Raw genomic sequence first — 72,089 nt, forward strand, 5'->3', positions numbered from 1 at the left:
ATGTGACATCACATCATTTGTTGGAATTAGTTAACTTTATCGCACTTAATAAATTTTAATAAATCATGTGATATGACATTTGATTTGTTCTTGCATGCTTTTCTTGCGATAAGTAGATTTTTCCTTTAATTAATAAAGTTGCCTTATTTGGTGTGGGCTCGCAACTCTGTATATGTATATATTAATTAATAAAATTGTAAATAAAATTCATATTTCTTATTTGCCTTTATAGAAAACAAAGTAAGAGGAGAATTGAGCTCGAAAACCACCATCAAGCGTCACAATTTAAGTATCATAAATTATTTTCATTCTTCTAAGGAAAAGAAAAGAAAAGTCAAGTCCGAAAGATGCTACTTTTTCATGTTTACATATTAAGAAAAGTGATAAAGAAAGTTGAAAAAATATAATAAATTGATGATTAGAAGTTTAATTTTACGCGTAAGTAACATTTTATTTTCACAAATTTCAATCGTATTGAGGAAAATTTTTATGTTTATTAATATTTGCATCAAGAGGAAATACAACAAAAAAATAACTTTTTTTTTTCTTTTCTTTTTTACCCTAAAACAAAATCTTATCCATACGGAGCTTTCGCGATTTAGTCGCAATTCTAATTTATCCAGAAGTCCTATTTTAACTCTTTACTTTCTTTTCTTTTTCCCTTTTATAATTTCCTCATAACCATATGTTTGATACCACAAAAAATAAAGTAAATTGAGAATGAAACGTAATAAAAATATAAAAATTATAATGCAATGTAATAAAAAATTATAATATTAATTTTATTTTATTTCATTTCATTTTATTCTTTTGTAGCAAACAAATTATAATTGCTTCAATCATGTGACAAGTTGACTCACACGATCATTCCTTACTTTTGATGGGAACAAATGACTTACAAGAACCGACAAATTACATAATTAATTAACATATTAATTGGCTTGATTCGAAGAATGAAATTGAACCAATTAAATACATATATTTGAATTATATCATTAATTACATAACTAATTTTATAATTACAAATGCAATTTCAAATGAGAGGTTAAGTCGAGTCCATGATTAATTGCATTTGTAATCATGCATATATCTAAATGAACTAATTACGTAATTACATACATATTAATTGGTTTGAATATTTGAACAAAACTAATTACACACATATATAATCACGTAATTATATATATATTATACTCATTGAACCATTCATAATTGTGCAAATGGATAATTGAATTATAACAATGATGTTGCATAGTTGTAATTTAACTGCAGACAAGAGGTGGAGTCAAAATTATTTAAAAATTATCTAGTCTCAACTATTTTTCCCAAAATGATGTGCACCCAAATTGGCAAGAGGATAATCCTGTGAGTATTAATAAATCTCGCAGAGTTTTATGTAAGGTAACTCGAAGTGGGAGTCACAAGTTGACCTCGACTGCCCATCGTAGCCCAAAATTCCACAGCCCCTTCCTTCAGAAGCTACTGCAAGTTCTGAACATGTCTCTCTCTCTCTCTCTCTCTCTCTCTCTCTCTCACACACACACACACACACACACACACACCCACATTTACAATCGGACATTATAGATAATTAGATGAAGAAAATGTTGGGTGTATGTGTAGTTAGGGTCTTAAAGGAAGGGAAAGAGGGAAAGATGAATGAAGCAGCATATTACAGTGGAAGGGGAGGAGGAGGGATGAGGAAACGGTCAAAAGCATAACCAAAATAAACAGCCAAATCACAATGTCACATATCGAGCTCTCAGAGCAAAGGATAAGGACAAATCAGGGCCGATGAAGCATTGAAGCTTGAAGGTTGAAAGCTTGAAGGCTAGTGTTGATGCAGCGGTGCAGAGAATCCTTTAGGCCAGGCTCCTTCATCTCTTCTAGTTCTCACTCACTCAAATCACCCAGTTATCTAGATTTGTGACTAATGGCCTCAAGGATAGATGAAGGTCGAGGGCTAATCCAACTGAAGGCATCCAGCACGAATAGGGATTTTCCTGGACCTTTTTCCTTGAGTTTTCCAAAATTTTTTAGAACAATCCAAAATATTTTAAGTAAAACATTCTGAACCCTAAATTGTATTGCTTTCTTCAGTGTGTTCAAACCTTCAAAATTTCATAAAATCCCTATATACATATATAAAAGACCTTCCAAATTTTTAATGGGTTAATTTGCACCCATTGAAAACTATAAAGATCAGTCTATGGCTGAAACAAAATAAGAACATATTTGGACAATCCGCACGCTCTTTAATGGGTTAATTTGCACCCATTGAGAACTATAAAACCAGCCCATGGCTGCAACAACACAGTTTCATATCCAAACGTCAGTCTAACCATACTAATCCCTAAAAGAAGGAAGTTGTCAATAAGGCTAAAAAAGAGTAGTTGAATTTCCACCAAAAAAATAAAACAAACGATTAGCATAATATCTAAGGTACAAAAGATGGGAGCGAGGATGTTACGAACTAGCTAGGACAAGCAAAGGACAAGTAGGTCCTGAGAATGTGTTTTAAGTTCATTAAGGCCCTGTTTGGAACTTGAAAAATCTTAGGAAAAGGAAATGAAAATATGAAGGGATTCAAATTTTCATATTTGATTATCAAGCAAAATTATAGACAGAACAAAAAAGATACCAAATCAATGAACAAAAATATGATTTTACACACCATTCACATTTTATTTTTAAAAAATTTTTGTAACCAAATCAAAACAAAATTTTGTTTTTAGTAGTATTTGGTATAGGAAAAAATATAGTGAAAAATGAGTTTACTTCTTATTTTCCTTTCTTTTTTCCAACCAAAATTCTTGATCCAAACAGCTCCTAAAAGAAAGGTGGAAATCAAATGAGGAAGATAAACAACAAACAACAATAACAAAACTAAGCCTTAGTCCCACTAAGTGGGTCGGTTATATGAATCATTTTCCGCCAATTTATGCGATCATGGACCATTACTTTTGATAGATTCAAGAATATTAAATCCTTACTATCTCCTTCCAAGTTATTTTAGGTCTACCCCTACCCCTTCTACTGCCCCCGACAGTAACTAAGTCACTCTTCCTCACAGGTGCATTATAAAGCCTACATTGCAAGTGTCCATACCATCTGAGTCGTCCCTCCCTTATCTTATCTTCAATAGGAGTTACAACTAACTTACCACAAATATGTTCATTCCTTAATTTATCTTTCAATGTTATATTACTCATCCATCTAAGCATTCTCATCTCGACAACTTTTACTTTTTGGATATTATATTGCTTTGTCGCCCATAATATCCAAAAAGGATATCAAATGAGGAAGATAAGAAGGAAAAAACATGTAAGCAACTTCAGAACTTAATAGTTCTGGCAACTACCAAATTCAGAGATTGTGCAATGTCATTAGTAATTTGCTAAACTAATATTTATGATGCTGTGAGATAGCAGTGAGGAAAAAATGTTGATATGGATGTAGAGATGGATAAGGTCTCTACAAAACAAATGGAAAAATCAATGGATGCATTCATGAGAAGATCTGAAGTAGAAATGTAGCACAAGTGAGGCCAAAATGAATGATGACAGTTTAATTACAGCTAAAGAAAACTATTAAATGCGCCAGCAAAGAGGCAGGGAGGAGCTATTTATCTTTAAGTTGAAGGTTGTGCAAGGTGTAAAAGGAAGAGCTTGATGCATTGAAAAAATCATGCGATAAACAACATAATTTAACAAAAGATATATTGATAACAAAAAAAATGAGAACCGAAACAAAGCAATTCAATATCTCATTAAAAATAAATAAAACTAAAGCAACCGTAGAGCCACACCCAGAGTTGTGATTAAGGTTTTACTGAGTTCAGTTAAATTGAGTTGTCCTTTTCTCTTCAATTGTTAAAAAATGCAACCAGCTCAAACTTCTATTCCAAAAAACCCCATACTGAACTATTCATGCAAAATATGGAAACAATGTAACAAGACTTATCAGCCTTGGACTGAAGTAGACGTTCTTAACCTAAATCATAACACCAATATGTCATGAAAATATAACTTTGCAAGTTAACCTCACAACTTAGTGCACAACATTTAGTTGTATAAGACTTAAATTGCACATGATCAACCTAGCTCCCAAATTTGACACGAGTTTGTCATCATCTGACCTATGACATGGTCGTTCTGAAATACCCCTGATTATGAACTAATCATTATAGGTAAGAGCGCATTACATTTTTAACATTTCTACTAAGACAACAGACATTAAAATCTTTTAAGGCAAGGCAATAATCTGACCCTTGCACGCAGACCATTTAGATCCACACGTAATGAAGAAAAATTTTCTTTTTTGATGAGCTTAATGAAGACAAAGATTATAGGCAGTAACAAACTTGTCTAAATCACATCATAGGCCGCAGAATAGACACGCAAAAACTATTTCCATTTTGCTTTTCGCTTCATTAGATTTTCATGCCCAAAAGACAGAGCCAGTGTCTAGATTTTTTTTTTGACAGCAAAAAGAAATTTCATTAATAGGGTAATGAAAGAATTTACAAGGGAGAATAAGGCATCTCCTAAGAAAATTTGGAACAAACCAGGGAAAAAAATAAAACAACGAAAATCAGAAATCAAGCCAACCAATTCTTCCAATCCCTATGTAATTCCTAAAAGTTAGCTTCCCTAAAAATTCCAAACCCAACACAGCATAAAGAAGTCAAAAACTGAATCTTTTCCCACATCAAAGACGAATTCAACTTCTTCCCCTAAAAAAATCTGCGTGTTACATTCCAACCATAAAGCCCATAATACTGCATACTTGCTATGCTTCCATAAAGCTGCCCTATCCTTTGCCAACAAAACAAGTGACTAACAAGCCCTCCACTGGGGGCATACCCAACTCTCTTCCATAATACTAAACAATTTATTCCAAATCCTCCATGCAAAGTCATAATGCAAAAAGAGATGGGAGGCTGTTTTGGAATTACTATAATAGAGCATGCAAACATCTAAAAGAGAGCCCTCAAAGGTCTCCTAATCTGTAGCAAGTTATTGGTATTAATTTTATTAAGCACAACTAACCAAGTAAGAGATTTAATTTTTGGGAGAACTTTAACCTTCTAGGATAAAGAGGAAAGGGAGAGTTTGAATAGGTCAAAATTTTAAAAATGATTAACAAGAAAACACCCCCAAGTGATCCATACACCAAAAAAGAACATCCCTACCCAAGGATTATTTACAATTGTTCAACATAGACAACAAGGACGACATCTCCACCATCTCCCTATCATTTAGAGGTATCCTGAAATGAAGATTCCAACAGACCAGAAGCTACTTATTGAATATTAAGTCAGAGGAAAAAGTGAGAGGAGAAGTGTGTTCCAGAGACTTTCGCTGAATAAATCCTATGTTGATGCTGTCAGAGGAGGTTCAACACTGAGGACAAATTCAGGAATGACTACCATTCACAATCACAGGGGTTGGGGCAATATTTTTTTTTTCCCCTATCAGGCATTTCATTTCAATATGAGAGAATCAGAGGCCCAAGCCTCTAGAGCAGAGGAAGACAAGCTATATGGGTCATTAAAAATAAGGGCCCAAATGCTGAGAGCTCAATCTCAGAACTGTAGCATACTATGCCTGGTTTAGAGACAGAGAAGGGCCAACAAGAGAAACTAGAAGGCTTGGATGAGAGAAGTTCAGAGGACAGTCTGCTTTCAGGAGAACCTGTGACAGAGTGATCTGTAAAAGAGGTTGCAGATTTTGACAAGCAAGTTGATCCTTTACCAGCAGCTCAAGTTGAGTTGAAGAACATGATTTCAGAAGGGTATACAAAACCTTACTTCTTTCTCCATGATTTTCAAGTAATTGATAGCACCATCTAGTTAAATGAGATTACTCAATTCAAACAACAATGTTAGAAACCCTTCATTACAAGCCTAGCACCTACAATGCGATGCACAAGCACAAGCATAGAATAATTCATGATATCATGGAACACAATCTCACACGTGCTCAACGTATTTCTAAAGTCAAACCATAGGTGAATAATACAAAATATAAGGAATGCTAAATAATTCAAGTGTATAGGCATGCAACGAAGTAAGACATGCAAGGATACCTTGCACAAAATTATGCCCTAAGGCTCCAATCAAACCAGTTTGGCATCTTATAGGTAATGAAAATTCAACTAAAGCTGCACATATCGAACCCACTTACAGTTGTGCCCTAAATCAAATACAATACAATTGCCAATGTGTGTAGCTCAAATGCGTAAGTGCGCAAACAAAGAGAGAGAGCGAGAGAGATTGTCACCTGACTTAATGAACCATCTGAGCATTCTTTCTCATCTTCGTTTGTTTTTTGGACACCTTAATGCAATTATAACAAGGGGAAAATATTCTTCAGAAGGATGTTGGCACTGCCTTTGTTAGCATGGAATTGGAGAATAATTTTAATTTGTATGGATTTGGACAAAACACAGCTCAAAACTCAGTCAAATTTTTTCTAATTATGCAAAAAAATCTAAACCTGAGGCTTGATCTCCCTCCCTCCTAATCAATGTGATGAAATGACATTTCTTCCAATATATCTGACAAGATCAATGTTAGATAAGTAACTAGCTTAAATTCACCCAATTCATAAACTGCTTTCGTCTCAAATCAAATAGCAAAAACGTAACTCAATCCAGATCACAAAACCCATAAGAAGAAAATCATTCTAAATGCCTCGGCCACCTGCATTCCACTTTCCATCATATAAGAGTTTCAAAAACAAAGAATCCAAACACAAAAACAAATAAAGCTTCTACTTTTTACGCTTAAGCGGTCCGGTCTTATATCCAGATTTGCAGGGCTTACCCCATGGGGTCAGCGACCCCCGTCCAAAGCTCCCGCCACTCTTGCTCCTTCCCTCACCACCTCCGTGAGGATGATCAACGGGGTTCATCGCGACACCGCGAACGACGGGCCTCCGTCCGAGCCACCGGCTCTGTCCGGCCTTCCTCAGCTTGCGAGCCTTGTGCTGCGGGTTCGAAACCGTCCCGATCGTGGCACGGCAGCTCGTGTCTATTAGCTTCTGCTTTCCCGAAGGGAGTTTTATCAACACTTGCCGCGAAGTGGGCTCTTTGAGGATCTTCGCCGACGTGCCGGCGGCTCGTACGAGCTTGGCGCCTTGGCCGGGTCGGATCTCGATGTTGTGGATGGATGTTCCGATTCGCATGGCGGAGAGGGGCATGCAGCTTCCGATTTGGGAGTTCATGTCGAGATTGATCATCTGCTTCATCATGAGGCTCTTGCGCGATGTGACGGTGCTGTGAGAGAGCGAATCGAAGGCGTCTGCGGAAGAGAGAGTGAGAGAGAGATAGAGAGATCACGGATCAAGAGAGAGACATAGAGAGAGATTTACCGGCGGAGAAACTGCGGCGGAGGAGGTTGGCAAAGGCGGCGGATGAAGCTGCACGAGCTCGTGATAACGCCATTGACGGCGTCGTTTGGGGTTCGCAGGTGACCCGACTGCTAGGGCTTTTCGTTAGCGTGACTGCGAGAAGTTATTAGGAAAAACGGAGGGCAAAATGGTCAATTGAAACCAGTCGAACTGTTATTGTCTGCTGTAAGATGACTAAAGTACCGAGTTCGGCACTGCATATGTCCAGCTTCGCGTTGCCTGCTCAATTCATTTCCCTCGCGCTCCCTCTCTCAAAGATGGCGGCTGTATCGGTTCAGTGCCTTAAACCTGCTTTGGAATCCACATTCAATCTAGGTTTTTCGAAAACCCTAGGGCTTTCACCTGCTACTATTTATGGTTCAGTACCCAAACCCAAGAACCTAGAGCTCAAGAAACTGGTGGTGTCTGCAAGCGCCGTCGATAAGCATCTCAACAAAAAAAGGTTTCCTGCTGGCGATTCTGCTCCTTCCATGCTCAGATCGAAGTGCGTTACTGTTCTTAAAACTGCATTTATTAGTTTGTTTCATAGATACATGCGTTTTTGTGTTATTTTTCTGACTGGGATATGCTGAATTTAATGAAATTTTGCTGATTTATGATTATTTCCCATCAGTTTTTTTGAGGAGTAGATATTGTTACCAATATTTTACATGCTTTAGTGAGTTGATAAGAAATTGTTGAGTAGTGACTTATATTTAAAGGTATCTACTTGAAAGCCCCTACAAATGGAAGGGCTCAGGGTACAACAGTATATTTGAGTTAGGACGCAATACACTCATATATCATATGAGAGTATTTTTTGGGTTTTTATATAGGGCTGATGTAAAATGGAAGGAGAAAACGATAAAAAAAACAAGGGGAAACAGAGTTGGACTGAAACTTCATTGCCTCATTGATAAGGAAACGACCATTATATAGGTTAAAAAACAAACGGTTACAAACACAAAAATAGACACCACTAACATCATGCTAAACAACTCTTACAAACTAGGCAGCAAACAGAAACAAAACTATTGAATTCCTAAAGACTAGGACAACCCAAATCAACACATTCTAACATATTGCTACTAATTTATTCAACATATATATATTTACATTGTAGCCAAAAGTTGAAACTTTAAAAGATCATGTTTTGTTTGATACTGAAAATTGTGCAGAGATTCCTAGACATAGACAATTACAGAACCACATAAATTCATGTTTTTTTTCTTCCTTTATGATTTTTTCTAATTTTTGTATTTGCTTTGTGTGTGCACACATAACCTTAGGGCGTAATTGAATAATAGAAGTTTTCATAAGGAAGTTGCTTGTTTTGAATTTTCCCATCTGTTTGTCAATTTCGTAGGGGTATTTCACGGTTGATGAATATTGAAGGGCTTGTTTAGTTGTGATTTAAAAAAAAAAAAATTTAAAATTCATCAAAGAATTACAAAAATCTCAGACTTTTCACTTTTGTAACATTTATGTGAAAAAATTGTAAAATAATTAATTGATATTTTTCGAATTTTTTATACAAATGTTGAGAAATTGAAAAATAAGAGGACATTTTTGAAATTTTTTTGAAAAGGTAAAAATGAAAAAAAAAAAACTTAACTAGTGTTTGGGAGCATGGATTTCGAGACTTGAATTTGGATTCGTGTGGATTTAGAAAAATGCAATTTAATTTTATTTGACTTTTTGCATAAATCTAGACAAATCTAAATTCAAGGTCTGAATTTGATGCTCCCATCAGTTTTTTTGAGGAGTAGATATTGTTACCAATATTTTACATGCTTTAGTGAGTTGATAAGAAATTGTTGAGTTGTGACTCATATTTAGAGGGTATCTACTTGAAAGCCCTTACAAATGGAAGGGCTCAGGGGTCTATGGTATAGTATATTTGAGTTAGGACGCAACACATCTATATATCATATGAGGGTATTTTAGGGTTTTTATATAGGAATATATAATTACATTGTAGCCAAAAGTTGAAACTTTAAAAGATAATGTTTTGTTTGATAGTGAAAATTGTGCAGAGATTCCTAGACATAGACAAATTATAGAACCACGTAAATTCTTTTTTTTTTTCGTCCTTTATAATTTTCTCTAATTTTTGTATTTGCTTTGTGTGTGCACACATAACCTTAGGGTGTAATTTAATAATAGAAGTTTTGATAAGGAGGTTGCTTGTTTTGAATTTTCCCATCTGGTTGTCAATTTCGTAGAAGTATTTCATGGTTGATGAACATTGATGGGCTTGTTTAAAGTCATCAAAGAATTACAAAAATCTCACATACTTTTCACTTTTGTAACATTTATGTGAAAAAATTGAAAAATAATTAACTGATATTTTTCGAATTTTTTATACAAATGTTGAGAAATTGAAAAAAAAAGAGGGAAATTTTTTGATTTTTTTTGAAAAGTTAAAAATGAACAAAAAAAATAAGCAACTTAATGAGTATTTGAGAGCATGAATTTTGAGACTTGAATTTGGATTTGTGGCCCCCCACCCGCACCCCCACCCGACATAAGGCTGTTTAGGGAATAGAGAAATGGATATTTTAATTTGGAATTTTGCAATCATCCAATTCCAAGCAATTCCATATCCAATGCTCCACTTCCTTCTTCCTGAATACAGCTTAAACATTTCCCTTGCTTCAATGTATTACGATCAAATTCCTTCCCAAACACAGCACAATTATTTTACTTGTTTTTATGTATTGGTGTGTGGTTTCTTTAACTTCCCAGACAAGGTTCTCCATAGCACCTATGTTCGTGAATTGTAAATTATGATCCTGGTGAATGCACTTTTCCGATGGGCCTCGTGTTGGTAGATATTTTAATTTGTATGTATATGAGTTAAGATGATTACTTTCATGTTGGTCACTTCATTTATAATTGTATTTTCAATGTGAATGCTTATAAGTTAAGATGATATCTTTCATTTCTGTTGGGAAATGATGGCTTTAAATCACTCTTTTGGTTGATTTAACTAGGCTTTTGCTTCCTTGATTTTATAGTATATGTTGAAGTTATTCTCATGGATGAATAGACTTATTTTTTATTCTACTTTCTGTCCATATAAGTTGATTTGTATTAATATTATGTTGACTTAATTTTGTCCTTTCGTTTTTGTTAATTTAGAATTATTTTAATTACCTTTTTCTATTGGATTATTTCTGAAGGTGTGAGTTCAGTTCATATTAATGAATGACAATAATTAATTCTTTCGTTCTTTTTCCACCTGCCAACACTGGTGGCATGGAGTACTAATGATCCTATTGAGTTCAATCCATGCATTTGTTTATTCTTCTTCTTCTTTCCCTTGATCTTATTTGGTACTCATGAATTTTCTGATGTCTTACGTAGATTATGGGCAATTAATGTTGTAAATTTATAATTCTTTGCTGTTTTATTTCTGGACATTGCAATATAATTTTAATAACGTTCAAGCATTCTGACATCATTGGCTTGCAAACTTCACAAGATAAACCTGTTTTATAATGTGGTGCTAGTATAGAAAATTTGACTTTTTTTTGTTGAGTGTTTAATATATATTTTCCTGCATTGCGTTTTCTTCTATATTCAGGGTGACACGCCACACTATTTCAGTGTTTGTTGGAGATGAAAGTGGAATGATAAATCGGATTGCAGGGGTCTTTGCAAGGAGAGGATACAATATTGAGTCTCTTGCTGTTGGTTTGAACAAGGACAAAGCTTTATTTACCATAGTTGTTTCTGGAACTGAAAGGGTTTTGCAGCAAGTGGTAGAGCAACTTCACAAGCTTGTGAATGTCTTGAAGGTTATCATTTTTTGATGAGTTTTCCATTTTGAGTACTTGATACATCGTGAATTTTATTTGGATGACTGGTGATAAATTTGTGACTGCCAGCAAAAAATGTGATAGTATTAAAAACCATGTGGTTGGAACCCCTTTTCTTTTTGATGATAAGTGAGCTACTTTAATGTTCTTAGGAGTGCTTTTTTTTTTTTGCATCTTATTTTATATGTTTTCTCCGCCCCCCTTTTGGATAATTGTTGGCATTATTAATTTATTTTTTACTACTCTAAATAACTTTTTGACCAGGTTGAAGATCTCTCAAAGGAGCCACAGGTAGAACGTGAACTGATGCTCATAAAAATTGATGCAGATCCTGAATACCGTGCTGAGGTAGCTACATTGAGTTTCTGCTAATGTTATATCACGTATATGTGAATTATATATATATATATATATATATATATATATAGTTTCAAGAATTTGATGTCATTAAATAGCTTAACTGAAAGTGTACTAATGTGACTTAAAAAAAGTGTTCTGATGATTTTGGATTCACTTTTTTGTTTTGTTTTCTAATTCTGTTTCTTGGTTTCTAATCTGCAGATCATGTGGTTAGTGGACATCTTCCGTGCAAAAATTGTGGACATTTCAGAAAACTCACTAACTATTGAGGTTTTTTGCCAAAGCTGTAAATGATTAGTTTGTATTATTTTTCAATTCATAGGCATAAACCATGGTTTTAAATTCTGGACCAGCGACTAGTGCAGCCCGCTGGTCCAAACAATGATATCAGCAGTCAGCATAACATAATTATAGATATCGAAAAAAAATTGTGCATGCAGATGACTTTTTTTAGATAATATTAGATTCGAAGTGTGACATTTAATTTTAATGTTTGTATAAAACCTAACATGATGTCAAATAGTAATATAGTAATCAAATATGTTTTAAAGGAAATATATTTATGTTTAAATACATATTACATGTCAATTTAGACTCCTGGATGCATGATGACTTTGCTGCAGCACGTAAGGCACCAAACTTGATAAGTGGGAGTGAGTTTCTATGAAGAATTTGTTGCTTGAGTTATGCCATTTCATGTTCTATGGATATTTCATCATGTTTATTCCACTTCGGTAATCTAGAGTGGGTTTGGCCCCACTTTCAACATGTGAGTTGAAATTGCCTAGTGATTGGAATTTAGTCAATTTCAAGATCCAAGTGTGAGGCTCAAATGTTGTGGAAGCAGTTTGCTTTTACGGGTGCCTATGTGTGGCACTTCATGGCACTAGCTGTCCTTAAATACTTTGTATAGATGGTGCATCCCTGTATCTGTTTACATGTATGCTTACAATATTTTTTGCCCCCATTTTTGGTCCTTAAAACCTCGCACAAATCAGTCTATGTCAATGATCCAGGTAACTGGAGATCCAGGAAAGATGGTTGCTGTGCAAAGAAATTTAAGTAAGTTTGGGATCAAAGAAATTGCTAGAACTGGAAAGGTTGGATGCTTTCCTTCGAAATTCTTCATGAAATGTATTGTTTTATTTTTCTGTCTTTTCTATTAGGTTACGTTTGGTACTTGGAATGGAATATGGAATGAATGGAATGGAAATTGTAGAGGGAGGGTGCAATTTCAAGGCTAATTGTAGTGCAAAAGTTGGTGTTATTCCAATGAATACGAGATGGTCAAGGAATTGCCATTCCCCAAATTTTACCATGGGAGTATCTATTTCTATGCTATTCCATTCTAGTTGGAATAACAACTTTTGCCTGCCATTGTCTTAACTTAACACTCGCTTTTCCTTAGTAAACTGATGTATCACTATACAATAGCTATTTCATTACACAGCCAAATATAACCTTAATTTTATTTTTGATGTCATTTTAAGGGACTGTGACTGTATATTTCATGTAATGTTTTATGAGAATGGTATTTCATGCAATGTATCTATTTATGAAACTGCTGTTTCTTGTAGATTGCCTTGAGGAGGGAAAAGATGGGCGAGTCTGCTCCTTTTTGGCGATTTTCAGCAGCTTCATACCCTGATCTCGGAGAACCAATGCCTGTAGATGCTTTTGCAGGGGCTAGAGATAGAACTCTTAATAGTGAACCTGATCTGTCTGCAGGGGTATGCTCTTGCCTGAGCTTTGGATGTTACTTTTTCCCTGATCTGTATGAGGACATGCTGTGCTATGGATGGAACATTCATTAATGAATAATTATGATGTTGGTTTTTGCTTCTTTGTGTTAATGATTGTATGGATATCAAAATGTAAGAATTCCTTGATCTGGCTGAATGTGCAACGATGTGCACATGCATGCATGTAACAAAGTAGACATGTTCCTTCTTATTTATTAGTGCGGAATGAATAGTATGTTGGTTATGAGATGAAGCATCATCTCCACGAGTGTGTGCATATCGATAAGTTGTGGATGAAGCTAGTATCTTAGATGGCATTTGGTTCAGGCTAATGTGGCCATTGGAATTTTGGGCACCAGCGTATGGGAACCATGGGAATACCTGGTGGAAGTATCTTGAATTCCATGAGAATGAAAGATTTCTTCTTGTATCCATTAACCAACCATATCTCCCTCTGGCAAATTCCCATGATAATTTAACCTAATGGGACAAAACTATCCCTACCATTCATTGTCCTTGGATGAAATGGTTGTTACCATTATTGTGGTCAAAAATATTATTATGATTAAATAATTATGATTAAAAATATCCCTACTAACAAGAATGTATGTACTATTATTGTAGCAATTGGTTTTGGGGTATTCTTATTGAAATAACATCAGCGCACCCTTGTTATTTAAACAATATAATCTTGTATTCCTAGGCTAATGAGCGAACCAAATGAAAATATTTGTGTGAGATCGTAATCCTACTCCTGGGAGAAAGTGATTCAAGGTGGCATTCGGGATAACTCGAGCCAAATGCCTTTTTTTACTGTTTTCCTTATATTGAATTTCTGTAAGACATAAATGAATCTATTGCTGGCTCAAACATTGATTGTTTATGGTGTTCACTTTCCTTTGTATTGTATAAGTAATTTTCTAATTGTAAACAAATGTGTGTATATCTCTAAATATAAGATTTACTACATGTCTAGTATTGGTGCAACTAAGAGGAACAATATGCATTTAATCTGTTGCTTTTCCAGGCGTATTTAATTTGTGCTGGACAAGACTTTCTGTTTTCTGTTGATGGTACATGGTTTTCAATACTTCCGCCTTTTGCTTTGATCCCTTAAAATTGTTATGGAAACATAGGCTGGATAGTTTGCAACAAGTAATAAGTACCCTCTGTAAAAATTATCTGTCAGGGTTGGTTGAAACTGTACCATTTGCTGTTTGCATAGTTTCTAGCAATTCAAGTATCATAATTGTCAATTATGTAAATGATGCCTTTTTTTTTTTTGATTCAACTTTTAGGGAGATGTTTATCCTGTGGAGCCTGCTGATGGTTTCTTGGTTAATCAAGTTCTGGATGCTCACTGGGGTGTTCTCAATGATGATGATGTAAGAAGCTAAGTGCTGCCTATGATCCTTTTACAGTTTTACTCATCTCTCCTAATGCATCATCCTTTTTAGGTAGCAGATGATAGGCAATTGCAACTTTTTATGAAATATTCTGGAAATGATTGGTGAGAATCGGTTATGTGCATGCTCTGAATTGAAACTTGGTCTAATATTCATTTTTTTATTTTTTCTTTTTAGTTATATTCTAGTATTCTTCTAGTTCCTAGTAGAGTTTAAACTGTCGTTCAAATAGTTGGTGTGAAAAAGAGAAGGAACAGTTTCATCTGGATAGGGTGGTCTTATGTTATTTTTCATTATCTCTTTCTGGGTAGGGTGCAAACTCCATGTGATTTGTTTACATTTCAGGCATCTGGGATCCGGTCACACACTTTATCCATAATTGTAAATGATTGTCCTGGAGTTCTCAACGTAGTTACAGGGGTTTTCGCTAGAAGGGGCTATAACATTCAGGTTTGCCTGGATTGATTTTTGATTCCTGTTTTTATTGCTTTCTATTATTTGATAAATGTTTTTTGTGTGCCTGACGATCTTATTCATTTGTTGTTAGAGTTTAGCCGTTGGACATGCAGAAACTGAGGGGCTTTCTCGGATTACAACCGTTGTTCCTGGTACTGACGAATCAATTGCAAAGTTGGTGCAGCAACTTTATAAGTTAATAGATCTCCATGAGGTGTAGATACTCGATCAACACGTTTTATTCTTCATAGTCTAACTAGCAAATAATAATACTCGCATGCATACATGCGCACTGTGCATGTGAATAGAAGCTATATACTGTTATTTGCAGTTTGTATCCTCTAATTGAAAGGCCATACGAGTGAAAGTGTGTTGATGTCATCCCATGGGAATGACATGCATCTTACCTAGCATGGATTCTGAAAAGCCTTACATAGAAATGTGTATAATGTCTAGTGGTGTAGGATAGTCTGTGAGATGCCTCTGAATCATCAGTTACATGAGGCATTCTTAGAGGGTACTTTAGATAAATCTTAAATGACTTGCTCTAGCTTTCTCATTTATTTTTATGAAGAAGTTTGCGTTGTTTAAAACAAGGTTATTCATTTTTTAGTCCATTTTCGTAACATGATTTTACTTGTTAATATTTACATTTTAGATTTGGGCTGGCTATTTTATTGTTGATTACTGTTGTATTTTAGTATTATGGACAAGACATTTGAATTCTGTTTTTTTCTGCTTTAAATATCATATCATAATGTTTTGGAAACTCTTGCAATAATATAGTTCTATTGCCACAAAAAATGTTGGTGGCTTCTTCAGGTTCGGGATATTACTCACTTGCCTTTTGCTGAGCGGGAGTTGGTGATGATAAAGATTGCTGTGAACACTGCTGCTAGACGCGATGTTCTTGATATTGCCAGCATTTTTAGGGCCAAAGCTGTTGATGTGTCAGATCATACAATAACCCTTGAGGTTTCTATGATTTCACTTTAGTTATGTTCTTTTTATTACGATTGCATCTGATCATTTCTCTTACCCAACATTTTAAGAACCAGAGGGTAGAAAAGGAGGAAAAAAACTGCGTTGAAGTGTTTTTGGTGTAATTAATGTTAAATATATGGGGTCTGTGAGACAACTTTCCACTGAAGTTTGTTTTGTTCATGCTAATTACAAATAAGAAAGGGGAATTGTTTTATTGCTCAAAGAAATTTTTTGGCTGTTTTAAATTTTAATTACATTTTTTTTTTTCAAAACTGCACCTAATTAAATATAAACTCAAATGGTTAATGCATAAATGTTAGGAACTTGAATAATCATAGATTCCTGATAGGTGGTGGTTAGTATGTGCTACTCCAGTTGCCTGGAACCTGCTTTTGAATTAAGCATAAATGAGCATGTGAGAGAGTTTGCAACCGAACGCCCTTGTAGAACTGTAGAGTAATTAAAGGACAAATACATTTTGATCTAATACCACTGCCATGACTTCATGGTAATTGATAAAACCAACAGCTGGAACTTTATATCAAACCATTCTTTTTCAATGTGTTTAACATTGCAATAGAGTGCCAAGCCATGTGCTCTTTTGACCTATACCATTATGATTAATAATGTGGTTCCATGTACATGCAACAAAAGTGGAAAACTCATTTTCCTTGCTTTTAACCCACAGGAAGTGTTATGTTTGATTGTGTGCAGTCTTTTCTCATTTCTCATCGTTTCACCTATTATTATTCTACATTCTCTCAAGCGCTGGTGTGAGTAAAAAAATTGATTGTTGAACCTGTGCCAGGTTACTGGAGATATAAACAAGATGGTTGCAATGCAGAGATTGTTAGAGCCTTATGGTATTTGTGAGGTTTGTCTTGCAGTCTTTGATCTTAGTTTCTGTCAGAATTAAATTGCCTCGTTTTAGTTGAGTTTGTTCTTTGGTTTCTTGGGAGCAGCTGCTCCCCATTCTGGGTTGGGTTGGGTTCTCCTACTAGTCCTCAATCTGCTTGGTGTGGTAGATAAACAAAAGCAAGCTTAATGCTCGTCGCATCCAACCCTCCCCCGTTCTTCTCTCGATAAGAACTTTCCATCTCTTCTTAAATACTATTTGATAATTAACTATGTATTTGTAGGTGGCACGTACAGGTCGAGTAGCTCTAGTGCGAGAGTCCGGCGTGGATTCCAAGTACCTCCGTGGATACTCATTTCCATTATAATCAGGAAGGGCCTTGGGAGGCTTGGCACATTAGAAACATGTGTGGATGGTTTTGTATGCATTTGTTTAACCAAGGTTGGTTTAAAAATAATAGAAATCACGGAATAGTTTGGACCATTTTATGCGAGGTTGTGGTTTCCCAAATTTTATTATGTTCTACTTCAACATGAGCATGGGTAGACAGATGCTTGAAATGGCTGTTTCTTAGCAGGATTGAAGAGCAGTGTGATAGAACAAGTAAGGTGGAGTGTTGCGCCAATTGTCCAATATTGTTCTTGTTAACTATAGAACTGAATAGGATGGATTAAAGGCTTAAAACAGTCCTTGATAATTTGGTAAGGCATAGTAGTAGAAGCCTGCTAGTTTAGGGTTAAAACTAGAAACAAAAACTAAAATCTAAAAGTAATAATTAAAAATTAAAAACTAGCAAGTTTTTTAGTTTTCTAGTATTTATAGATTTGAAAAAAAAAAAATTAAAATTTTGGTTGAGTAAATGGTCAATTTTACTTGAATCAAACAGCAATAAAAAGATGTCATAAAAATAAAGCGAATGCAAAATACTAATTAAAACATATTGTAATAAAAAAATAGAAATTGTTATCATAGTGTTGTGGCAACATGTCCAAACAATTAATTTTAATAAAATTTTAATTTTTTTTTAAAAAAATAATTTAAAATCAATAATAGAAATAAAAAAATTAGCAACACAAACAAATATATTATTAGAAGTGATAGCAAGCCGCCTTAGTTCAATGATGATGCACTAGACAAGGAAACTTATTCCATTTCAACACAGCAGCAGCAAATACTCGTCCGGCGTGTATCGAATCCAAGTTCACAACTGCGGTGGAGTTCCTGATGAGCAACACTTGGGTTTCTCAAACAGAGAACAAGTCCCAATTATTATACAGCAAATTTTCTCATCTGTAATTGCCCAAGGTTCAAAGTCAACCCATAAAAACAATACCAAAACAGATGAGAGGAGCACACCATTACACAATGCCAAAAAAGGCACAACACAATTTTCTGCCAAACCAAAAAAATCCCCAGAACACAGCAGCAGAAGTACATTATTCACGAGCAACGGCCACCACCTGTTTTCCAACATTGCGACCCGTAAAGAGCCCGATCAGAGCAGCGGGGCCACTCTCAAGGCCTTCGACTGTGTCTTCCACATAGACAATCTTGCCTTCTCTTATGTAAGGCAGAACCAGATCCAAGAACTTTGGATAGAGGTGGTAGTAGTCAAAAACCAGGAACCCTTCTATTTTTACCCGCTTTGTAACAACACAGAACAAGTTGTGCACACCTTCTTGCTGCTCAAGGTTGTACTGTGAAATCATTCCACAAGCAGCAATGCGGCCGTGGTTCCTCATGTTCAACAGCACTGCGTCCAGCATCTTTCCCCCAACATTCTCAAAGTAGATGTCAATGCCTTCAGGAAAATACCTGAGGAAACAAAAATGGAAGTGGTGGATATCACAAATTCTAATTTCAGGAAATTTGAAAAGAAAAAAAAAAAAGCGAAAAAATTCTTGAGTGTTTATTTTGCCAGGTGCCAGCTAAAGTTTGCTAAGGTTTTGCATGTGGACTATAGACTGATTACTGAATGGAATTGGACTGGACTATCCCATGGCAAACCATTTATACGAGATGAAACAAGGACATGCATTGAAACATATATATTTTTTCTTTTTGACTTTTATACCTGCAAAATCCTTAAGCCTTTGCTGGCTGGCAGGCGGGAGATGGTTAGTTTTGTTGTGCATATGGGCTTAGGACCCCTCCCTTGGCATGTCAAATCTCTTATTTTGATTGCACCCTAATTGTCTAGAACTGCCATTGGCAGTTTAGGGTGTCAGTACTAGAATTGTGCTTCCCCTCCTGTTATGAGGGTATTCTGGGAAGACATTATTATGCTTCATTTCACATATTAAAACTTACGTAGCCTTTATTCCAACCAAAGGAAGGTATCCAAGTTTCTCATACAAATAAACCAGAACTACACATATCCTGGCAAAACAACAGAGGAAAATGGTAGAATTTCATCAAGTTGTGTGAAGTACTCCAAGAGCGACCTCTCAAGTCTCTACCATATGGGAACTGCTGCTTACACTTTTGAATTGTCAATCACTCCCCAAATAATGTTATGTAATTCATCCCGTTTCAATTCATTAATTCGAAATATGGGAATTCCAACTGAAAATAGAAGCTTTGAGCATTTCTTTAATGAGGAACCTTGCAACAAAATATTACCACTAACCTTTTCAAAGCTGTATTCAAGTCCTGCTCTTCTTTGTAATTGAAAGCCTCGTCAAACCCAAACTTGTTCTTCAACAAATCAACCTATATTAAACAATAAAAAAAGAAAGAAACAAAAGGCAACATAAAATTAGAAGCTGGTTAAATGTGTCTGATTCTGGTCTAGCATAAACAAAATGCATACAAATGTGTCGATTTGATGACCTACATATGCGGAGACAACAACTCTTCTAATATTCATTATAAACAATTGAATAATTATAATAACAAGTGTTGTAGATAAATTGATAATATGATAATTTGTGTTAAATTGATAATAATAGATGGCTATAAAAATAGTGTATAACAAAAAAATTTAAATACAAGTAATTTACACTGATCAAATATCTTTGCTCTGCCACTGGGTTAACCTAGCCTCAGCAAAGTCCAGTATAGGTGTGAGACTCAATTTTGTGCTAAATCGGGGTTAAATCTAGTTGAATCAGTTGCAAAATACTTAGGCACGTGCTCGTGGTGGCAAGGTGTGGATTCACATTGATGTACAGCCCACACTCAATTTACAAAAAAACCACTGATAGTATATATGTAATGGGCCTAAAGCAGCAGGGCTTTTGGAGATGGCACCCACTCAACATTGGTTACATAGGGTCTAAGCCCAAAGAAATAAGATTTGGTGGGCTAATTCAATTTTTTTCCAGTTTTTCTCTTTGGAGGTCTAATTCAAATAAAAAGGATTAGATTTCTAGATTTCTATCTTCTGAAAGTTTCATAAATAGGAACTTTTAGTTTTTTTTATTTATTATAAGTCCTAATTTAAGGTAAACCTTAAATTGTTGCTTTTTCCATGTTACCTATATTAAAAGATAGATTTTCAATAGCATTGCAAATAAGTTGATTATTAAGCAATTCTTAAACATGAATACCCGTCGATGGCAATTGTAAGGTATATATATATATATATATATATTTAAATGAATGTGGCAATAGTTGATCTTTTTTTCTCCCTACTTTGTTTTGATTGGTACTCCAAAGCTATGCCAAAATTAGTAATATAATAGTTTACGATTATGAAAAGTGAGAAATCTATAGGACCACATAACATCCCAATTGAAGTTTGGAAATGTCTAGGGGGATAAGGGAAGCATGCGGTTAACCAATCTATTCAATACTATTATAAAAACTAAGAAGATGCCAAAGGTGATATTCAAAATTGTAATAACTATGCGGAATTAACTTATGAGTCATACAATGAAACTATGTAAAAGAGTAATTCAACAAAGAATAAGAACAGAAACGAGGGTCTCAAAGAATCAATTTAGTTTAATGCTTAGGAGGTCGACAACAGAAGCTATTTACCTACTAAGGAGATTAACAAAAGAGTTAAGGGAAAATAAGAGGGACTTGCATAAGATTTTTATTGATTTAGAAAAAAACACATGATAGAGTAACTAGGGAAGTCATTTAGTGGGTGATGGAGAAGGAAGTATGCAACGTATATACTGATGTCATTAAGGATGTGCATGGTAGAGTAAGAACTAGTATTAGGATTGCAGGAGGAGATCCAAAGATTTCCCAATCGCAATAGATGTACATCAAGGTTCTACCTTACACCTCTTTTTGTTTGCTTTAGTGATTGATGAACTTACTAGAAATACCCAAAGTGATTGTTGTTTGTAAATGATATTGTTTTGATTGATGAAAGTAAGTGTAGGGTAGAGTCTAAGTTTGAACTTCAGCGCACAACTTTAGAGTCTAGAGGTTTCGAGATAAGTAGAATGAAGATAGAATATATAAAATCTAATTTCAGCCATGTAAGGAGGAATATTGACGACAAGATTAAACTTGATAATCAAGAAATCAATAACAATAATAGATTTCAACATCTCGGATCAATTATCCAAGTGGAGGGAGAAATTGAAAAGGATGTAGTACATAGAGTCAAAGTAGGTTGGGTAAAATGGAGGAGTGTGTCGCGATCATAGAATACAATAAAAGTTAAAAGGAAAGTCTATAGGACGACTATAAGACTAGCCATACTTTATGAATCAAAATGCTGGACAACTAAAAAACAATACATTCAAAAAGTGAAAGTGGCTGAAATGAGCATGAAGGTGAATGAATGGTATCACATTAAAGGATAAATTAAGGAATGAACATATTCAAAATAAGTTAGACATAACACTGGTAGAAGATAAGGGAAGGGAGGGGCGAGTTAGTTGGTTTGTGTATTTGAAACATAGGCCAACTGGAGCAATAGTGAGGAAGAGCGAGCTAGTCATTGTAAATGGTACTAGAGGAGGAAGGGATAGACCTAAAATAACTTGGAATAAGGTAGTGAGGCAGGATTTAATAGCTTTTAACTTAGTAGAAGAAAATGCCCTCAATCGTGTGGATTGATGAAAAAGGATTCATATAGTCCTCATTCAGTGGGACTTAGCCTTGTTATTGTTGTTGTTGTTGTTTGTTGATTATGAATGAATAACTGTATAAACTTCAATTCGATAAAATGAATAAAAAAATTTAAAGAATTGCCTGGTTCATGGAGCACAAATGACTCAGCCCCCACTAACTGTAGGTCCTAGATCTGCCATTGGTAGTGGCCAAGGTAGAACCTTGCATCACCTGTGCACATGATGAATACTTAGGATAGGAACATTGCTCCAATGTTTGGAAATATAGTTGAACAAAATATGTTTGAATACCATCTCACACGTTTCTACTATTTCTTTGCTTTGTTATATTTCTACTTTTTTATACAAGAACCATGAATCGATGTCACATAATGAATCTAATATTATTTCAAACAAAAAAGAAGTTATTTTTATATATAAACAATATTTTTTAGAGAAAAGTTAGTTGTTTAGGATTTAGATTATATATATATACATATATGTATATGTATGTGACATCAAACTGAGGTGAGGGTTGCTCAATCAATCCAACCGGCCAACCTAGAATTGCTTAATTGGTCAAACCAAGTTAAACCAGTTGCAAAATACTTCAGGGATGTGCTTGCGGTGGCCAAGGTTAGAACCCTACACCACCTATACACATGAACAATACTTAGGAGAGGAGACTGCTTTAGTATTAGAAAGTATAGTTGCACAAAATATATTTGAATACCATCTCACATGTTTCTATTTTTTTTTTCCCGAAAACAAAGAGGAAGTTGTATGTATACAAGAAAAATATTTTAAAAAAATTAGTTTAGTTGTTTAGGCTTTAGATTTAGTGTGTGTGTATTTGTACATATATGTATATGTATATGACATCAAACTGAGGTGAAGTTTGATCAATTGATCCAATTGACTGACCTAGTGCAATGATCTATTAGTTACTAGTTAGGGTTTTAAAACCAAGATTTTGACCATCTCACATGTTTCTACTTTTTTTTTTACTTGATTATATTTCTACTTTGTACATGAACCAAATATCAATATCACACCTTGAATCTAATATTATTTAAAACAAAAAGAAGTTATTTGGATACATAGCCACCCGTTTTTTAAATATTAGTTTAGTTGTTTAGGCTTTAGATATAGACTTTGTGTGTGTATTTATGTAGGTACGTGCGTATGCATGCATGCATATGACATCAACTGCAACATTTTTTAAAGATTAGTTTAGTTGTTTAGGCTTTAGACTGTGTGTGTGCGCATGCGTGTATGTATGCATATATCAATTTATGTCTGTATATGACATCAAACTGAATTGACCAGATGAGGGTTGATCAATCGGTCCAATTGGCAACCTAGTGCATTGCTCAGTTGGTCAGCATTCAGATTTTAAAACCACGGATTAGACCACACAAATCATATCCATTGGCCTATTATTTTAGCTTGAATGTAAAAAAGATGGTGACTCATCAAAATACATTTAAGATTGAACCATCATTATTGAAAAATTGAAGTAGCAATTACTAAATTGCAATATGATAAGAAATGGTAAAGATGGGACTCTTGAAGGGATTCTCACTTTTTCTTTTGATCCAGCACTTCCAACAACATAGCAACCCAGCAACTTTGCAAACTGCCCAACAAGCTGCCCAACTGCACCAGATGCTGCTGAAATGAAGACATATTCTCCTTTCTTAGGAGAGCAAATTTCATAAAAACCCGCATAGGCAGTCATCCCTGGCATGCCTGCACAAAAAGAAATTCATAAAAACATTACAAAAGATAGAAGCGGATTTGAAAAGGCTAACAAAATTATGGGAAAAACATGATCTTGAGCAGCTCAAGTTACTGAAATAGTATCATGCATATTATGCAAATGCAGCATCTCCAAGATCAAACCCTCATTTCCCATGCAACCTGGGAGTAAGTTGAATATCTACCAGATTGGCTTAGTGCCCTTAGGTCATTGCAACAAGGGATCAAAAGTCCATATTCAATCTACCTTTTGGATAATTTCCAGAAAAACAGCATTAGAATGCTCAAGGCAATGCACAGGATGGTTCAACTAAACTATAAATGTTTTTTGGTCAAAATGTTCTGGTGCCCACTACCTACACTAAAAATATATATATATATATATAATTGAAGTTGAAAAAAGAAAAAGTCATATCAAGATAATAAAATATATTTTCTTGTACACAACCATATTTGAATATTGATTAATATAATAATCCACTTTTAAGCCAAATCCACGCTAATCAGTCATACAGTAATCATTACAAGTTCCTGACAACTTTGGTTGTCACTTACTAACTATGGTGGATTTTTTAGTTTTTTTTTTCTAAACAAGATATAAAAATTTTACCCAGAATTCCTGTATAGTAGGAAAGGGGAACATCAGTGTGCTCGATCATAAAGTTAAAGTTGAAAAAAAAAATAGCCATGTCAAGATAAAAAAATATAATTTCTTGTGCACAAGCATATTTGAATACTGATTAATATAACAATCCACTTTTAAGCCAAATCCATGCTAATCAGTCATTCAGTAATCATTACAAGTTCCTCACAACTTTGGTTGGGACCTGCTAACCAAGGTGGTTTTTTTTTTTTTTTTTCTAAACAAGATATAAAAAGTTTACCAAGAATTCCTGTATAGTAGGAAAGGGGAACATCAGTGTGCTCAATCTTAAAAAAATTTCCAGTTGATGTGATTAGGCTATACTCCTCCCATCCAGTCATTCCCCAAATAAAGTCACCCTTCTTGAATTTTGGATCCCAAGAATCCAAAACTTTAGCCACTCCATATCCGATTAAAGGCTGCATAATTACCAACAAAAATAACGAAATCATAGTCTTAAACAGGACCAATCAGAAAAAAAAAAAAAAAAAAAAACCATCTTTGAAAATCATAGGAATTTGTTCAAGTTTTCAAGCTTCAAATGCTAAAACGGATGCAATATTTGATATTTCTATCTAGAGAAAGAAATATACTTCCAAAATGCAAAACCAACAGTTGCAAAGTAATCATGCTATCTGTTTTGAATTTTGAATTTAAATCAATGTTTAGGAGTCTTAAGTTCAAGCCTCCGATTTGATATTTGGTGAATTTAGACAAATCATAATACAAAATAATATTGAGTTATGTTGAATTTCACATACTTTTTAATTAGAAGCTTGAGCTCTGTTCTCTTAAATTCAGCGTGAGTTATATTCATGGTTTATGATAAGGCAGAGATATTGAACCACAAATTTGGACATGTTTAAACAAAATTATTGGAAATTAGTTTCAAGAGCTAAGATGAATTAGTTTGGAAAGTTTGAGGTCAAGAGTTTTAGAGATTATTAACTCACATTAAGAAATTTTTTTCACATAAACACATACTTAACTTTCTAACCAATTTTAACTTAAGGTTCACACACCCAAAATGTGTAAAGCTTCAATTAAAAAGGCACATTGTACATGCCTTCTATAGAATAATGTGCCTATGCCTTCTATAAAACATATACAAGTGCCCAAGTCTAAATGTGTAAATGTGTTGGAAATTAGTTTCTAGAGCTAAGGTGCAACTCTTAATTATTTTGGAAAGGTTAAGGTCAAGAGTTCTAGAGATTATTAACTCATATTAAGACATTCTTTTCATATAAACATGTACTTAAAACTTTCTAACCAATTTTAACTTAAGATTCACACACTCAAAATGTGTAAGCTTCAATCAAACAGGCACACTGGGCATGCCTTCTATACAAATGCCTAAGTCTAAGCATGTAATATGTTGGCCATTCTAAGATATGGTATTTTAGGGTAAATCTCAAGGCATTTTAGGCATGCCTTTTCTTAAGGCAAACCTTTTAAAACATTAATATAAAGATATCATTAAATTTATTCTTACGTTGCATTTAGAAGCATGAATTTCAGGTCTTAGATTTTGAATTGGGTTAGATTTGAACAAATTTTAAAACAATTTTGTATTACATATTGCCCAAATTCACACAAGTCCCAATCCAAAACTTTTCCAAACATAAGGTTACATTTCTTCCAAAACTATTCCGGGATTTTTATTTGGGGGAACTCAGACTTGGAGGTAACGGGAAGGAATATTGACGAAGCTTCCAATCCATTTCGCTCCTAAAACTAACTCTCAAACAAAGAAGTATTACTAAACGTCTTCCTCCATTTCCTTCCATTCCCCTCCTACCAAACACACAAATAGTTGAGAAAAAAAAAAAACAAACCCGAATAAGGAAGGCCCAAACTCGTTCCACTTATCAAAGTCAATAATCAAGGGTGTGTATAGATAGAGACAAATGTTTTAAGAGAAATTGAAGTGTTAACTGTTTCTACAGTAGCGACAGAGAAACATTTCAAGGACACGTAGTGCTATACATACTATAATTCAAAGCAAGTATCCAAAGAACCAATAATCCATGGCTCCAGAGATAAAATAATGGTAGAACTTGGCGTCAACTGTGGTGCACAACCTTACAAGTGTGGTATTCTTAATTAACATTATCCGAATCTACAGTATTCCAGCATAAACAAATGATACAGAAATACCAAAAAAGGGGGTTGGGAATGAATTTAAAAAGCGGGAATGATGAATTGATGAATTGATGAAATGGGGTGCTTACGGAGCCGGGGGTGAAGGACTCAACGTAGCTGTCCTGGATGTTGGACATCCGATTCCGCATGTAGGGATCGCAGGACAAGTAGAGGTTCTTCACAAGCAGCACCCCTTCGGACTGGGGCAACTGGAGGCGCACCGAAGCAGTAGTCCTCACCTCCATGTCCGATTCTTTTGGGAAACCCACCACATAGTCCCTCAAAATGATCTGCTTGTTCCTCACCATGGCTTCTCCTCCCCCATTTGCCATTTTTTCACCCTTTTCTACTTCTTCTTGGAGCCTCTTCTCTTCTATCCTCAAAGATATGAAGAGGGGTTTGGGGGTTTGATCAATAACTTATAGCATTTATGGAAAGTGAGGTGGGTTGGAGAGGGTCATCACAGGTGTGTATTTTTACATAAGAGCCGTGCGACACTAGTTAAAGTACTCTTGTTTAACTAGTCAATCTATCGTTTACCAACATTCAACTACGAACACTTTCATTAGTATTCAATCAAATGGTAATGAAAACAGTAAGCATTCATGAAAGTAGTAGCAAACAAGTAGTAAATATCGAATCTACGAAATTCATTAACACCTCCGTTGACATCGTGTGTTTAGCCTACTTGCCTCCCTCGCTAAACATACGACGTCAATGGAGGTGTTATTAATGAGTTATGTTTACTTCAATGTTTACTGCTTGTTTGCCACGACTTTCATGAATGCTTACTGTTTCCGCTGCCATTTGATTGAATACTAATAAAAGTATTTCGTGGATGAATGTTGGTAAACGATAGGCTGACTAGTTAAATAAGAGTATTTTAGCTAGCGCCGCACGGCCCTTCACAAGGGTGTGAAAATAATCGGACCGTGATACTTGGTATCAGAGCCCAAGGTTGAGTTGCTATGTGAGTTCGATTGCCTTCGTTGTGGGATTTGGAAAGCTTTGGTAAGTGACCATGACGCCAAACAATGCTGAGAGGATCAATGTGCTGGAAGCACAGGTTGAGGCAACAACCATCACTGTGGCTGCGGAGGTTGTAACAACCCGAAATTTTTGCACAGATTTCGTCGACGAATATAGGGGATTCATTGACGAACGCATAAGGGATCTCATCGACGAAGCCACGTCTCATTAACGAGAAAATATCGAGAGAGGTTTTGGGGGAGCCTGAAATTCGTTGACGGGGGAGCAGGGTTTGTCGACGAAATTACTGAAAGATTTATCGGTGAGATGACGTGTCTCATCGACGAAGGTCGCAATATAAATAGTGTTTAACCTGAATTTTTGATGAAAAACAGCGCAAGAAACCCTCCCCTTTCTCTCTCTACGCCCCTCTCTCCTTCTCTCTTCGTTTTCGGGCCCGTTTTGCCTCAGATTGAAGATCTGAGGCTACCATGACGCTTTTGGCGAAGTTCTTTGCAAGTCTGTTAGAGCTGATCGTTGAGAAAGTTGGGTTGGATTCCATCCCAATCTTAGGGTAAGACATTTTATTCAGTATTTGCTTTTTCCTCAGTTATGAGAAATGTTGTAAGTGAGAAAATACTGATATTTTGTTCTGGGGATTTTGTTTTCAGGAAGTGAGCTAGGAACCTTACGGGTATAGAGCCAGAATTTTATAGGGGCTTTTCAAAATTAAGGTAAGAGAAATATGCTATGCTAGGAGTTTTTATAATGCTATTAGAGATTTCATCGACATATATTTATACCAGTTTATTATACAGTATTTACAGAATATGAGTTTCAATGTTTGTGTGGCCTGAGTAGATTTTCATGTGATGAAAAACTTATATAACTTTTATAGTATATCATACTATATGGAATACACAGATATAGACAGTATATATAATTTATATAGTTTTTCCCAGTATATGGAGTTATACAGAATATACAGATATAGATATATATTCACAAAGATTATATAGAGAAATTTACATGCATATACAACTTTTATAAGAATAGTTTTATGAAACATATATACATATACATATATACAGTTTTACTCTGACCAGTATATATATTACAACTTTATACAGAACAATATACACAGTGTTATAACATGCCATGTTTTCTATTACCATAACATACAGAGTATACAGACATAATATATAGACAGAGTATACAGACAAAGTATATAGACAGAGTATATATATAGATATATAGAGGTAGCATCAAGATGCTACAGATATAGTATATAGAGATTATAGTATTTATAGTACAAAAAGATAGCGTTATGGTAATTTTGGAAACATGATGAAAATAGTAAAAGAGTATATATGTATATATGTATATGGTGTCAGATCCCTGTGGAAAGATTAAAGACAGATACAGTACAGATATAGAATACAGAGCACAGTATCGTTGCTATATATAGGTAAAGTGCAACCACATAACTCAGATAGTGTGTGGGTACAGTCAGCCGTGCTCGGAGAGGCTGCAGCTCCACAGTTCACTGGGTGGAGGGGACCAGTTTGACGAGGTAGTAGCCAGTCCTGAGCTTAAGAGTGGTGCAGTTTAGCCGAGTTGAGGTAATGTAGAGTATATTGACTTATCTAGACGGCCGACTAGATGAAGTTCCGCCTACGGGCCGCACAACCCTGTCATGAGGGGTCAAATCATGACATACAGAATCCCAAGGATAAGCACAGTTATGTATATGTATACAGTTTTACAGTATATGATAAGTATAGTATGATATTATCAGTATGAAAAGTAGAAAATACAGATGATACAGTTGTATTTTAAATTGTGAAAAGAAAGATATACTTTACAAATTATTTATTTCATTACAGTTCAGTTGCTATTTAAAAAATATTCTTAACTTAGTTGCCACACACTAGTAATAGCATATTTCCACTTACTGAACGTCGACTCACCCCATTACTTTAACATTTTTTCAGGTGAGCTAGTTAGGCGAGCAGATTAGGCTCGCAGATAGAGAATAGTTTGATTGCCCTGGTTATAGGGTGAGTTTTTGATAAAGTTGAGTATATTTTTGGGTAAATGATGCTGGAGGGTTTATTTTGTATGACTATAATCTGTATATATTGGATTCTGGTATTGTATAGTATATATGTGAATGGTTGTATGATTTTTGTTTCCGCTGCTTAGTTATGGATGTAGATACACAGATATATATATATATATATATATATATAAATGGTAGGAATTTTGAGGTCGTTACATTTTGGTATCAGAGCAAAGGGCTAGTTACCCCAATCCTTGGGAACTCTTGCTTATGAATGATTGTGGCGAAGTAAGACTCTCCGCTCGGGGGCTTGTTGAATTGAGGGAAGACGATACGTAATGCCTTAATCTCAGTGAGTGCTCTGATAGGTACCCATTGTTGCCATAGGCGCAAGGCCCACAAGGTTAAGTGACAATGCCCGAAAGGGGGACGTTACAGTTTGGTATCAAAGCTTAGGTTGCTAGGTTCTATACACTCTAGAGTGTAGCGAAAAACAATACCAGAATATAGGAAAAAGATTTGAGGTTTTGTTCTGTGATCTGGATACATGATTTCATGATTGTTTCTATGTTTTTCTTAGGGTGACGATTTCAGGAAAACTATAGTAAACTGTCGACGAGTCATGTGTTTGGGTTGCAGGAGTGGATTTTGGGGTTAGAAGCAGGAGGGATAGTTAATAGAGAATTTGAAGTTTTAGTTGAATAAGTTGGATTTGTAGGAAAATAGAATTTTGAAACGGTGTTCTATATGCTTGCAGGATCGACCCAGGAGGCAATAGCATTCACGCCAGTGGGGATGTTGGAGCGGTTCCTTCTGGCGCAATAGGTGGGGATTTAGATGCTGTGCTACGCACTGTGGCTCAGCAAGTCATAGCTGAGATAGCGCGGAGTTCTAGAAAGGAGGAGGTCCATCCTCAGCTTAGGGATGTACCATAGAGAAATTTATAAAAAAGAATCCGCCAGCTTTTTTTGGAGCGACCGATCCTGCAGTTGCTGAGAATTGGATGTAGGAAATAGAGAAGATTCTGATAGTACTACACTGCACCGATAAGCATAGGGTCTTATATGCTACATATAGGCTGGCAGGGGAGGCCGAGAGATGGTGGTCAGCCACCAGACTGTTGGAGGAGCAGAGGGTGATACCAGTGCAGATGACCTGGACCTGATTCAGGGATATGCTCTTTGATAGATATTATCCTGCTTCAGTTAGAGATGCTCGAGTACAGGAGTTTTTGAGTATGTCCCAGGGGTCGTTGACTGTTCAGCAGTACGCTGCAAGATTTATTGAGCTATTGCGTTTCTGCCCCTATATTGTCACAGATGAAGCAAAGAAGGCTAGAATGTTTGAAAGAAATTTGAGGCGTGATATTTACAGGCAGGTGGCGGTACTGAGGATTTAGGATTTTGCAGAATTGGTTGATAGGGCCACTATAGCGGAAGAGAGTCTATCTAGAGAGACGGAGATGTAGAGTCAGAAGAAGAGGATTGCGCCCTCGAGTTTTCAGGCGGGTCCCAGCCGAGGCCCTTGGAGAGGAAGTATGTAACGTCCCTCAATTTCTTAACATAAAATATCACATAATAAATAAAATGGTCAACCCAAACCCGTGGGTAGCCGGGACACCTGTCAAACACAGCGGAAAACCTAGCAGCAGTAAACATAAAAATCTCAAACATCCAATCATAAAACATAATACCAGAGCTTTCTATAACATTATGATACTGTACTACTATACATCCTCATATATATCCAAATATCTCTAGGGTCAAACACAAAATAATTCTAACCCTAGTACAAAATCTTACCCTCCTCAAGGGTAATCTCACTAATCTCAACGGCGGCCTTGACCCACCGGTCTCTCAGGGACTCCTGAAAAATGTAATAATATTGGGGGTGAGACACTTCTCAGTAAGGGAAAATAAACTAAATACAGCTGTGTGACAACATGAATATTTAATGCATTTATACGTATATAGTACATTTCATAATTTCATAAACATCATCATATCATACTGGGTAAACATATATTTTCACATCTGTTAATAATTCATATCATACATAAAATCATTTGTTATAACTGTAGTACTGAAAATAAACACAGGATGAATAGCCAGCTAGTGTTATGTATTACCCCCCATGACGGGTTGTGCAGCCCGAAGGCGGGACCCGACAATCGCTGGCCGACCACTGCCGAATCAAATATGTCTGTAAGTACGATGAGCCCGCCACACCCTGGTCCGGACTGCCAGGTGGACGTCCACACTCTACTGAAAGCCACATCGACTATCCATCTCCCATCCCCTCGTGGGACGGTAGCACTAATAAGGCCTCGTGCCAAAATGAACCCATAGCTACGGTACCGAGCTCCTGGTCTGAACTAAACTAACATCCTGGTTGTGAAAACATAATATACATGATCATACGTAACATCATTACGGCCTCGTGCCGAAAACATAGATACGGCCTCGCGCCAAAATCATACATATGGCCTCGCGCCAAAATCATAGTAAATATGGCCTCGCGCCAAAAACATAGATACGGTCTCGTGCCGATAACATAAATATATGGCCTCGCGCCAAAATCGTTTCAGGTATATATATATATACTGAAAATACATCATTCATCACAACATAACTCATATTTCCATAAATGCTTGGTTCGTAAAATCTTTCACATCATAATACATTTCACATAAAATAATATTCATGCCACACATATGCTGTTAAAAGTCATACTTCATATTCTAAAAACGTGAATTATTTACATCTCATATATACATATACATTTTAATCATCATAACAGTATTTTTCCCAATCGTACATTTCATGCGTAATACATAATAAACATATGCTTTTCTGAAAATAAATTTACTCATAATCAATAATAATTTGTATGAAAAATTACTGCTTTAGTTTATTCCCTTACCTGACTATTAAGAAATTCCTTAGGACCCAAAATTTCACGCCCTTGGCGCCCGAAATTTAATTCCTGCAATTTACATTTTTCCCCAGATTAATTAATCTATTTCTCCAAAATAATACTCATCTAGCCTTCCTTAGGCTCCAAATACCTCAAATTAATATTTAAACTAATATTTAATATCCCTACTTAATTTTTCAAATTTTGCCTGCGGGTCCCAAAATTACACCCGCGGCGCTCACCCGAGCCCTAAATTGCAGAAATCCTATTTCAGTCGCAGATGCTTAATATTTTAGCATTTCTAAATTAATGCTAATTAATTAAAAATAAGCCCCTTAATAATCGCCGCACCCCAAATTTGGAGTTTTGGCCCGACACCCCCATGAGAATTCCGTCCCACTAGACTTGTAGAGAATCATCCCTAGATTCTCGTGGTGGTGTTCGTTCGTCAATTGGGCTTATATTTTGCAAGAAATTAAAGAAAAAGGGGGAAATGGATTACCCCAGGGAATATGCCTACGCCGCTCCTATCACCGATCCGCTTCGGCAGAAATGACGGCAGCAGCGAATGGAGTCCAGTGGTATCTTCGGATTTTCGATCGGGCGAAAATCCGTCACGAAATCGAGGAGAGAGGGAGAGAGAACGTGAGGAGAGAGAGAGTGACTGCAGGTTGCAGAGAAAAGAAAAGAAAAGAAAAGGTAAAGAAGAAGAAGAAGAAGAAGAAGGTTAAATTGGATTGACTCTCCTGAAGCTTCAGCAAGCTTCAGGAGGATGAATATAATAATAATAATAATATTAATTAATTAATTAATTAATATTAATAATAATATATTTTATTAATAAAATAAAAATAAATTTTAATTAATTTTTTTTTCTTTTTCTTTTAAATTCGATTAATTAATAATTATTTTTTATTTATTTTTTTTATTTTTTTTATTTTTTTAGAAATCAATCCTCTAATCTTTTATATTTCTTTTTTTTGGGGTTTTTACAAAGTAGATCTGGTAGAGGCCAGAGAAAGATGGTAGAACATGGTAGATTTCAGGGCGTACAGTTTCCTGCCATTTGTCCTAGATATAGACGAAGACATCCTAGTGAGTGCCGACTGGGGAAAAATATTTGTTATCGATGTGGGAGGCCCGGTTGTAGTGACCCAAAGAATAATAGCATTTTAAATATTAAAGGGAGAGAAAATAGAACCAGAAACAGAAGGAGGCCATAGACTTCGTTGACGAACGCTTCGAGTTCGTCGCCGACATTGCATTATGGAGATAATATTAAATAATCAAAATTTCAGAAATTACCAAGCTTCGTCGACGAACACAGGGTCTCGTCAACGAAGGTCTTCAGAATTTCGTCGACAAACACAGGGCTTCGTCTACGAGAAAATACCGAGAGATGGTTCGGACCGCTCTGAATTTCGTCGATGAACACAGGGCCTCGTCGACGAATTTTTTGAAGGGTTCGTCGACGAACCTGGCCCTATAAATAGTGGAAACCCGGGATTTTATCACATTTCTCTCGCCGCTCTCTCTCTCTCTCTCTCTCTCTCTCTCTCTCTCATCTCTCTCTCCTACGACTCTCTCTCCCTTCTCTCTTCATTTTCGGCCCCACCAGTTGCCGGATCGACAATCCGAAGCTACCACGATGCTCTTGGTGGAGTTCTTCGTGCATCTATCGGAGCGGATCGTCGAGAAATCGGAGTTGGAAATCATCCCAAATTCAGGGTAAGGCATTTTAGTCTCCTTTTGGCCTTGTGGTAGTTATAGGAAATGATACAGGCAGAAAAATACTGATGTTTAGTTCTGACAAATATTGGTTTCAAGGTGTTTTGTAGGAGGCCCTGCGAGTGTTAGACTTGTATTCCCTAGGGGCTTTCCAGTAGTCAAGTAAGGGAAATATGCTATGTTAGGATATTTCTAAATATTATACAGTGTATTTATTTACGAAAATTATGTATTTTAGTATGGTGTGGCTTGTGATTATGTATGTAGTACGGGGATATGTTTTACGAATGCTAGTTTCATGATTTTTATGAATATCAGTACCATGATTTTACGGATTTACGTGCTATGATTATGTGAACTTTAGTACCATGATTTTATAGATTTTAGTACCATGATTATACGAATTCCAGTATTACGAATATGCAGCTCCATGTTATGATTATTCAGATTTCAGTACGTTATACAACTTCATGGTTATTATAATTACTTCAGAATCATGGTAAATCAGTTAGTTATGTATAGAAATATATTATACGATATCAGACCCTGTTGGACTTGCAGCTCCAGAGCACGGTATCGTTGCTACAGATACTATGTTACTTTATGAGTGCAACCACTTATTCAGATATATATGGTAAAGTCGACCACCTAGGCCCTTGAAGAGGTTAGGCTCCCCATTTAGATATGGGTTGAGGTGGGCAGGTTGACTGACGAAGTTCAGTGATTTATTCCTAGTTGGCCAACCAGGGTAAATCCAGCCTACGGATTGCACAACCTCGTTATGAGGGGCATGTCATGACACAGATAGCCACAGGGAACAGTTTCAGTTATTATTACATATGTATGGATTTACTGGTTCGGGGACCCTACTTATGTACATTAGAAGTATTTTGAGTTATAACTTACAATACCGTTATGTTAAGGAACATGGATAGGGAATGCATTTTCTTACTGATACTGTACTTAACATATCCAGTTATACATGTTTATATGAAATCAGATTTAGCACATTATTGTTAACTCATTTGCCACACTAGTAATAGCATATTTCTTCTTACTGAGCGTTGACTCATCCCAGTGTTGAAATATTTTTCAGGTGATCCAGGTAAGCGAGCAGATCAAGCTCGCAAATAGAGGGGCGTCTGTAGTGCCCTGTCAGCAGAGTGAGTATCATTTTTGAGAGCATTTTTGTGTAGCCCTCACCAGTTGAGGTTATTTTGGGAACAGTAATACATGTGTATTCAGAGATTACATACTAGCACTTTGGTATTGTACATAAACGTATATGGATGTGTTTATTCAGTTTCTGCTTCTTGCTGCTTAGGTTTATGGATGGACTTAACTCAGTAGGGTATTAGAGCATGTAGATAATCATAGTATGTATAAAAAAAAAAAACCCCATTTTATTAAGTAGGTCGTTACACCGGTCATATCGCCCGATCATGTCAGGCGCCCCATGGTGGTCAGTAGAGGAACACTGTGTCGGCAAGGGTCTATGTGTTGACACCTGGAGACGCTGAGACGACTGGAGACGTGGTCATAGGTACTCTTACTGCTTTACCGTATAAAATGATTGTTTTGTTTGATACATGTGCCACCCACTCTTTTATATCGGCGGGATAAGTGAAAATAGTTGGAATAGAGACAACCATTAGATATAGAATTGTTTGTGGGTACGCCGATGGGATCTATGATTAGATGCAGGAGGGTACTTCAGAATTTTCCAGTAAGTATTCAGGAGAGAGTGCTTTTAGTCGATCTTGTGGTCCTGGATATGCAGGTATTTAATCTGATACTTGGTATGGATTGGTTAGCTATTTATCACTCTAGTATTGATTGGCATCAGAAAGAAGTAATTTTCAGACCTCCGGGTAAGCCAGAATTTAGATTTACGGGTCCAATCATGCATGCCTCACCACAATTGGTGTCGGCTATTCAGATGAGGAGACTGCTACAGGATGGTTGTCAGGGGTATGTCGCATACATAAAAGAATTGCCAAAAGAAGTATTGAGCCAAGCTGACATACCATTAGTGAGGGAATTCCCAGATGTATTTCCTGAAGAATTGCCTGGTTTGCCCCCAGATCATGAGATTGAGTTCACTATAAACTTGTTTCCGGGATCTGCACCAGTATCTAAAGTACCGTACCGTATGACTCCAGTTGAGTTAAAAGAATTAAAAGATCAGCTACAGGAATTACTGGATAAGGGTTTTATCAGGCCCAATGTGTCGCCTTGGGGAGTGCCAATTTTGCTCGTGAAAAATAAAGATGGAACCATGAGGTTGTGCATCGATTATAGTGAGATAAATAAATTGATAGTCAAGAATAAATATCCTCTCCCTAGGATTGATGATTTATTTGATCAGCTTCAGGGGACCCAGGTTTATTCTAAAATTGACCTGCGATCGGGTTACCACCAGGTGAAAGTTAAAGCAGAGGACATTTCGAAGACCGCATTTCATACTCGGTATAGGCATTACGAGTTTTTAGTGATGCCATTTGGGTTGACTAATGCACCAACGGTTTTCATAGATTTGATGAATCGGGTGTTCCACCAGTATTTGGACCAATTTGTAGTTGTGTTTATTGATGATATACTGGTCTACTCAAGGAATTTTGAGGAGCACGAGCATCATTTGAGACTGGTGTTGCAGGTATTAAGGGAAAGGAAATTATATGCAAAATTTAAGAAATGTGAGTTTTGGTTAAGGAAGGTTACTTTTCTCAGCCATGTGATCTCAGAAGCAGGTGTATCAGTTGATCCAAGTAAAATAGAGGCAGTGGTAAGTTGGGAAAGGCCAGGAAATGTTCAAAAAGTCAGGAGTTTTCTGGGGTTAGCAGGTTATGACCGGCGTTTTGTGGATGGTTTCTCCAAGCTATCAGGTACGTTAACACGACTTATGAGGAAAAATATAAAATTTGAATGGATTGATGACTGTGAGCAGAGTTTTCAAGAGTTAAAGCAGCGGTTAGTTTTAGCTCCAGTATTGGCTATTCTATCAGGGGAGGACGGTTTTGTAATATACAGTGATGCCTCTTTGAAGGGTCTTGGATGCGTGTTGATGTAGCACGGCAGGGTCATTGCATATGTGTCTAGGCAGCTTAAAGAATATGAGAAGAATTATCCTATCCATGATTTGGAGCTTGCTGCTATTGTAACAACCCAAATAAAAATGGTATTTAAATAATAAAGAAAGGGAAATGGAAGTTGAAAATAGAAGGAAGCAGTCGACTTCGTCGACGAATGCTTCGACATTGAACTTTGGAAGGAATAACGGAAAGGGAATCAGCAGAGCTTCATCGACGAATACAGGGGATTTGTTGACGAAGGCTTTAGAGAATTCATTGACGAATACAGGGGACTCGTTGACGAAGAAATACCGAGAGGGGGGTTTTGAGCCGAATAAATTTCGTTGACGAGGACTGAATTTCGTCTACAAAATTAATAAGGATTCGTCGACGAATGACGTGGCTTGTCGACGAAATCCCCTGTCTATAAATAGAAAAATCCGGATTTTGACTTCCTAAAGAAGCTAAGTTTTCCCCCTCTCTCTCCCCTTCGGTTCTCCCTCTCTCTTTCGTCGATTTCGGGCCAAATCTTGGTCAGATTGACAATCCGAAGTCACCACAACGCTCTTGGGGAAGTTCTCTCCAAATCTGCTGGAGCGGATCGTTGGTGAAAGCTAGGTGGGAACCATCCCAAATCTAGGGTAAGGCTTTTTACTCAATATTTGGATTGGTGACAGTTGAGAAAAGTGTTATACGCTTAGAAATATTGAACTTTAATACTGGAAGTTTTCATTTCCAGGGGTGTTGAATTGGGAACGTTGGAAATCACCCCTAAGTTGAGGTAAAGCTTTTAAGCCGAATTTGACTTAGTGGTAGTTATAGAAAATGTTGTACGTACGAAAATACTGAACTTTAATACTGAGAATTTTCATTTTCAGGGTGTTGAGTTAGAAACCTTCGGGTGCGGGGTAGTTTTATTAGAAGCTTTCCAGGAATCAGGTAAGGGGATAAACTAAGTTAGTTCATTTTGAGAAAACGTATGTATATATATATTTATCATTTGGTTTCAGGAAAATAAATATATTTATATGTATGATTTATGTTTTGGGAAAATATTATTAAAATGATGGTGTATGATTTATGTTTTGGGAAAATATTATTAAAATGATGGTATACTGAATATGTGAAAAACCTATTCGTGTGGCATGAGTATAAATGATATGAAATAATGCTTTCTGGGAATGAGAATGATATGGATTTTTATGATGGAAAAACTGGCGTACGGGCTGAGATTTTTATGATATGATTTGTCGGTGTACGGGCCGTACTATGTGATGTGATTTGCCAGCGTACGGGCTGTGCTATGTTTACCGGGGTACGGGCCATGCTATGTGATGTGATTTGCCAGCATACGAGCTGTGCTATGTTTGCCGGCGTATGGGCTGTGCTATGTGATTGTGATTTGCCAGCGTACGGGCTGTGCTATGTTTTGTCGGCGTACGGGTCGAGATATGATAAAATATGTAATACCAGCGTATGGGCTGATGATTTTCATGATACACATATATATGCAAAATGATATGATTGATGTGAGAATAAATGATATGAAATATCTATGTATCACAATTTTAGTATATGTTATATGATATCAGAACCTGGTTGGCTTGGTCTAAGCTAGCACTTGCACGATACCATTGCTATGTGTCCATGGTCCTCGTGATCATGATATTTGTGTTAACGCCGTTGTACAGAGTGGTGTGAGATTGGATGGTCGATGTGGTTATTAAAGAAGTGTGTTGTGATCGCCCCTGGTGTACGGACCAGGTCTGGCAGACCCATCGGACCTATAGACTACTGTTTGACTTGACAGTGGTTGACTAACCATTGTCAGGTCCCACCTTCGGGCCACACAACCCAGTCATGTGGGGGTAATATTATGTTATTATTATGATATGAGATGAGATATGCTTATGAAATGCAGTATGTTCTGCCATTTTTTGATATACATATGTTTTCCAAGATTTGATAAACAGTACTGAATATGTTATATATGATATATATAAAACAAAGAATACTCATGTTGCCACACACTAGTATTAGTTTATTTCCCTTATTGAGAGGTGTATCACCCCTTAATCTTATAAACTTTTCAGGAGCCCCAGATAGTAAAGCGGGAAAAGCCCCGCTGAGCTAGTGCTGTGTATCTACCCTTTTTGAAGGGTAAGTTTTGTAGGGACAGTTATATTTTTAGGGAAATGTCCCTAGGTCTTATTTTTGGGATGTATATATGGAAATACTGTGGACTATAGCAACTCTGGTATATTGTATTATATGGTATTGAGATGTACATTATTGTATGTTTTCTGCTGCTAGGGCTTCTGCTGTATGTTCTGATATATCCCTGGTACCCACGGGTCCAGGTGGATTGTGACCTGCTGAACTGGAATATGGGAAATGTGCTATTGATATTATCATTAAAAAAAATGTGAAAAAATGAGCAGATCGTGACAGCGGTGGTGTATGCACTTAAGATCTGGAGGCACTACCTATATGGTGGAAAGTGTGAGATTTTCACGGATCACAAGAGCCTGAAATATTTCTTCACCTAGAAAGAGTTGAATATGAGACAAAGAAGGTGGCTAGAGCTTATTAAAGACTATGATTACACGATTAGCTACCACCCAGGAAAAGCGAATGTAGTGGCTAATGCTCTGAACAGGAAATCAGGGGGACCCATACTGGCAGTTATGGAGATTCAGTACTCAATTCTGATGGATTTGGAGATGCTTAGTATAGAATTGGTAGAGAAGAGTCCTCAGGCGGTTATTTCCAGTCTAGTGGTTCAGCCTACACTATACGAGAGGATTAAAGTAGCTCAGGGCGATGATGTAGAGTTGGCAGAGATGATGGCTAGAGTGCGAGATGGTCGAGGAGAGAAGTTTAGCATATCAGATGACGAAGCTCTGCAATTTTGTACTAGGCTATGTATTCCTGTAGATACTGAGATCAGGAGAATTATACTGGAGGAGGCTCACTGGTCCCTATACACAGTCCATCCCGGCAGTATTAAAATGTACAAGGACCTGCGAGAGTATTTCTGGTAGAGTGGAATGAAGAGGGAGATAGCTGAGTTTGTTCAACAATGCTTGATGTGTTAGCAGGTTAAAGTTGAGCACCAGAGGCCAGCAGGGTAGTTGCAGCTGTTGTTTATTCCAAAGTGGAAGTGGAACTATGTTTCTATGGATTTTGTTACGGGGTTACCACCAGTACAACAGGGACTGAATGCGATTTGGCTGGTTGTAGAATGTCTGACAAAAACTACTCATTTCATCCCTATTAAAATCAGCTATTCCATGGATAGACTGGCAGAGATATATTTTTAGAAGATAGTTCGTGTTCATGGAGTACCAGTATCCATAGTCTTGGACCTAGATCCTTGATTTATTTCGCGATTCTGGAAAAGTTTTCAGGAGGCTATGGGTACGCAGTTAGCTTTTAACACTGCTTTTCATCCCCAAATAGATGGTTAGACTGAGAGGACGATTCAGACACTAGAAGATATGATTCGTGCTTGTGTGCTTGATTTTGGAGGTAGTTGGATTCAATTTATGTCGTTAGTTGAATTTGCTTATAATAACAGTTACCAGGCTAGTATCGGTATGGCTCCATACGAGGCATTGTATGGTAGGAGATGTCGTTCTCCTCTCTTCTGGGACGAGGTAGGTGAAAGGCGAGTTTTGGGTCTAGAGATAGTACATCAAGCTTGTGACAAGGTCCGACTAATTAAAGAAAGAATCAGTACAGCACAGAGTCAGCAAAAAAGGTATGCAGATACTCACCGCCAAAAGTTAGAGTTTGATGTGGGAAATTGAGTTTTTGAAAATAGCTCTTCTTAAAGGAGTTATAAGGTTTAGAAAGAAGCACAAGTTGAGCCCTAGGTATATTGGCCCTTTTGAGATACTTAAGAGAATTGAATCAGTTGCCTATAGGCTAGTTTTGCCGCCAGCTTTGGCTAGAATTCATGACGTGTTTTATGTTGCCATGTTAAGAAAATACGTCCCAGACCTGTCCCACATCATTAGCTATGCAGAGATAGAGCTTAAGGATTCATTGACATATGAAGAAGTACCAGTACAGATTTTGGACAGGAAGGTTCAGACTTTACGCACTAAAGAAATACAATTAGTTAAAGTTTTGTGGAGGAATCACACCATAGAGAAAGCTTCTTGGGAGCTCGAGAAGCAGATCAGACAGAAATACCCGCAGTTGTTCCATGAGGTATAAAGGTAATCAGGTAAGTATGATAGTTAGATAAGTTTCTTTTGGAGGTATATGTATTGATTTTAGTTAGTAGATAGTTTTTAGTCTTATATGTGTAACTTCCCAGAACATAAATGTAACCACGGTATTCCTCCGCCACAAGTGCGGGCAGGAAATAAAAAAAGTAGACCTTTTTCCTTTACAGAATGATGAAGTGTATAGATGAGATACAGATAGTAAATTTCGAGGACGAAATTTAATAAGGAGGGGAGAATGTAACAACTCAGAATTTTTGCACAGATTTCGTCGACGAATATAGGGGATTCATCGACGAACGCATAAGGGATCTTGTCGACGAAGCCACGTCTCGTTAACAAGAAAATACCGAGAGAGGTTTTGGGGTAGCCTGAAATTCGTCGATGAGGGTGCAAGGTTCGTCGACAAAATTATTGAAAGATTCGTCGACGAGATGACGTGTCTCGTTGATGAAGGCAGCAGTATAAATAGTATTTAACCCGGATTTTTGATGAAAAAGAGCACAAGAAACCCTCCCCTTTCTCTCTCCACGTCCCTCTCTTGTTCTCTCTTCGTTTTTGGGCACGTTTTGCGCCGGATTGAAGATCTGAGGCTACCACGACGCTCCTAACAAAGTTCTTTGCAAGTCTGCTAGAGCTGATCGTTGAGAAAGTTGGGTTGGATTCCGTCCCAATCTTAGGGTAAGACATTTTATTCAGTATTTGCTTTTCCCTCAGTTATGAGAAATGTTGTAGGTGAGAAAATACTGATATTTTGTTCTGGGGATTTTGTTTTCAGGAAGTGAGCTAGGAACCTTACGAGTATAGAGCTAGAATTTTATAGGGGCTTTTCAAAGTTAAGGTAAGGGAAATATGCTATGCTAGGAGTTTTCATAATGCTATCAGAGATTTCATAAACATATATTTATACCAGTTTATTATACAGTGTTTACAGAATATGAATTTAAATGTTTGTGTGGCTTGAGTAGATTTTCATGTGATGAAAAACTTATATAACTTTTATAGTATATCATACTATACGAAATACACAGATATAGACAGTATATACAATTTATATAGTTTTTCCCAGTATATGGAGTTATACAGAATATACAGATATAGATATATATTCACAAAGATTATATAGAGCAATTTACATGCATATACAACTTTTATACGAATAGTTTTATGAAACAGATATATATATATATATATATATATATATATATATATATATATATATATATATACATACATATACATGTATACAGTTTTACTTAGACCAATATATATATTACAGCTTTATACAGAACAATATATACAATGTTATAGCATGCCATGTTTCCTATTACCATAACATACAGAGCATACAGACAGAGTATATAGATAGAGTATACAAACAGATATACAGAGGTAGCATCAAGATGCTACAGATACAGTATACAGATATTACAATATTTACAGTAAAGAAAGATAGCGTTATGGTAATTTTGGAAACATGATGAAAATAGTAAAAAAGTATATATGTATATATGTATATAGTATCAGATCCCTGTGGAAAGATTACGGACAGATACAGTACAGATATAAAATACAAAGAACGGTATCGTTTCTATATACAGATAGAGTGCAACTACATATCTCAGATAGTGTTTGGGTACCGTCAGCCGTGCTCGGAGAGGTTGCAGCTCCCTAATTCACTAGGTGGAGGGGGCCAGTTTGACGAGGTAGTAGCCAGTCCTGAGCTTAGGAGTGGATGCAGTTTGGCCGGACTGAGGTAGTGTAGAGTATATTGACTTATCTGGAGGGCCAACTAAATGAAGTCCCGCCTACGGGGCGCATAACCCTGTCATGAGAGGTCAAATCATGACATACAAAGTCCCAGGGATAAACACAAATATGTATATGTATACAGTTTTACAGTATATGATGAGTATAGTATGATATTATCAGTATGAAAAGTAGAAAATATAGATGATACAATTGTATTTTGAATTGTGAAAGGAAAGATATACTTTACAGATTATTTATTTCATTACAGTTCAGTTGCTATTTAAAAAGTATTCTTAACTTAGTTGCCACATACTAGTAATAGCATATTTCCACTTACGGAGTGTCGACTCACCCCATTACTTTAACATTTTTTCAGGTGAGCCAGTTAGGCGAGCAGATCAGGCTCACAGATAGAGAATAGTTTGATTACCCTGGTTATAGGGTGAGTTTTTGACAAAGTTGTGTATATTTTTGGGTAAATGATGCTGGAGGGGTTATTTTGTATGGCTATTGTAGCGTCCCTCAATTTCTTAACATAAAATGTAATATATTAGATAAAATGGTCAACTCGAACCCGTGGGTAACAGGGACACCTGTCAATCACAGTAGAAGCCTAAGCAGCAGTGAAATAAAATCTCAATCATTCAACCATGAAACATAATACCAGAGTAATTTACATTCCCAAAATAGTGTATTTATTTACAATCTTTTAAAAATTCAAAAATGACACTAGGACCTTACAACAAAAATCTCTTAGTCCTAGTTCAACGCTTACCCTTATAGTAGGGAAGCTCCACTCACTCAACGGCGGCCTTGACCTACCGGTTTCTCTGGGTTTCTTGAAAAATGTGTTAATGTTGGGGGTGAGACACTTCTTAGTAAGGGAAAATAAACTAAATACAACTGTGTGGCAACATGAACATTTAAAGTGCTTATATATATACAGTACATTTCATAACTCTGGAAATAATCATAATATCATACTAGATAATCATGTACTTTCATATTTGCTAATAAATCATAATATACATAAGCATCTGTTATAACTATGATACTGAAAATCTACCCAGGATTAATAGCTAGCAATGTCATGTATTACCCCCCATGATGGGTTGTGCAACCCGAAGGTGGGACCCGACAATGGCTGGCCGACTACTGCCGAATCAAATATGTCTGTAAGTACGATGGGCTCGCCACACCCTGGTTCGGACTGTCAGGTGGACGTCCACACTCTACTGAAAGCCACATCGACTATCCATCTCTCATCCCCTCGTGGGATGGTTAATACTAATCTGACGTAGATATCTGATCTACATATATATATATATATATATATATATATATATATAGCTATGGTACCGAGCCCTAAACTGAACTAAACTAACATCCTGGTTATAATAACATATAATACATGAATATACATAACATCATCATGGCCTCGTACCGAAAACATAGATACGACCTCATGCTGAAATCATAAATACGTGACCTTGTGCCAAAATCGTAAATACGGCCTCGTGCCGATAATATAAATACATGGCCTCGCGCCAATAACATAAATACATTTCAGGTATTTACATTATGAAAATAACTCATTTTTCATATATTCGTCAAACTCAGTATAACATAACTCGTCTTTTCAAAATACCTGGAAATATGATTGCTCGTAAAATCATTCATATCTTGATTCACTTCACATAGAAATAATGTTCATGCCACACATATGCCGTTTAAAGTCATGCTTCATATTCTAAAAATCATCATTTATGGCATCTCGTACATACATATATATTTTAATCATAATAGCAGTATTTTCCAAACACACATTTCATCTATAATATACAAGTAGAACATTTGCTTTTCTAGAAATAAATTTACTCATAATCAATAATAAATTGCGTGGAAAATAACTGCTTTAGTTTATTCCCTTACCTCGCTACTGAGATAGCCCCCAAAATATCCTAGGCTAACCCCCGTATGACTTCCTGATCAATACCTTGAAACTCAAAACTCCCAATATTAAACATCCATATTTTCATGCGTACGTCAATTTCTATAATTACTATAAAGTCTAATTTGGCTTAAAAAGCCTTACCTCAATTATGGGATGATTTCCAACTTCATTTCCCCAACGATCCGCTCTGGCAAACTTGTAGGGAATTTCACCAAGAGCGTCGTGGTAGCCTCAGATCTCTGATTCGGCGTAAAACTAGCCCAAAATCGAAGAGAGAGAGTGAGAGGGCCGAAGTGGAGAGAGTGAGAGTGGAGAGGAAGCCTCAAATGATGTTTAAAATCGATTTTTTTTTCATATATATAGACAGCAGAATTCATTGACGAGCTCGATCTTCGTCGACGAGCCCGATCTTCGTCTACGAGTTCTTCATAAATTTCGTTGACGAGACCCTGTATTTGTCGACGAAATTCAGGCTACCTCAGAACCCCTCTCGGTATTTTCTCGTCGACGAAACCCTGTGTTCGTCGATGAAATTCTTAAAGCCTTCATCGACGAAACCCTGTGTTCGTCGACGAAGTCTACGACCTCCTTTTGTTTCTATCTCTATTTCCCTCTCTCTTTATTACTCAAATTTCCATTTTAAATTTGGGTTGTTACAGCTATGGTCTGTATATACTGGATTTTGGTATTGTATAGTATATATGTGAATGGTTGTATGATTTGTGTTTTCGCTGCTTAGGTATGGATGTAGATACACAGATATATATTAAAAAAAAAATGATAGGAATTTTGAGGTCTTTACAGAGGTGGCGCAGATGAGAGAACTTGTTGATGAAGTGATGGGATTACAAAAAAATCAAGTAGGTTTGGTAGGCGACATGTCAGAGGACTTTCGCCATACAATTGAAACTTTGCAGTCGTGGATGGATGATTTAGATGCAAAGATGAATCTGATGGTCCTTGCTGTGGGGAACTCCAACACTCCGGGAGTTAGCAAGACCAGGGTACCAGAACCTAGGACGTATGGGGGTTCCCGAGATGCTAAGGAGTTAGAGAACTTCTTGTTTGATGTGGGGCAGTACTTTCGCGCTGTGAGGATGAGCTCAGAACAAGCAAAGGTGAATACTGCGACCATGTACTTGGTTGGTGATGCCAAACTGTGGTGGCGTACCAAGTACCAAGAGATTGAAACTGGACACTGTGTAATTGATAGTTAGGTAGACTTGAAGAGAGAGCTCAAGGCCCAATTCTTTCCTAAAAATGTTGGGTATAATGCAAGGAGAAACCTGAGAGATCTCAAGCATACGAGGTCGATCAAGGATAATGTGAAACAATTTTCTGCTTTAATGTTAGATATTTGGGATATGTCGGAGAAGGATAAGTTGTTCTATTTTCTAGAGGGGATGAAACCGTGGGCAAGAACCGAACTTCATAGGCAAAGGGTTCAAAACTTTTCAACTGCACAAGTTGCTACAGATCGCTTGATTGACTATGCTAGTGATGATACTGCTTCGTCCAAAGGGTTTGGCGAAGAGGGAAACAGTGGAAAGTCTTTCAAGAAAGGCAAACCCAAGAGTGTGGGAGCCGAATCTAAATCATTAACCTCAAAGGAAGCTTCGTCGTCTTAAGGGTTCAACACACCTAACAGAAAGGGGAAGAGTAAAATTTCATGCTACTTGTGTGGTGGACCTCATAGAGTGAGTGAGTGTCAACACAAGGGATTACTTAATGCCTTACAAGCTTCCACTTCAGGAAGAAGTGGTGGAAAGCGAGGAGGAAGAGGATGATGCCCCGAGGGTGGATTCAATGTGGCTGGTGAGTGCATTGGAAAAGCAGGCAAAAGTACCAAAAGTTACAAGAGTAAAAGGGTTAATGTTTGTGGACTTGAGGATAAATGGGAAGAGTACCCGTGCTATGGTGGATATGGGGGCTACTCATAATTTTGTTTCATAGTTGGAAGCATGGTGACTCAACTTATCCTTCGAGAAGGATAAAAAGCGCATGAAAGCAGTTAACTCTATAGCCGAGCCTACTCTGGGAGTAGCCAAGCAAGTGACTGTGAAGCTTGGACAGTGGGAAGGTCATTGCGAATTTCACAGCGGTACCATTGGATGACTTTCCAGTAAGTCTAGGAATGGAGTTCCCAAGGGGGACGAGGGCAGTATTGATTCCTCGGCTGGTTTCCTGTGTATGATGAGAGATCACTTATTCATGGTACAAGTCGTTGCGATGAAAGGAGACAACGGGAAGTCCCTTTCAGCCACAAAAATCAATGAGGGATTGGGTCAGGGTGGGCAAACACGTCTAGCCATGGTGGTGGTAGACAAAGAAGTAGGCCAAGAGCTGGATCCTACGACCATCCAAGCGGTGTTCGATGAGTACAAGGAGGGGTTACCGGATAAGCTGCCTCACAATTTGCCTTCCCGATGAATTGTGGAGCATGAGATCGAGTTGTTATCAGGAATGAAACCACCTGCTAAAGGGTCATATTGCATGGCGCCTCTAGAGATAGTAGAGTTTGGAAAACAGCTTGATGAATTGGAAACGGGATGTGTTTGCTCTTCCAAAGTACCGTTGGGAGCATTAGTGTTGTTTTAGAGGAAACACATGAAGAGCATCTACGGAAGATGTTCAACAGGCTAAGGAGAAATAGTCTGTATGTGAAGAAAGGGAATGTCTCTTTCGCTTAGTGGAGCAACAAATTCCTCGGTCATGTGGTTGAACAAGGCCGTCTTCGAAGGGGAATGGAGAAGGTAATGATGATTCAAGAACGGAAGATCCCCCAGACAGTGAATGTAGTGACCCAGAGAAATTATAATATTTAAATAATAAAATAGAGAGGAAAAGAAAATTAAAAGGGGGCACAACAGCGTTCGTAGATGACGTGACGTATTAGGCTCTTCGACGAGGGAGCTCTTCATCGATGAGAAAATACCGAGAGGGGGTTTTAGGTGATTTTGAATTTTGTCGACGAGGCAAGATTTCGTCAACCAGTTGTCTTCATGACCTCGTCAACGAGGTGACATGGCTCGTCGATGAAAGCTAGTGTATAAATAGGTTTAACCTTCATTTTATGGCCGAAAAACCTGCAGGAATGTCTCTCTCTCTCTCTCTCCTCATTTCGTTTTCCCTTACTTCTCTTTAAGATTTCGGGCTGATCTTCTGCCTGTTCGACGATCTGAAGCCACCACGACACTCCTAAGGAAGTTCTCTGCATATCTGTTGGAGTGGATCGTTAGTGGGTCGAGTTGGAAATTCATCCCAAATTCAGGGTAAGGCTTTCTATTCAGCATTTGACTTCTGACAGTTGTAGAAAGCGTAGTATGCGTAGAAATACTGAAGTTTAGTTTTGGGAAATATCATTTTCAAGGTGTTGAATAGAGAATCCTGTGGGTGCAAGACTGTTTATCTTATGGGCTTTTCAAGAATCTGGTAAGGGGATAAATTGTAATGCCCCGAACCCTTAAGTTCGGGTCCGGCGCATTATACCTGATAAAATCCCAATTATAATACCAGAGTTTTCTAAAATCATACTACAATACATAATAAATTATCCACCACCTGCATTTCCATAAATACATAACTCCCAAAACAATTCAGTATTTTCACAATTATTCCTTACTCAATAGCCTTAAAACATAAAGACATAAAACATAAATATTTACATTCCTCAAAATTAACATCGAAAAATACCCTTTTCTTTTTCTATTTCCCAATAATGCTATAAAAATCTCAAGATCTCAAAGCTCGACCTCAAGGAAATCCTGAAAAAAAATAAATTCATATTCGGGTGAGACACATCTTAGTAAGGGAAGAAATAATATATTAAACTCAGCGTGTGACCATCATGAGATTATACATATCATTTTATAATATTTTCAAATCATTAAAATAACACTAAAAGTCATTTTCTTAACCTAACAATCACATGCAAAGGTTTACCCACAAGTTTACCCAAGGATAGGGGTGATTACCTACCTATACAAGTAGCACCCATCTGCTCTGATACATTTAGCAACCCGAAGGTCACGATTTAAGCATACCAGGGCACTCATCTTACTTAGTAAGCTCTCAAGTGTTAAATTGATCTCGTACCCACGCATTCAATAATAGTGTGCCGGCAAAGGCCCTAAGGATAGGATATACCTGCCCATACAAGTAGGTTCCCTCTACCCTAGTGTGTTATGCAGCTACTGTCACATCTAAAGCTACTAGTGCATTCGCTTTATTCAGCAAGCCCTCAGGCGAAGAGTATGTCTCGCCCAATCATAACATGTTTTATACACATAGATACTTTTAATATCATAATACATCATTCTTCCATCGTTATTCAATCATTCACATTCTTTCATGTTCATAACTTAACATTTCTTTATATTTCACTTTAAGTGACTCTTTCTCATTTGTATCATTCACATTTCATTTCATTGCATTGTCATTCCTTGTCATTTCATTTCATAACATTTTCATTTCATTCCTTTATACTACAGCCGCTCTTTAGCCATCATTTGTTAGTCCACATAGAAATGCGCTAGAATCTGCTAACCCGGCTTTCAGCTGTCGTACCTTTACATGGTTGCATTTAACATACGCATGCAACATTGTCCATATCATATTTTATTCTCATTGCTTTACTTACTTAGCATGCATTTTATACATTTAACATATATTTGCACAAAGTCTCATGTCACACAATTTAGTAGTAAAATTCATAAATATTTCTCATAAAATAAGTCAACCCGCATTTAACATTTATATGCTCAAAATACATTTCATTTCTTATTTAATTCACTAGAAAATTCTTTTCACTTTCATTCGTTCACTTTCACATATACATAACTATATCGACAATCGTAGGCTCAGAAAACATAAATTTCATGACTGACATTTTAAACCCACATAATAATATACATACATAAATAACACACACATAATCATTTTTAATTCATGAAAAACTTGATTTAATATATAAATTTCCCCCTTACCTTGTTTATTGAACTACGCCAATAAGGAGCCCGAAAAGATGCATACGGCGCTCACCCGGACCCTGAAATTAAATTCCTAGTTCCAATAAATTATTCCTGAATAAAATATTATTTAAATATTTCCTAGGGTCATAATTTTCAAATTAACAGTTATACCTGCAAATTTAACTAAGTTTCCAAATTTCTCAAATCTCACTCTCGCTTTGGAGTAGGGCTTAGAAAACCCTAATTGAAAATTTATTCACGTCAAAATGATAGCAATCACAACTAGGACCACGTGGTGGTACCCGATTGTTGATTTAACCGCAGATTTAAAGCAAAATTGAGAAAATGGGGAAAAGTTACCTTTCCTTAGGAGCAGTGCTTAAGTCATTCCCATGAAAATTATGCTCCAGTAGAAATGTCGGCAGCGGAACCAGAAATCCAACGACACCTTCCGTTCCCGATCCGTCGCAAACTTATCGAGAAATTGAGAGAAGGAGAGAGACGGAGATAGAGGTGGTTGGATGAAGGAAAATATATTCAAGGGGGGGGGGGGCGTGTCAGCGCCTCTGACTTCTTCTTCTTCTTTCTTCTTTCAGGTAACTTTATATATATATGTATTTATATATTATAATAACTTACCTATATGTGTGTGTGTATATCTATATATATATCTTATTTCAATTTTTTTTAAATCCAATGTAAAAATGTTTAATTTAATAACTTATTATTTAATTATTTAATTTATCTTAATTTAATTTAATTTCTTTAATTTTAATTTTTTTTCTTCTTTTTCCCGCACCATTCCTTTTATTTATTTATCTGTTATTTTATTTATTATTATTATTTTTTAAATTATTTTAATCCTTTTAAATTTTCGGGTCTTTACATAAATTGAGCTAGATATTTTATGAAAAATAAGTATAATTATATAACATTTGATTTCAAGGAAATATATATATATATATATATATATATATATATAATTATGCATTATGTTGGAAAATACTGCTGAAATTGATGAGATATTATGAATTTATGAAAAACCTATTTTGTGTGGCATAAGTAGAATTTATTATAAAAAACTGTTTTCTAAGAATATGATAATGATATGGATTTTTATAATAAAAACCTGTAAGAATCCGAAATATGAAAAATGGGTTTAAATATTAAGAGAGGGGCAAAATTGGATATTGCCCTGGTCAAAGGGCTATAAAGGAAATTCTCATTTCTTCCAAGCTAAGCAAACTTAGATTTTTATCTTTTTCTCTCTCTAAACCTCTCCCTACTTCTTTTCTCTAGAATTCTTCGCCGATTGTTGACGGAATCGAAAAACGGAAGCTATCATGAGGATCGTGGAAGGATTCTCTACAACTTTTACGGATCGGAATCTCGTTTCGGAGATTTTTGGGTTATGTAAAATCGAGGTAAGGCTCGGTTTTCAATTCTGATTCAATAGATTTGTAGGTAACTGTCTTGTGAATATATTATGTACTATGATTTGTAGGTTTTGGAACTTGGTTCGCTGTTTAGGGACCTTGGAGTTCGGGATTTGCTTACGAGGTTAAGGTAAGGGGAACTATATTTATATTGGTTATTTTTGAAATCGGACTCAGTGGAACTGTGGTCCACGGTCCTGTGTGTGTTTTGGTCATTTGGGGGGATCTAACGGGGAAAACTATGGATTTTTCATTATTACAGTTTTGGGAAAAAAGGGGCGATGAGTTGAATCCCGGGTTTTGTTGAAAACCGAGTATATGTGATTTATACTGTGATATTGGGATGACCGTGCCTTGACTTTGTTTAAACTGTATTTTTTTGGAAAACCATGATTTAGATTACCAAATGAGTGTGGTTTTTTGGGTTATATGAGCATGCATGTGTGTGAAATATGTTGAAATGCTAGTAGGAACGCGGTTCCGAAATTGTCCCAGGTACTAAGAGTGTCCGACTCTATATCTGAGGGCTTGTTATCGCCTACCATGTAGGCAAGAGTGTCTGGCTCTATATCCTAGGGTGTGAGCCTATTTTGGCAGATCAGGCCGAAGGATGTGGATCCACCAGTTTAGCGCGGGTACGATGCTTGGGAGTCGGGGACTAGCCATGTGCCGGTGGAATGCATTTAACTGCGTGTATGTTGTATCAAGATAATACTCAAATGCCACACACCGATATAACCTGTGTTCTTCCTTACTGAGAGGTGTCTCACCCCTACTGTACGTACATTTTTAAAGGTCCTTTGGGTAACCGGAACTAGCGTCCTGGTGTAGGGAGCGTAGTGGCCGGTGTACTGCGTTAGCGCTTGGGTAAGTGCTAGGACTGTAGTTTTGTTGGGTTGCCATTTTGAGTTGTATTTGGGCACCCAGTTTGTACATTTTGTTAGAGCAATGTGCTGCTCTTGTATAGACTCTGGTATGGTACTGCATATATTGATATAGAATGTCTTTTTTCACTGCGTATATGATTATGATTGGATGTGTTTAGGGTGCCTAGGAACCCCACAGGGTCGGACCCTCATCCTTTGTACTCTATCTGTGATGATTTGTATGATACAGGGACAGGTTAGATTACATTTTTACCTCTGGGTCCCATTTCGGGGTTCGGGGCGTGACAAAACTGACGTACAGGTCGAGAATTTTACGTGTATTGCCGGCGTACAGGCCGAGCTATGAATACGATTTGCCGGCGTACGGGCCGTGCTATGGATATATTTTGCTGACATACGGGCCATGCTAGGGATATGTTTTGCCGGCGTATGAGCTGTGCTATAGATATGATTTGTCGGTGTACGGGCCGAGCTATGGTAAAATATGAAATGCCGGTGTACAAGCCGATGATTTTCATGATGTATATATATATGTGAAATGATGTGATGATATTGATTTGACAATTAATAGTATGAAATATGCATGTATCACAGTTTGATTATATGATATATGTTATCATAACCTGGTTGGCTTGGTTTAGGCTAGCACTTGTATGGTACCACTGTTATGTGTTCATGATCATCATGATATTGTGTTAACGCTGCTGTACGGAGTAGCGTGAGAACGGATAGTCGATGTGATTTTAAGAAGTGTGAGTGCCCCTGGTGTACAGACCAGGTCTGGCAGACCCATCAGACTTACAGACTGTACTTTTGACTTGGCAGTGGTCGGCTATCCATTGTCAGGTCCTACCTTCGGGCCACACAACCTTGTCATGCGGGGGTAAGACATGACAACAGCCAGCTAACCTACTAGGGTTGTGATTACGCGCTTAAATTGCGTAATTAGGTGCTTTAATTCATGCATTGGGAATCTTATTTTGTATTTAAATGCCTAATTACTCTCAATATTTTAACATTATGTTCTATTATAATATTTGAGTTTTATCAAGTAATTTATGAAATTTTGGTATTTTTTCTTGTAGGGCAACTATCGGAAGCCAAAAACCAACGACACTTTTTAATCTGTGTGTAACTCTCTCATCCAACCTCCAATTCAGATGATTTAGGATGCCATAGAAAGATAAGAAAATGTTCTACAATTTTCATGTTTTGCATTTTGCGAAATAATGGATGCATCAAGATCGAAATCAGACGTGAAGTTAGCATACGCCGTTTTATGGATTATTTCAAAAATTCTTCGTAATCTTGGCGTAACTTTCTCATTCGAGCTCCGATCGAGACGATTCAAAATTCCAGGAAAATATGAAAAAGAGCTCTACATCTTTTGTGTTTTAAGCTTTGAGAGTTACGAGCTGTAAGAGGGTCGAAAGTGGGCTTGAAAGAGGAGGGCAGTTCATGTACCTTTGAAAAAAAAAAAATCAAAAAATCAAAAAATGAGATGTGACCCAGCCATGCAGCCGGCTCATCTCAGAAGGGTGAGGCGCTGGGTTTTTAGAATGGAAAGACAAAAGAAAGGAAAGAAAAGCAAAGAAAGGAAAGACAAAAGGAAGGGAATGAGAAAAGTCAAAAAGAGGAGGGTTTCCTTGGGAGAGAGTGGTGCGTAGGAAAGGAAAAGGGGGGCAGCGCGCGCTGTGCTGGAGGGAGAGGCCGCACCATAGGAGAAAAAAAAAAAAGATTTTTCTTGGGGAGAAACACAAGGGAGGCTAAACCACATAAAGTTTCTAGGAAAAATTATTTTTTGGGAGCTTTCTTGTGGTTTTCTTTTGGGGGTGTTGCGAAGATACACACACAGCCAGCAAAGGAGAGTTTGAAGCACGCAAAAATAATATCTTTTCAGAATCGGAAGGCGGCGAGCAACGGTGGTATTCGGGGTGTTCGTGATGCGCGACGGCGGTGCGGCGAGTGTTGATCTTTTCCGTACGCTCCAAATTGAAGAAAATATGGTGAAATTTGTTATGTTGGATTTAATTTTCGGAATGAACTAAATTTTGAATTCTAGGAAAACGATGTAGCCAGTTTCGAACTATGCTTGCTCTTTGATGCTAATCTGAAGTAGTTTTCATTAATGTTTGTTTGAGTTATTCTGTGCCTAATGCTTTTAATTAACTGGCCATTAATTAAATGATTTTAGTCTTATGATTTGCTACCGAAAGGGGGGATTATAGGATAGATCTTGGAAAATTCAGCATAGGTAAATATAGAGATCGAAAGACTTGTATGAACCTACGTAGCATTAAAAATCGAGGGTCTTACTGCGTTCTTTCGTTATTAATTTGCATACTCTTATGTTAAATAATAAACAAGAATAGGTTCTGATTGACTATCGAAAGAGACTTTTGGAAAAATTGGTGATTTGCTAACAAACAGAGAAAACGAAATTGAATTAGCTAAATGAGTAAAGTATAGTAAGAAACTAGGTGAAATCGGTTTCCTAGAAGTTTTCACCATCATCAATTTGACACGCGGTATCCAATTTTAAATTCTCCTGAATAGTTTATTTAAAGTAGCTTTATTTAAATTTTGCAGTCTAAAATTATTAATTTTTCTAAATAAAATCAAGGTTAATAAAATTTCGGTACTTGGTAAAATTAAGACATCAATCCCTGAGGACGATACTCTACACATCATTATATTATAAAACTACGATACTGTACACTTGTAGTTTGCACCGGTCAAGTTTTTGGCGCCGTTGCTGGGGATTGAGTTTATCTTATTTTTGCCAATATCGATACAAAGTAATCTTGGTTTTAATTTGGAATTCTCTTCTTATATTTTTATTTATTTATTTTCTTTATTTTATTATTATTATTATTATTTTTGTATTTCTGGTGTTTTTTTTTTTTTTTTTTTTATGTTGGATGCGCAGGGCTAGAACACGTGACATTATTCCTTTTGATCCGGAGATTGAAAGAACGCTCAGAGCACTAAGAAAAAAAAGGGTATTAGCCATGGAGAACGGACAAGATAATGCGCAGCCACGCGCCTTGAAGGATTATGTGCGACTAGTTGTGAATGACAATTATTCGGGTATCAGACGTCAGCCCATTAATGCCAACAATTTTGAGCTCAAACCCGCATTAATCAGCATGGTGCAGCAGACCCAATTCAGTGGATCGCCACTTGATGATCCCAATATTCATCTGGCGATGTTTTTGGAGATTTGTGATACTGTGAAGATCAATGGTGTTACTGAAGACACCATTAGACTGAGATTATTCCCTTTCTCTTTGAGGGACAAAGCAAGAGGTTGGCTACAGTTGCTACAACCTGGGAGTATTACTAGTTGGCAGGACATGGCAGAAAAATTTCTAGCTAAATTCTTTCCACCTGCAAAAACAGCTCAACTCAAGAGTGAGATTGGTCAATTCAAGCAGCATGATTTTGAATCACTCTATGAAGCATGGGAAAGGTATAAAGATTTGATTCGACGCTGCCCACAACATGGATTGCCGGATTGGTTGCAAATTCAAATGTTCTATAATGGGTTAAATGGGCAAACACGGACTTTAGTTGATGCTGCATCTGGGGGAACTTTGATGTCAAAGACACCTGAGGGTGCTACTGCTCTTTTGGAAGAAATGGACTCAAATAACTATCAATGGCCAACTGAAAGAACTATGACTAAGAAAGTTGCTGGAATTCATGAATTGGAGCCGTTTGCTGCACTTTCAACTCAAGTTGCTTCTTTGTCTCATCAGATTTCATCTTTGACAACCTAGAGGATACCACAAGGTGCAGAATATGTGGCAGCTACAAGTAGGATAGATTCGAGTATTGGAGCGAGTCAAGAACAGGTTCAATACATCAATAATCGGAACTACAATTATCGTGGTGATCCTTTGCCACAATATTACCATTCAGGGCTTCGAAATCATGAGAACTTGTCTTATGGAAATACAAGGAATATGCTGCAACCTCCTGCAGGATTTGAGAGTCATCAAGGTGAGAAGAAGATGTCACTTGAGGATGCCATGATATCTTTTGTTGAGGAGACAAAGGCAAGGTTTAAAAAGATAGATGCACGACTAGACAACATTGAGACTCATTGCAACAATATGGGAGCCACTATAAAGAACCTTGAAATGCAAATTGGGCAACTGGCCACGACTATAAATACCCAACAGAGAGGAACTTTTCCTAGCAACACAGAAGTGAATCCTAAGGAACAATGCAATGTCGTCACACTTAGGAGTGGAAGAGAAATTGAGAAATCACCAGCAAAGGAAACCATGTCCACACCTACAGCTAAAAATAATGGCCAAGCCAAGAATAAAGTGGAAGAAGACGAGATGGTGGATGACACACCAAGAGAGACTGACACGTCACCAACAATTTCATTTCCTGACAATCCTCCTATTCTCTCTACTCCACTTCCTTATCCTCAACGTTTTCAAAAACAAAAATTAGATAAGCAATTTTCTAAGTTTTTGGATATTTTTAAGAAAATTCACATAAATATTCCTCTCACAGATGCCTTGGAACAAATGCCAAACTATGTCAAATTTCTGAAGGACATCATTTCAAAGAAAAGAAGGTTGGAGGAGTTCGAAACAGTGAAGCTTACTGAGGAGTGTAGTGCTATTCTTCAAAAGAAATTGCCTCAAAAATTAAAAGATCCAGGGAGTTTTACTTTGCCTTGCACTATTGGAAATTTATTTTTTGATAAAGTTTTATGTGATCTTGGTGCTAGTATTAATCTTATGCCACTTTCTGTTTGCAGGAAATTGGGACTTGGAGAGATGAAACAAACAACCATTTCGTTGCAACTAGCAGACCGATCCATCAAGTATCCACGTGGAATCATAGAAGATGTATTGGTAAAAGTGGATAAATTTATTTTTCCTGCTGATTTTGTGGTGTTTGATATGGAGGAAGACAAAGAAGTCCCACTAATTCTTGGTCGACCATTCTTGGCCACTAGAAGGGCTTTAATTGATGTTCAAAAGGGTGAGTTAACATTGAGAGTGGATAAGGAAGAGGTTATGTTCAACATCTACCAAGACATGAGATTCGCAGAAGATCTAAGCACTTGCTTTCGGGTAGATATCATTCAGCAAGGTGTAGAAAAAGTCTTTCAAAAAGATCTACAAGTTGATCACCTAGAACGATCCTTGCAGCATATTACAACACAACAGCGTGTGGGGAGGCTAGAACCTATGGTAGCAAGGAAGGATTCTGTAATCTCTAAAGGAAAGTTGCAACAACCTACATCTCTAGAGTTGAAACAATTCCCTGAGTATCTTCTCTATGCATTCTTGGGTGATGCGTATGAAAATGCAAAAATCTACAAAGAGCAGACGAAGAAGTGGCATGAAAAACAAATTCTTAGGTGTGAGTTTGCTCCAGGACAATAGGTTCTACTCTTCAATTCACAATTAAAACTCTTCCCAGGGAATATATTCAGAGTTAATGGTCAGAGATTGAAGCACTATTATGGAGAACAAATGGAGAGGAACTGTGCATTTATTCCTCTTGGTGATCCTGGTTGATGAAGATTGAAACGTCTGGCTGGAGACGTTAAAACAAGCGCTTATGGGAGGCAACCCAAAGAGTTTTTCTTTTGTTTATTTCCTTTATCTTTATTATTTATTTATTTATCTATGCACTTTTGAATAATTTAGATTTTCGATGCAGGTTTATTTGGCACGAGTACAGAGCTGAAAACTTAATTCCTTTGCGGATTCACCAATAAGTCAGGGAAGTTTCTTTCTTTTCTTAAATCTTTCTCATTTTTGAATAAAATTGAAAAAAAAAATGTGTGAATATGGATGATTAGGCCATGCGTCACACTACTTATGTCCTTCATATACCTGCATATAACCTAAGAGTACACACTGGGTCATTTATGTGTAGTTTCTATTTATATGGCTAAACTAGGAATCGTAACTCATTGAAAGTTGATTGGTAGTGCAATTGTGTTATTCTGGCTATATAAACTCTTGTATCTACATGGTATCTCTTGAGGCTAAAAAAATACACATTCACGTGACTTGTAGCACTTAGGGTTCCTTGTGAACACTGAGAGAGCGCCCGTGGAGACTTTGACACCTTGTGAGGTACTGTTGAGCCATTTATCGCTCTTTTGAGTTTTGACGTCAACTCAGAGTTCATGAAACTCAACTTTCCCTATTTTTTTAATGGATACTCTTTGCACACTAGTCTTGGTTTTTGAATTGCTAGCCTAGAGGTGACATCTAGTGGGGAGATAAAAACTTAGGTCTTGTAGCCTACTCAAGATGTGAAGGCCGAACCACCCCTAGAAATAGACTTATTTCATGGACTCTTGTTTGAGCTTAATGCACATGGGTGGTATGAAAATAATAAAAGAAGTGTTATGATTGTCCTACTTGACCATGAAAAGAAAGAAATTGAAGAATGAGCAGAAGAAAGAAAAAGAGAAATAGAAATACCCTAGAAGAGGTGAAAGATTAATACCTGCTCCACACAACTACAACAAAAGTCAGGGACAAGACGCATGTTATCCACATATGAAGACTTTTCACCGGCCTAATGCCTCAGATGTATTCATGCCTAGTTTGTGAATAAGTTGATCTAGGGTGGTCTCGGTTGGACATGGCGAGTAGGTGAGAAGATGCTAGGGTGAAGGACCCGACACCTCATAAATAGGCTTGATCCTTTTCAGACTAGTCCACTCCATACATTTAGCGTTTGTTCCTTGCAGTATGTGGGATGTTTGATCATGACACTCCTCCTCACATACGATGAGTGAACCCATCCTTTTTGAGTGTTTTTGAGAGTATACCAGTTAGGCCGAGTGAAAGCGACAGTTCTTTAGGTGTCCACGGATATCCTGGGTGTAACAAGTCACACACATTACATGTGCTTCAAGATTTCGCCTATTTATACTTGAATTTATATGACTACATTAACTCTGAACTGTGCTCGCTGGTTAATTTTACGTGAGTTTACTGTTCTTAATGGCTATATAATGATGAGATTTGCATGAATGACTTACTTCGGAGTTGCGTGAATTTGGGTATGAATGAGTTTGTGTGTAATTTGGTGATATTCCTGTATGTGAAAGGGTATGGTTGTATTGCCTGAGTATTCATTCATTGAAATTGGTATGACATCACCCTGAATTGCATTCACGTTATTTGTTAGGGACTAGCAAAACTTTAGTTGGGGGGTGTGATTACGCGCTTAAATTGCGTAATTAGGTGCTTTAATTCATTCATTGGGAATCTTATTTTGTATTTAAATGTCTAATTACTCTCAATATTTTAACATTATGTTCTATTTATAATATTTGAGTTTTATCAAGTAATTTATGAAATTTTGGTATTTTTTCTTGTAGGGCAACTATCGGAAGCCAAAAACCAACGACACTTTTTAATCTATGTGTAACTCTCTCATCCAACCTCCAATTCAGATGATTCAGGATGCCATAGAAAGATAAGAAAATGTTCTACAATTTTTATGTTTTGCATTTTGCGAAATAATGGATGCATCAAGATCGAAATCAGACGTGAAGTTAGCATACGCCGTTTTATGGATTATTTCAAAAATTCTTCGTAATCTTGGCGTAACTTTCTCATTCAAGCTCCGATCGAGACGATTCAAAATTCCAAGAAAATATGAAAAAGAGCTCTACATCTTTTGTGTTTTAAGCTTTGAGAGTTACGAGCTGTAAGAGGGTCGAAAGTGGACTTGAAAGAGGAGGGCAGTTCATGTACCTTTGAAAAAAAAAGAAAATATGGTGAAATTTGTTATGTTGGATTTAATTTTCGGAATGAACTAAATTTTTGAATTCTAGGAAAACGATGTAGCCAGTTTCGAACTATGCTTGCTCTTTGATGCTAATTTGAAGTAGTTTTCATTAATGTTTGTTTGAGTTATTCTGTGCCTAATGCTTTTAATTAACTGGCCATTAATTAAATGATTTTAGTCTTGTGATTTGTTACCGAAAGGGGGGATTATAGGATAGATCTTGGATAATTCAGCGTAGGTAAATATAGAGATCGAAAGACTTGTATGAACCTACGTAGCATTAAAAATCGAGGGTCTTACTACGTTCTTTCGTTATTAATTTGCATACTCTTATGTTAAATAATAAACAAGAATAGGTTCTGATTGACTATCGAAAGAGACTTTTGGAAAAATTGGTGATTTGCTAACAAACAGAGAAAACGAAGTTGAATTAGTTAAATGAGTAAAGCATAATGAGAAATTAGGTGAAATCGGTTTCCTAGAAATTTTCACCATCATCAATTTGACACGCGGTATCCAGTTTTAAATTCTCCTGAATAGTTTATTTAAAGTAGCTTTGTTTAAATTTTGCAGTCTAAAATTATTAATTTTTCTAAATAAAATCAAGGTTAATAAAATTCCGGTACTTGGTAAAATTAAGACATCAATCCTTGAGGACGATACTCTACACATCATTATATTATAAAACTACGATACTGTGCACTTGCAGTTTGCACCGGTCAGGTTGTTTTCGTATTATTATTATATGAGATGAATTATGCTATGAAAACCCATTATGTTCTGCCATGTTATGATTATACATGTTTTTCTCAGAAATGATACATACAGTTTTACTGGTTATGTTTATGTATATGATTATATGTATAACATAGAAATGCTCATGTTGCCATACACTAATATTAGTTTATTTCCTTTACTAAGAGGTGTCTCACCCCGAATTTCATAAACATTTCAGGAGCCCTGGTTAGAAGAGCGGATAAAGCTCCACTGAGATAGTTACGGCTAATCTGCCCTCTCTGAAGGGTATGTATTTTGTGATAGGATCAGATGAATTTTTGTGGGAAATGACCCTATAACTCTTTTTGGTGGTTTATATATGTAAATATAGTGGATATAGTAACTCTGATATTGTGATGGATGGTATTGTATATGAAATTATGAGTTATTTATGATTTTATGTTTCCTACTGCTTAGGCTTCCGCCTGGTGTTTCTGATATATCTCTGGTACCCACGGGTTCAGGTGGATTATGATTTTCTGAATTCGTTATTGTGGTTTTTATTATACTATGGAAAAAAAATGAAAATTAAGTAGGTCGTTACAGTTTGGTATCAGAGCCTAGGTTGCTAGGTTCTGTAGATTTTAGAATGCAGCGGAAACGATACCAGAGTATAGGAAATGATTTAAGATTTTGTTCTACAGTCTAGAGGGAGGACTTCCGTGGTGGTTTCTATGTTTTTCCTGGGGTGACGATTTCAGGAAAACTATAGTAAACTATTGTCGGGTTGTGTTCCTAGAATGTAAGACTGGGAATTAAAAGTAAGCTGAGAATGTTAGAATAAGAGGTTATGTAACGACCTCAAAAATCTTAATATAAAATGAAACATAACAAATAAAATGGTCAATCCGAACCCGTGGGGTAATAGGGACACCTATCAATCACAGCGGAAGCCTAAGCAGCAGTAAGTATAAAATTATAACCATCCAACCATAAAACATAATACCAGAGTCTACTTACACCAAAATATCATTCATAAATTTTCAATCTCCCATAACATTCCAAATATAACTAGGATCTCACAAAAAAATAATCCTAATCCTAGTGCAAAACTTTACCCTCCTAGTGGGGTAACTCAATAAACTCAACGGCGGCCACCACACGCCGGTCTCTCGGGGTCTCTTGAAAAATTAATTAAATTTGAGGGTGAGACACTTCTCAATAAGGGAAAATAAACTAAATACAGCTGTGTGGCAACATGAATACTTAATGATAATATATATATAGTACAATCATCATACCAGAAAATATTCATTATTCAATAACTGCAAAAACGTATACTTTCATATTTATAATAAATCATACTAATAATAACTGTCTGGTATAGCTAATAGTACTGAAAACATACTCAGGATGAATAACTAACTGACGTCATGTATTACCCCCCATGACGGGTTGTGCAGCCTGAAAGCAGGACCCGACAATGGCTAGCCGATCACTGCCGAGTCAAAAATGTCTATAAGTATGATGGACCCGCCACACCCTGGTCCGGACTACCAAGTGGGCGTCCACACTCTACACTGAAAGCCACATCGACTATCCATCTCCCACCCCCTTGTGGGGTGGTTAGCCTTAATCTGATCATAGATATCTGATCTATAAGCTACAGTACCGTGCTCCTGAACTAAACTAAACTAACATCCGAATTTTGATAACATATAATACATGACATTATAACATTTTTCATCATTTCATAAATACGGCCTCGCACCAAACATTTTATAAATTCGGCCTCGTGCCGAAATCATTTCATATATATACGGCCTCGCACCAAAATCATTTCATAAATATACAGCCTCGCGCCGAAATCATTTCATAAATATCATTCTGAAAATAAATCAATTATCATGTATTTTCAACATCATTTTGTACTGTAACATTTTATATTCCTGAAAACATGCTTCATTCGTAACAAAGTCATATTGTAATACATTTCACGTAAAGTAATATTCATGCCACACATTTGCTGTATAAAAACCATACTTCATATTTTAAAATCATAATTTCTGGCATCTCGTACATATACATACATTTCAACATAATAGCAGTATTTTCCCAAATATGCATTTCCTTCATAATATACTAATATAATACATGTTTTATTGAAAATTAATTTACTGATAAATAATAATAATTTGCATGGAAAATAATTGCTTTAGTTTATTCCCTTACCTGACACTGAAAGAAACCCCCAAATATTTCTAGTCCTACACTCGCAAGGTTCCCCGTTCAACTCCCTGAAAACAATAACTCGCAGAACTAAACTTTGATATTTTCACGTGAATATCATTTCTTATAACTGCAGTAGGACCAAATTTGGCATAAAAAGCCTTACCTCAACTCTGGGATGAATTTCAACTTGGTTCGACCAACGATCTGCTCCGGCAGATTTGGAGAGAACTTCCCTAGGAGCATCGTGGTGGCCTCAGATCGTTGATCCGACGAACGACTGAGCCAAAATATAAGATAGAAGAGAGAGAAATCGTAGGGAGAGAGAGAGAGTGATTTTTTTTTTCTAAAAATATGTGTTAAAAACATGAGTTTTACTATTTATAAGGTTGGATTCGTTGACGAGACACATCACCTCGTCAACGAGTCCTGAAGAAAGTTCATCGACGAACTTGCACCTTCGTCGATGAATTTCAGACTTCCAAAAATTCTCTCTTGGTATCTTCTTGTCGACGAAACTTGGCTTCATCGACGAGGTCGTCTTATATCCTCGTCGACAAATCCCCTGTGTTCGTCAACGAGGACCTGATGATTTCCCTCGATTAATACTCCCAAAGTGCAATGTCGTCGACTGCCTCCTTCTTTTACCGTTTCCATTTCCCCTCCTCTCTATTTAAATTACATTATTATTATTGGGGTCATTATAGGTTAGGTTAGGTGGGTAAAATTTTAAGGATAGAATTTCTAAGTTGAGATTATTGTCTTTTAGGATGGATCTAGGAGGAGGTAGTGGCCATGCGAGTGGCAGTGATGGAGCAAGGCCCTCGAGCGCAGCCAGGACTGACTTTGATGCGGTATTGTGTAGCGTGGCTCAGCATGTTATGGTTGAGATCACTAGGAGCTCTAGGGAGGAGGGTGGTCCGTCGGTTGGCCATGGATGCACTATCGAGAAGTTTACAAAGATGAACCCTCCGGCATTTTCAGGAGGGGCCGATCCTACAGCCGCTGAGAATTGGATGCAGGAGATCAAGAATGTCTTGGCCGTGTTACAGTGTACGAAAGAACATAGGGTCCTCTTTGCCACCTATAAACTATTAGGGGAGGCCAACAGGTGGTGGACGGGTGTGAGACTGCTGGATCAGTAGAGGACGACGCCGATGGTCATAACTTGGGATTGATTTAAAGAGTTGTTCTTTGATAGATATTTCCCAGTTACTGTTAAGGAGGCTAAAGTGAAGGAGTTCTTGAGTCTGAAACAGGGACAGTTATCAGTCTAGCAGTATGCGGCGCGTTTTATCGAGCTCTCTCGCTTTGCTCCGTATATTGTACCTGATGAGGTGATAAAGACGAGACAATTTGAGAGAGGTTTGAGGCAAAGTATATTCAAGCATGTGGTAGTGCTGCGGATCCAAGATTTTGATGAGTTAGTCGAGAGGGCAGCTTTGGTAGAGGTTGGTGAGCGTCTGGATGCAGAGAAGCAGGAACAGAAGAAGAGATCTGCATCTTCAGGCTATTAGCAAGGTCCTAGACAGAATCAGTTAAGAGGAGAGGAAACCATGGCAGAGGACGGAGGCAGGAGACTGGAGGTCATGAGATACAGGCAGTGCAGGGTTCTCCAGTCTACCAGACTTGTGGGAGGAGACACTGGGGAGAGTGTCGCGCAGGTGGAGTTATTTGCTACCACTGTGGTAGGTAGGGTCATATGGTGTGAGATTGCCCTACACCACCAAATGTAGCTCCTGCTCTTAGACCATACAAGGGAGGTTATCAGGCGCCACGAGGGGGCTAGAGTGTTCAATTTGACGCCGGGTGACGCTGAGATAGCCGAAGACGTGGTGACAGGTATGGTTAGTATGCTTTCTTTTAAAGTTATTACATTATTTGATTCGGGAGCTATACACTCGTTTGTATCTTCGGAGTGCACTAGACTATGTAGGGCAGAAACACAGTTGTTAGATACTGAACTGTTGGTATCGACACCGATTGGATCAGCAGTGAGATGTAGTAGAGTGCTCCGGGGTTGTTTAGTTGATATTTAGGGAAAAATCTTGTCTATCGATTTAATAGTGTTGGATATGCACGGGTTCGATGTGATCTTCGGCATGGATTGGCTAGCAGCTAATTTTGCTAGCATCGAGTGCCATTCACGAGAAGTGATATTCAAACCTCCAAGACAAGCAGACTTTAAGTTCGTAGGGTCGCAAGTGCAATCCCCGCCTCAGCTAGTTTCATCTATCTAGGCTAGAAGACTGCTGCTGAGTGGTTGTCAGGGGTTTGTGGCAATTGTGAAGGCGAAGTTAGAGAATGAATTAAAACTTGCTAGCACACTTGTAGTAAAAGAGTTTACAGATGTTTTTCTAGAGGAGTTACCAGACTTGCCACCTGATCGTGAGGTTGATTTTCCTATTGATCTACTTTCAGGTACAACACTGATATCTAAAGTACCTTATCGAATAGCGCCAGTGGAGTTGGCAGAATTGAAAAATCAGTCGCAAGATTTGCTTGATAAGGGCTTTATACGACCTAGTGTATCTCCATTGGGAGGTCCATTTCTATTTGTGATGAAAAAAGACGGGTCTATGAGGATGTGCATAGATTATAGAGAGATTAATAAAGTGACGATCAAAAACAAATATCCTCTACCCCGAATAGATGATTTGTTTGACCAGCTCTAGGGTACACGAGTGTATTCAAAGATTGACCTCAGATTAGACTATCATCAGGTAAAAGCGAAAGTAGAAGACGTCTCAAAGACGACCTTCAAGACCAGGTACGAGCATTCTGAGTTTCTTGTTATGTCATTTGGTCTGACGAATGCTCCTACTATATTTATGGATTTGATGAATATGATTTTTCATCCATATTTAGATCAGTTTGTTGTTGTTTTTATTGATGATGTACTGGTCTATTCGAGGAGCTATGGGGAGCATGAGATGCACTTGATGTAATAACCCGAAAAAAAAATTTAATAAATTAAAATTATTAATCAATTAATTAGTTAAAAATTTTAAATTAATGTATTAAATAAACAAGTAAAAAGAAATAGTATGAAAAAAAAACAATGAAAAAAAAATAAGACTGATTATTAATTAATTAATTATTATTGAAATAATTTATTAAATAAACAAATAAAATGAATAGTGTGAAAATTTAATAAATTAAAATAAAGATATGTATATTAAATTATATATGTACACACATATATATATATATATATATATATTTAAAGGTTATAAGTTAAAGTATTATATTTATATATATATATATATATATATATATATACATATATATATGTATATATATAATATTAATATAATAATAAATTGATATGTAAGATTGCATTGCAAAGATCAGATTTCAAAATTTAAATCTGATATTTCTGGACTTTCGCCCAACACTCAGTTCTCTCTCAACCTCTGCGTGCTGCTGTCTCGCCTTTCCGTCTCTGTCTCTCTCCTTCTCTCAACTTCTCGATGAGTTTGCGTTGGATCGAGAAACGGAAAGTATCGTTGGGTTCCTAACTCCACTGCCAACATTTCTATTGGAGCAGATTTGTCGTGGGAACGGCTTAGGCACTGCTCCTGGGGAAAGGTAATTTTCTCCCAATTTCTCAATTTCTGGTTAAATCTGCTGTTAAATCGATGATCAGGCACCACCACGGGGTTCTAATAGCCATTGTCGTCATTTTGACGTAGGTAATTTTTCAATTGGGGTTTTCTAGGCCCTACTCCAAAACGAGAGTGGGATTTGGGAAATTTGGCAATTTGGCTAAATTTAAGGGTATATTTATTTATTTAGGAATTATGACCCTAGGAAATATTTAAATAATATTTTATTCAAGAATAATTTATTGGAACTAAGAATTTAATTTCAGGGTCCGGGTGAGCGCCGCAGGTATTTTTCGTAATCCTTGTTGGCGTAGTTCAAGAAACCAGGTAAGAGGAAAAATATATATTAAATCAGAATTTTTATAAATTTAATAGAAAAATAAATTGTGTTATATGTACGTGTATATGTTTCAGTATGGGTAAAATACCAACTGTTTAAATTATATTTTTTTTTCGAGTTTAGGGCTGTTTACTAGATATGTATATGCGAAAATGAATTGATGAAAGTGGGAAATATTTTTAGGATAATTAAGAAAGAAATGAAAGGTATTTTCAGTATATAAACATTAAATGTTGGTTGGCTTATTTTACAGGCAGTGTATGAATTTTATTACTAAATTGTGTGGCATGAGATTCTGTGCAAATGTATGTTAAATGTATGAGATGCAAGCTAAGTAAGTAAAGCAATGAAAATAAAATATGATATGGACAATGTTGCCTGTGTATGTTAAATGCAACCATGTAAATGTAAGACAACTGAAAGATAGCCATGTTAGCAGATCTAGCACACTTCTGTGTAGACTAACTGATGATAGCTAAAAGGAGCTGTGTTAGCAGATCTAGCACGTTTTTACGTAGACTAACTGATGATGGCTAAAGACAAACTGTAGTACAAAGTAATGAAATGAAATGTTATGCAATGAAATGACGATGAAATGGCAATGAAATGAAATGACAAAGGTAAATGATGTAAATGGGAAAGAGCCACTTAAAGTGAAACAAAATGCAAAGTTAAGTTATGAACATGAATGAATGTGTATGAATGCATAATGATGAAAAGAATGATGTATTATGATATTAGAAGTATTTATGTATGTAGAACATGTTACGTTTGGGCAGGGCACACTCTTTGCCTGAGGGCTTGCTGAGTAAGGCGAGTGCACTAGTAGCTTCAGATGCGGCAGTAGCTGCATAACGCACTAGGGTAGAGGGAACCTACTTGTATGGGCGGGTAGAATTCCCTATCCTCAGGGCCTTTGTCGGTAAACTATTGTTGAATGTGTGAGTACGAGATTAATCTTACACTTGAGGGCTTACTAAGTAAGGTGAGTGCTCTGGTATGTTTTAATTGTGACCTTAGGGTTACCTAAGTATCAGAGCAGAGGGGTGCTACTTGTATGGGAGGGTAATCACCCCTATCCTCAGGTAATCTTGTGGGTTAAATATTTGCATGTGATTGTTTACGTTCAGAAAACGATTTCAATGTTATATGATGATTTGCAAATGAAATAAAATGATATCTATTTAACTCATGTAGGCCACACATTATTTTAATATATTGTTTCTTCCCTTACTGAGATGTGTCTCACCCGAATAGGAATTCATTTTTTTTCAGGATTTCTCAGGATCGAGCTTTGAGAGCTCGAGATTTTATAACATTTTTGGAAGATATAAGAAAAAGGGTATATTTTTATGTTAATTCTGATATGTATATTTTATGTTTTATATCTTTATGTTTTAACTCAGTTATGAAAGGATAGTTGTGAAACATACTGGTATTAGTGGATAATGTTTTGGAGACATGTATATATTTGAATACTGGTGGATGATTAATTTATTATGGTTGGTGGTTAGAATTAGTAAACTCTGGTATTTTGTTATATGGAGATTATGATCATGTTTTCCGCTACGTATGTTATGGATTATGGATTATCAGGGATTTTATCAAGTATAACGCGCTGGACCTGGGTTTAAGGGTTCGGGGTGTTACACTTGAGGTAGGTTTTGCAGACACTTAGTGAGAATAAATTATATGCCAAATTCAGTAAATGTGACTTCTGGCTTGAGAAGGTTGTGTTTTTGGGGCATGTTATTTCTGGAGATGGAATTTATGTGGATCCTAGTAAGATTGTGGCGATTGTGAATTGGGCTAGACCGAGGAATGTTCAGGAGATCAGAAGTTTCTTAGGGCTAGTTGGGTATTATCGTCATTTCATTGAGGGATTCTCAGCATTATCAGGACCTCTGACACGGCTGACTAACAAGAATTTCATATTTGAGTGGGACGACAACTGTGAGCAGAGATTTCAGGAATTGAAATAGAGGCTAGTCACGGCATCAGTGTTGATAATCCCGTCAGGGGGTAAGGGTTATGTCATTTATAGCGATGCGTCCTTGAAAGGACTTGGCTGTGTATTGATGCAGCATGACAGGGTAGCATATGCTTCTAGGCAGTTGAAAGAATATGAGAAGAACTAGCCCACCCATGATCTTGAATTGGCTGCAGTAGTACACGCATTGAAGATTTGGAGGCATTACCTATATGACGAGCGGTGTGAGATCTTTTCTGACCGCAAGAGTTTGAAGTACTTTTTCACACAGAAGGAATTGAATATAAGGCAGAAAAGGTGACTGGAGTTAATTAAGGAATTTTATTGTACCATCAGTTATCACCCAGGAAAAGCAAACGTGGTAGTTGATGTGTTGAGTAGGAAATCTAGGGAACCAGCATTGGCAGCTATGGAGATTCGGCATCTGCTTATGATGGATCTAGAGAGATTCGGTATAGAGTTGGTCGTGAGTGGTTCTCAGGTTTGTATTGTTAGTCTGGTAGTGCAACCTACTCTATAGGAAAGGATTAAAGCTACTTAAAAAGAAGACCGAGAATTAGCAGAGGTGATGGATAAAGTGCAGATTGGTCAGGGGGAGGAATTCAGTGTTGCAGATGATGAAACTTGCAATTTCATTCCAAATTATACGTTCCTTCCGATACTGAGATCAGGAAGACTATTTTAGAGGAGGCTCATAGATCTTTTTACACAGTTCATCCTGGCAGTACAAATATGTATAGGGATCTGCATGAGTCGTATTGGTGGAGTGGTATGAAGAAAGAAATTGTAGAGTATGTAGCCAAGTGTCTGATGTGTCAGTAGGTAAAAGCTGAGCATGAGAGGTCGATAGGGCAGTTGCAGCCATTATTTACCCTAAAATCGAAGCAGGATCATATATCTATGGATTTTGTGTCAGGACTGCTGACGATGTTGCATGGCCAAAATGCCATCTGGGTGATTGTTGATCGTTTGCCTAAGACCGCCCATTTCTTACCTATCAAGATCAGCTACTCCCTTAATCGTTTGGCAGAGATTTACATTCAAAAGATAGTTCATCCTCACGGAGTGCCAGTATCTATTGTATCAGATTGAGACCTGCGTTTCACATCACATTTTTGGAAGAGTTTGTAGGAAGCCTTGGGGTCTCAGTTATCGTTTAGCATGACATTCCATCCTTAGTCGGATGGACAGACTGAGAGGACGATACAGATATTAGAAGAAATGCTTCAAGCATACGTATTAGATTTTGGGGGTGGTTGGACACAGTTCATGTCGCTGGTGGAATTTGCATATAATAACAGTTATCAGACTAGCATTGGCATAACACCGTTAGAAGCACTATATGGTAGGAGATGTCGTTCTCCTTTATTTTGGGATGAAGTGGGTGAGCGGCAAGTAGTTGGACCAGAGCTTGTTCAACAAGCATGTGATAAGGTTCTACTTATTAGAGATAGGATCAGTGCAGCTCAGAGCCGACATAAGAGTTATGCTGATAATCGTTGCAAGAATTTGGAATTTGAAGTTGGCAATCATGTATTTTTGAAGATAGCTCCGTTGAAATGGGTTATGAGGTTTGGGAGGAAGGGTAAGCTTAGCCCTAAGTTTATTGGTCCATTTGAGATTCTAGATAAAGTGGGGCTGGTTGCCTACAGGCTAGCTTTGCCACCTACATTATATAGGATGCACAACGTATTCCACGTCTCCATGTTGAGGAAGTACATCCTAGACCCTTCTTATATTATTAGCTATGGTGAATTAGAGTTCAGTGATTCACTGGTGTATGAGGAGGTACCAGTACAGATTCTGGATAGGAAAGTGCAGGAGTTATGTAATAAGAAGATTCCTTTGGTAAAAGTTTTGTGGAGGAATCATGCGATAGAAGAAGCTTCTTGGGAGTCCGAGGAGCAGATGAAGTAGAAGTATCCGCAGCTATTCTAAGAGATTTGACAAGTAAAATGTAAATAATTAGGTAATATTTCTTTTGCAGGTACATGTAAAAGTTTAATTAGTAAGTGGTATTTTAGTTTTGAGAGAATTTTATTTTGTTTATGTAATCTCCCAGGACTTGAAATATAATCATTGTATTCCTTCGCTATAAGTGAGGGTCAGTAATAAAATAAGTAGACCATTTTGTTCTACAAGATGATGAACTACGTGAATAGCAAATTTCGAGGACGAAATTTTATAAGGAGGGGAGAATGTAGTGACCTAGATAAATTATAATATTTAAATAATAAAAGAGGGAGGAAAGGAAAATTAATCGCGTTCGTCTACGACGCGACGTATTGGGTTCGTTGATGAGGGTGCTCTTCGTCAATGAGAAAATACCGAGAAGGGGTTTTGGGTGATTCTAAATTTCGTCGACGTGGCAAGAGTTTGTCGACGAGTTGCCTTCATGACCTTGTCAACCAGGTGACATGACTCGTCGACGAAGGCTAGTGTATAAATAGGTTTAACCTTCATTTTATGGCCGAAAAACCTGCAGGAATGTCTCTCTTTCTCTCCTCATTTCGTTTCCCTTACTTCTTTCTAAGATTTCGGACCGGTCTTCTGTCGGTTCGATGATTTGAAGCCACCATGACATTCCTAGGGAAGTTTTCTGCATATCTGCTGGAGTGGATTGTTGATGGGTCGAGTTAGAAATTCATCCTAAATTCAGGGTAAGGTTTTCTACTTAGCATTTGACTTCTTGACAGTTGCAGAAAGCGTAGTATGCGTATAAATACTGAAGTTTAGTTTTGGGAAATATCATTTTCAGGGTGTTGAACAGAGAATCCTGCGGGTATAGGACTGTTTATCTCAGGGGCTTTTTAAGAATCTGGTAAGGGGATAAATTAAGATAGAT

At 36.9% G+C, this 72,089-nt stretch overlaps 3 protein-coding genes and 1 non-coding gene across 4 annotated transcripts; 1 reads left to right on the plus strand and 3 right to left on the minus strand.

Annotated features, from left to right (window-relative positions):
- Positions 1-6,684: 6,684 nt before the first annotated feature.
- LOC131150376 (large ribosomal subunit protein uL2m) lies at positions 6,685-7,512 on the minus strand. The gene is made up of 2 exons (XM_058101065.1): positions 7,377-7,512; positions 6,685-7,306 (listed from the first exon to the last, which is right to left on the minus strand). The coding sequence occupies exons 1-2, from the start codon at positions 7,447-7,449 to the stop codon at positions 6,777-6,779; spliced, it is 603 nt and encodes a 200-aa protein (XP_057957048.1). The 5' UTR covers positions 7,450-7,512; the 3' UTR covers positions 6,685-6,776.
- A 42-nt stretch (positions 7,513-7,554) lies between these two features.
- On the plus strand, positions 7,555-17,532 carry LOC131150375 (acetolactate synthase small subunit 1, chloroplastic). Its single transcript, XM_058101064.1, has 12 exons — positions 7,555-7,899; positions 10,984-11,197; positions 11,483-11,566; positions 11,780-11,848; positions 12,595-12,678; positions 13,156-13,308; positions 14,619-14,705; positions 15,072-15,176; positions 15,274-15,396; positions 16,005-16,157; positions 16,975-17,040; positions 17,306-17,532. The coding sequence occupies exons 1-12, from the start codon at positions 7,586-7,588 to the stop codon at positions 17,387-17,389; spliced, it is 1,536 nt and encodes a 511-aa protein (XP_057957047.1). The 5' UTR covers positions 7,555-7,585; the 3' UTR covers positions 17,390-17,532.
- A 554-nt stretch (positions 17,533-18,086) lies between these two features.
- Positions 18,087-27,035, minus strand: LOC131150377 (2-alkenal reductase (NADP(+)-dependent)-like). The gene is made up of 5 exons (XM_058101066.1): positions 26,676-27,035; positions 24,686-24,863; positions 23,626-23,792; positions 19,652-19,734; positions 18,087-18,837 (listed from the first exon to the last, which is right to left on the minus strand). Exons 1-5 carry the CDS (start codon positions 26,916-26,918, stop codon positions 18,459-18,461), a joined length of 1,050 nt encoding a protein of 349 aa, XP_057957049.1. The 5' UTR covers positions 26,919-27,035; the 3' UTR covers positions 18,087-18,458.
- Positions 27,036-55,970: 28,935 nt separating this feature from the next.
- LOC131152542 (small nucleolar RNA R71) lies at positions 55,971-56,077 on the minus strand. The gene has a single exon (XR_009136036.1). It is a non-coding gene; the product is annotated as a small nucleolar RNA R71 (small nucleolar RNA).
- Positions 56,078-72,089: the final 16,012 nt, after the last annotated feature.

This window comes from Malania oleifera, chromosome 3 (genome assembly GCF_029873635.1).
Source record: "Malania oleifera isolate guangnan ecotype guangnan chromosome 3, ASM2987363v1, whole genome shotgun sequence".
Taxonomy (NCBI): domain Eukaryota; kingdom Viridiplantae; phylum Streptophyta; class Magnoliopsida; order Santalales; family Ximeniaceae; genus Malania; species Malania oleifera.

Excerpts from the sequence above, each read along its gene's own strand:
- LOC131150376 (XM_058101065.1), bottom strand. The coding sequence starts at position 7,449 with ATGGCGTTATCACGAGCTCGTGCAGCTTCATCCGCCGCCTTTGCCAAC. Across the intron at positions 7,307-7,376 it reads CCGCCGCAGTTTCTCCGCCG|ACGCCTTCGATTCGCTCTCT; the intron begins GTAAATCTCTCT and ends TCTCTTCCGCAG.
- LOC131150375 (XM_058101064.1), top strand. The coding sequence starts at position 7,586 with ATGACTAAAGTACCGAGTTCGGCACTGCATATGTCCAGCTTCGCGTTG. Across the intron at positions 12,679-13,155 it reads AAATTGCTAGAACTGGAAAG|ATTGCCTTGAGGAGGGAAAA; the intron begins GTTGGATGCTTT and ends TGTTTCTTGTAG. Across the intron at positions 15,397-16,004 it reads AGTTAATAGATCTCCATGAG|GTTCGGGATATTACTCACTT; the intron begins GTGTAGATACTC and ends TGGCTTCTTCAG.
- LOC131150377 (XM_058101066.1), bottom strand. The coding sequence starts at position 26,918 with ATGGCAAATGGGGGAGGAGAAGCCATGGTGAGGAACAAGCAGATCATT. Across the intron at positions 24,864-26,675 it reads AGTCCTTCACCCCCGGCTCC|CCTTTAATCGGATATGGAGT; the intron begins GTAAGCACCCCA and ends GTAATTATGCAG. Across the intron at positions 18,838-19,651 it reads TTGAATACAGCTTTGAAAAG|GTATTTTCCTGAAGGCATTG; the intron begins GTTAGTGGTAAT and ends TTGTTTCCTCAG.